The sequence below is a fragment of the Watersipora subatra genome, chromosome 8, assembly GCF_963576615.1.
Source record: "Watersipora subatra chromosome 8, tzWatSuba1.1, whole genome shotgun sequence".
Classification (NCBI taxonomy): Eukaryota; Metazoa; Bryozoa; class Gymnolaemata; order Cheilostomatida; family Watersiporidae; genus Watersipora; species Watersipora subatra.
The window spans coordinates 11,840,004-11,912,092 of NC_088715.1; the positions used below are offsets into that span (position 1 = coordinate 11,840,004).

Consider the following 72,089-nt stretch of genomic DNA (forward strand, 5'->3'; position numbering starts at 1 on the left):
AGTGCAAAAAAATACTGGCCATCCACATCCACATATACATCCTAAGGACAGCATGACTAATCCTACCCATCCGGTTACATACAGAGGTGGCATCAGGATTCCAGTGCAGCCGCTGAGGTCAACCCCATTAATAGACAGTTTAAATAAACAAGATGCGTTTTAGTAATTGTATGTGAATGGTTAATTGCAGCCAATGTGATGAGTGCTATCTAATTTTACTACATTAGGCAACAGGTTAATGCAATTACTCAATTCTCAATAATTTACTCTGTTGTGTAGTCTTATTCCAGCATTTCATTACCCCAGCGATCAGACAAAAGCAGTCTTGGGCCAAAAACGGTGTTTGGCTACACACCATTTCCACAAAGTTGTGCAAAGAAACCTTAGTTCAGTGAACTCAACAATGCCATGTTGAAAACCTTTCTTGAGAGAATATCTAACTAGGTTTGAACAAACTGACGAATGAATATATTTATAATACTCCAAATGTATAAATTGTTCACATGAATCAATCAAGGGGGCAGTGCCCGGATCTCAGCAAGGAAGGATGTTCAGTACTTTTTATTTATTGACTGTTAGTTTCCACTACCAAGTTCAAATCCAACGCTTCTGTCTAGTTCCAATTAGGGAACAGATAATTTCATGAACTAACCCCAGCTTGATGCGGTTCAAAATACAATGCATTACATTTCTTAGCTCAGTTCACTAAACTGCCATGCAGGGCCGTATCCTTCTATACTGCGGTTTCTGCCATGGCAGTACCTTTTTTTGAAGCACAAATCCTGGAATTCACGTCATTTTTGCTTGACTTCAACCCTTGGGCTGGGGAAAGGGTGTCGTTTATTGTTTATCGTTATAATGTCGTTTATCGGTTGCGTGGAGAAACGAACTTTATGTCGCTTTCGGTAGACGTTTATAAAGCTGTCGTCTAGTAGCGGTAAACAAAGGATATGAATGCTAGTAAGTTTTAAATATCATCAAAAAGATATTACTCGATGAATCACAATATGAAACGATTATCTGAGAGACGTTGCTTTGTGGTAAAAGCTAAAAAAATCGTGCCTTCTTGGAAAAGAATAAAAATTGAAAAACCTAGTCAACATAGGCTCGAATTTTAAAATGGTAAAATAAAAGTTATTTGATCCTGCGATCGTTAGTGATTTTTTGTCAGATCAAAATAAAAAATAATTCAAATGATAGAAATGATGTAAACTTTTTGAACTTTTATTATTCTTGGAATATACAGAGAAAAACAATTGTTATTTTAGCTCACACGGCAACTTTCAGCGTTGGACTCTAGCAAATTGAATGCTTCTAAGCATTTCATACAGAGACAATTGAACATGGTTGTATTTTTTTGTAGTAGTATATAGATAAATTAATGCTATGTACAAAATATTTTGTTCATAGAAATAAATTTATGTTTGAGCTATGCATGTAACATGCAAAGGCTGTAGCTTTCTGTAGCTTGGCTGGGACTTGGCTACCAGACTATTTGGCATTCAAATCAAAAGATTCAGAAGCATAGCTGGGGTGGGGGGATCTCTGTGACATGGCCAGGATCTGGCTCACTCACCCAAAGACCCTGGCTAACTCTGACACATAACAAAATTAGTACCGACAAGAGGTGGACCAGAGAAAGATTGATTCATTTATTATTGGGGTATAGAATTTCATTGTGTACTAGTAGTGGCAGCACCATTGTAGTACTTGTAGTAGTACTAGTAGTAATAGAAGTAGTGGTAGGGATATGTGTAACCAGATTAAAGTGGGAACAACTCTTGGTCTAAACTGCTGTGGATTGTGGAATCAATATTAAATGGCAACTGTCTCAAATTTGATTTATTTCAACAATGATTTAAAACAGATTCATGAGGAAGTATGTGATTGAATTTTGATAGTCCCGGCTGTCAACAATTAATTAGTGATCATTAATAAATCAATCATCAGTGTCATATGATTGATTTTTTCATTTTGCTTCACTGATTTAAGAATGATCAGTTGTGATTGAAGTTTGAGTTGTCAGTCGAATGTAGGATAGACTCACTATTTACTCCAGCTCTTGATTAATTTGCCATTAATTATCATTATCAAATCATTTTTCAATCAGTATGGGTATGTGTTATGGGTAACAGTGATTTTTAGATCATTATCAACATAATATTAAATCTTAAGCCTGGCTAAATCAAATTACAATCATTTTTTTCTCTCTGTGTAGGCATTTTTTGTCTGAGAATTTTAACCGCGTAAAGTTTTGTTGATTTTAATCTTGAAACAACTTAGCAGTCAGACTACCTCAAACATCAAAAATCATTCAAAATTATAAAATAAAACCAATGCTTTCTGAGAGAACCAATTAAAATTTGCTGCGAGCATGTATTCAAGACTTCTGTACATATACCTGGGAGTTGTCTTATCACTATGCAGTGATTGACAGATTGTTGATTATTTGAAAGCAACGTACAAACGAGGTTTGTACATTCATTTTATTTATATTTAAAAAAAAAAATATTCTGAAGTTTCATAAACAGTTGCTACCGTTGCTAATTTAGGGATGTTACAATACTGGTACACAAGATAAAAATTTGCTTTGAAACTAATAAAAACTTACGATGAGGCAAGTTTAAGACTAACTAATATGTGATTTGGAGCAAATTAGTTAAATTATAGTTCAGCTATTGAGTTGAACCTTAAGCAATTTTTTTTTTAATCTGTAACATTTCTAAGAATTATCCATGTGGCACGGCCCCTCCTTTGAAAGGATACTATGAATGGAAATTAATCCGCACTGTAGCTACACTTTACAACATTGCTGAATTTAGTAAATTCCTTTCAACCAGGTAGTTTTATAGCAATAGAAAATATAAATAAATAAATAGCTAGAAAAGAGTAAAACATGCTGAAATTCTTTAGTCATTCGCATTAACTGCTTTACATTAATTGAGACAGGCCAAAAAAAATGATCATGTCATTTTTTAATAAGCCAATGAGGAAATGAGTAAGCAGGTTGATTGACATGTTAGGCAGGTGATTTAAGCTGCTAGAATTAGCAGGAAAATCACTGAAAACCTTGACAGAGTTTCAAAAATGAGGTGAACCTTCTATGCTGGTCACATACTAAATATATTAATAATATGGGAGGTCTTAGGAGTAGTAGAGTAGACTGTGTAAACCTGCAAGAGAAGACAATTTCAGCATATAACAATGGTTCTTTCCCGTTTTCTTATAATTTTACAAATAAAAAGTTTGAATAATTTGTTGTTTTCGTACTGTTTTCAAGTTTATTTTTAGGTTTTTAGATTTTTCAAAATTTTATATTTTGGGCCTCTTAACGCTGATCAGTTTATCAAAGGTCACTTTAAAGGTCAGTGTAGTTTATGTCTTCATTTGTTTATGGTTTGATCATTCATTAGAAAACACTTTTAATTACTCGGGTAAATTTAATAAATACCTGAAAATAAAATTTATGGAAGTTACTTTTATATCACATTTTACCTACTTATCATTTTAATCAATTATTCACCTTTTTGGCATAAAAAAGTTAGAATCCAAAAAAACACTAATTTTTATATTTACTTGAATGTAGGGGTATTATTAACCAGCAGGTGTTCTTTTTAAAGTAGAGATCTAAAAGTTTTTATTCAGATTTATATAACATCACTGCTGATTTAATAAATTATACCTAACATAAAACAAGTTGCAAAGAATAATAATATTATGTAATATTATGTTATTATATAACACTTACACAAAACAAGTTTGAAAAAATAATTATGGAGCAGATACATGTACGTAAAAATCATAGGATCCCAGGCTATTGGTAGTAGTTGAAGTATGATGTAATATCTAGAAGTCATTATGATGCAGTAGTTTCTATTTTCTCGGTGTGATCTCATTTTATCTTCAAAGCAAGTTGAATCACATAAAAAGCTGCAAAACAGTCATTTTTTGCTCGAATGTATTATTGTTAGCTAGCAGGTGATGTTTTAAGGTGGAGCAGTAAACTTACAAATAACATGATATCTGGATCAGTAATTCACATCGCATTTGGAACATACATGTATGACCGGGACAACCTGGTAATATCTTATAATTTTGAATTAATGGCTTATAATTTACAAAAACACTTGTTCACAGATTTTTAGAGTAAGGTGAATAAAAACCCTGCCAAAATATTTTTAGCTTGGTAGAATTAAAACACAACCACATGGTCAGTTTCTAGGTTTACACACCAATCTTCTTCCGATGGCAGATTTCATGTAAATCTGGAATTGTGGTTGTTTTTAAACTTGAGGTGAAAACAGTTTTAAACAATTGTTGAAAAAAGTTTTTTACTCCAATCCATACGCTTTCACAAAATTAGAATTCTTTTAACTCATGTGTGATATAACCTACCAACTAGCAGCATAGTATTACAATAAAAAAGGGGCCTCAACTTTGCCAGGGAGTCAACACCATAAGCTACATTGGATGCAGGTCTACTCCAACTGCTGAGGACATGATGTACTTTATGATGGCTGTTGCTGCCACTCTGAAGTTAAAGTAGCACATTTCACAGCTCATGGAAGCTGCCAGTCAAACAACATTTTGACCTTCATATGATCTCACTCATAGTCAGGTAGTAAAGTACTAAGCCTTTTGCTCAGCTTAATTGGATCTAAATGTACTTTTATGTAAAATAGAAAAGGTAGAACATGCTTGAACTTTGTTACAAATAACTTAATTAAGTTTGGCCTATCTCAATGGCTTGCTTATTCTTATGCCATACTTCCTGAGAGTAGATAATTCCAAAGTGGAAGTCACATAAAAACACAACTTTCTGGCAAATTTTATTACTTTGGTCAAGGTAACTTTGTTACAATCGCAATGATTTTGCATTTCTGAACATACAGAGGTGTTGTTCATAGCTCATGGCAGCAACTAGTTAAGCACCATCTTGACCATCATATGACCTTTATTCATAGTGAGGCTGTAGAACAGGAAGTACTTTTAGCCCCTTAATTGGTTTTACTTTTGTGTAAAGAAGAAAAGGTAGAATTAGATTGAACCCCTATCATAAATAACTTCATTGGGTTTATCTTATATCAACAATTTACTTATTCTTATGCAAAGCTCCCAGAGAGTAGACAATTCTCAAGTAGAACTAACGTAAAAGCAAATCTTTCTGGCTTATTTTATTAGTTGAGTATCAATTGTTTTGTCATAGTTGTAATAATTTGGTAGTGTATACAGTATTTAGAAAGCAATTGATGAAATAACTTTTTTAGTAATATCATACAATCTTTGTACTTGTCTTTTCTATATTTGAGGCTTTGTAGGATAATACAACTCTAGTTTATTAACTGCTTACAGAAGATGTTCAGGATAGATAAAAAGTACATTAGGCAAATTGCGCAAATTGGCTACTGCTTTAGGTCACGACGTAAAATGATGACTCAAGGTCATAAGGGTAGCTCTTATAAGCAATCTTACCCAAATTGTCCATTGGCACTGAGATAGGATAATAGCAAGTTTCAGGCATCTCTTATTACCTCTCATTGTTTAAAAGCTGATTTTTGAAAGTAGTACAGGTAGTACAGCTAGTGAGATTACAAATTTAAGTAAAACACAAGAACTTACACTGTAGCATTGTATTATAATATGTGATGTAATATTATACCATAGTGCATTATAATGTATTATACCATATGGTACTCTGGTATATAATAATACTTTATTATAAAATGGTTCATCAAAGTTATATATTGCATTTTATGTAACATCAGAGACAAGTGTCAAAGGTTAAATGGTAAATATTAAATATGTTAAATAAGTTTGTCATGCAAAAACTTTTAATTACCGGTTACTCATAGTATATAATAGTATATACATATACTGACAGTCTAGTGCCTTGTAAGATATTAATAACAACCTGCACTATTATTTTTAGGCTACATATGGTGGTTGATTCGTGCAGATGGTAGAGCGTCAAGGTGAAACTGAACATCACGAGCTTGAATGCCCCAAAATGCAACATTTTTTCTACAAATTGTGGTTCAGACAGAAACGGATTCTATTAAATTAAATATGGGCATGTACCAAAAGTTTTTTGCAGCTTTCATCAAAAATTTCAGTATTTTTCATAACTTGTAATTATTTTTTATGTTTGAGGTGATATGTTTGCTAGTATACTTTAGAATAAAAATTAATTATTAAAATGCTTATTGAATTTTATGTTCATATTATGATATACTAATAATATTAGTAATAATAATTATAACAGTACATGATATTACTGAAATATTATTTCAGTAATATCATGTACTGTAAGAGATTGTCAGGAAAGCTAAAAACTACAGATAATAACCATGTACACATGCTAACAAAACACTGCAACTGTCACTAAATACAAACAATATTGTTTCCCAGTTCTTCGGGGTAAAACTATAAAAGAAAGTATGATTTTAAAAACTTCTAAAAACCTGCAATAGCATCATATCTATCGACCACCCTTTCATCGTCATTTTGAGACTCAGAGAAATCTGCAAAATTATAATTAGTATCATATAATTGTTTATCTGCCCAATCATTCATTACATAGAGCAAAGACAACAAAGACTCATATGGATTATTTTGTGATATTGTCTCAGTAAAATCACCATTATAATGAAATAAGCAGGTTATTTGGAAGCTATTGAAATAGATGTAAAATTTTAGTTTTAACGTCAAGTGAAAGAACTAGTTTGATTGGTTACACTGCTACTTAAAAGCAGCTTTCGTAAACAGAGCCGTGTGGATATGCCTCATTACAGGCTGGTAAAGCCTGGCTTCTAAAAATGCTGCAAACCTCGACTAAGGCACCACAGGCTAATCAGCAATGAAATGTTAACCTACGCCCCAAGTACCGCGGCTAGTTGGTGGCGGTCAACGCAAGAGTTCAGCAGTGTTCAACTTTTGCGAAGAGCCACAGGCAAAACCTTCACCCAATGCACTGTACAGGGCAAAGGTCCAGATTTTTAAAACGGCATGGCGGGCAAACATTTTTATGCAATTATTGGTAATCTTAATTAAAAGATTTTGACCTGCTCAATAGAAAATGCAATGAATTTTAACAGTGAAACCTTGTTTTATTGCTGCAAAATATATTTAATGCAACAAAATGTAGGATTTTATTAAATATGTTGTATATTGTTTAGCAGGTTTGTTTATTTTTATTGCAAGCTTGTTGTTGTAAGAAATGTTAATTGTTGTTTTTTATAAACTCTCTGTGTGAAGAATGTTTTTAAAATATATGATTAGGTCATATCATGTTTGCCTTTTTAAATTGTATTATTTGGGTCATGTAGCTATGTCTCTATTTTCTTTTTATAAGAAAGCTTTTTCTCAAAGACAATTTTTAGAAAATTTTTGTAATATTTAAATAAAAAAATCAGGAATTTTTGTTGCTAATGGCAAATGCTAATTATGTTTTTCTGAGTTTTCAAAGTGAATTTATGTGTGAATACATCTTTCATTTCTCTATACAACCTAAATAATGAGGTTTTAGCTAGAACCTGTTTACGTATGTATTATTTATTATTTATTTTTTATTATGTTAGGATATAAAATATTTGTATTTTTGAGAATTAATGTGTTTTCAGTGTACAAAGGTTGAAGAAAAACAAAATCTGACAGCAATAGAGGGAATAAAAAGACTTCGGGAGAAGCACAGGAGACTACTCCCGTTGGTGCTGCAACAAAGACAATTTTAATAATTGATTTTGTTGAATTAGATAATTTTTCAATACAACAATTGAATTTTCAGTTAATTTTGAGTTTATATAATGATGGTATTTATGGCTAGCTCTTTCAATATGATAAGTTAGTAAAAATTTCTGTTGACAGAAACACCCCTACCTACCTACCTATGGTGACTACTATAAGTTAATTGTATCGCATTCTGCTATTGGCTAACCTTCATTGACTTAGAGACTACTTTTCAAGCGCAGATTTATGTTCTACAAAAAGATGTTCTCTTTGCATAAACATTGAAAAAACAGTCTCAAAAATTTTTTGTACCATAGTTTTCTCAGCAATCTGGCTAAAATTTGATTTGAAAGCGAATAAAGCATTATTTTATTTTTACAAAATATTTTAATTGGAATTATAAATGTTAAAAATTAAGTTATTAGAAGTAAACCAACATTTTCGCTAGCTAGTAACTAAATTAAGTATCTCAGAGCATCAGAAGATTCACCATAAGTGTCAAGGTGACTGCTTATGGAGATAATCTTTATGTACCCTTTTCAATAAGCGATTATTAGCGACCGCTTCTATCGGTGTATATTATTGGCAGACGCATCTCTTCCATTTCTATTGGTTAACAGTGCATTAAATAAAGAACAGAATACAATATAACCTACCAAAACTTTTTAGTCGACTTCATTTAAACAAATTTATTTTCTGATTTTATAAAACTTATAACGATTTTATAAAATATCAGTATTTTTCAATCTTTCATTTATATTGTTGCTGTTAATGGTTAAGGTGACCTGACCACATAGAAGTTTAAAGATTAAAATTCACTAAATACATGTACAACTGAGGCTAAAACATAGACCCATTAATTATACTAGACTGGACAATCTAATGCATCACAGCTCACTATTGTGTCCTACTTAAATAGTTACATTCTTCGCGACACAATGTCATTGCTTTGGTGCTTTGCCTAGTCCAGGCCATAGTTTCAAGTAAAAAGCCAAGGAGAGTAGAGCATCTAAGAGCACTAGAAATGATTTGAAGGTAAAATTTACTCCAATTGTTTTTAAGTGTGATTGTGAGAGGTATCTAAATATATAGAGCAAGGAAACTTGCAAATTTTTTTGAGATATGTAACAAAATAATAGTTTTTCCAAAATGTTTTCCTAAAGTTCATTGCTGGCACCAATATTTGAAAGGTTGTTAGACGCAAAGAGGTGCCAAGCGCAAAGTAGACAAAGTGTTGCCCATTTCATGAAGTTTTTCATCAACATGGCAGGTGGAAATAGGCTAGTAAATGAGTATGGAGATGGCTGTGCTATTACCACAGGAGTGTAGTTAAACCCAAGCAAAAAGATTCTTATTTTATGTCTCATAAGAATACTGATTATTTACTGATTATTTTGCAGGGCACGAGGAGTAGAAATTTTTGCTGTGCATTTGGGTGTTCTAATACTCCAGCAAAAGACTGTAAACTCCTTTTCCTCACTTTTCCATCGGAAGAAAAACACCTAGACTGACGTAACAAGTTGATAGACTGGATAGTGGATAGAATTTTCTTACATCACTGCAAAATGAAAATAAACTTCAAAGCGTTAAAATTGACTCGATAGATGGTTGCCTAAAAGAGCTAGTAGAAAATAAAGCCAAAAGTGAAGATACAAAAACCAAAATGGTCTAAAGTTTAAAAATTAAAGAGTTTACTGTCATCATGTACTACTATTCTCCAAAAGCATATGCCTTTCTTAGAACGTTGTTTGAACTTCCTAATCCACGAAATCTGAGGGTTGTGTAGAATTTGATCCGGGCTGTTCAATAAATGTCATTGAAATTATCAGCAAAAAAACATGTGCAATCAATATATACAGTCTCGTGATAGATAGTATGGCGATCCAAAAGCAGCTTAGTCTGGAGAAGTCAACCGACTCTGTGCAGGGCCATGTTACTTTCGGGGACCAATTTAAGCTGGTTAACGAGTCACTGGTATTTCTTCTCGTTCCAGTGATGGACGGTATACGAAATCCAATTGGCTAGTTCTATGTAGACAAGATTGACAGTGATTTACAGACTCAACTGATACATCAGTGCGTATGCCTTACCGCCGAACATGTAATCAGGATTATAAACATAAATATAAATTGTGATGGCGCACAAGCAAACATCACCATTCTGAAAAACTAGGTGCCGAATTCTAAGAAAAACCGTACTTTTCACACCCAATGATGAATCACAAAATGTATGATACATTGAACCCGGTACACATGCTAAAGTTAGTGAGGAATTCGCTGGGCAATTTGCGGAGATTTAAATCCTCAGAAGGTTATATAGACTAAAGTCAATGTAGGTATACATCTCCAGAAGGTGATGTATTCCTACATTGAAAACCTTCATAAACTCCAGAAAGATATCGGGCTAAGACTTGCTAACAAGCTGACAAAAAGCCCCATGAACTGTAAAATAAGACCATGAAAGTCAAGCTCGCCCTTGAGATGCTAGTTAAAACTATCACCTCCAGATATGTAAGAATTAGAATTTGGCATGAGGCTACAAAGGTAGCAGCTAACAAGGGTATTCTCAGATCAAGGCTCAGATAACTGGTCGTCTTTAGTCATGTGTAGCATGTCACAATATGTTTAGAAAAGTATACCATTTGTCGGCTCTTTTCTACAATTTTTTTGATGTTGTTTGCGTAGCACCTAAAACACAACATGTACACTATATACATAGCAGACTGCAATCTTACATTTCTAGTACACAAGGCAATAATCTGCTTTCAAATCAATAAAAACTTGCAATAAGGTGAGTTTAAGACTAACTAATATGTGATTCAAAGCAAATTACTTGAACTATAGTTGAGCTAATTAGTTTAAACTTAGCCTGTGTTCTTTGACATACATAACCATTTTAAGGTTTATGCATATGGTACTCCCCGTCTTTTGAAGGGATAGTATGAATGGAATTCAATCAGCCCTGCAGCTACTCTTTACAACATTGTTGGTTTTGGTAAATCAGTCTGAGCCAAGTGGTTTTGTATAAATTGAAAATATAGAAAAATCAGCTGGCAGATAATGAAACGTGGTGAATTTTTTTATCCTCTGTCTTACCTGTTTTATTTTCAACTTTAATCATTTGCCTTAAATGCGTTATTTGAATTGGGAAAAACCAAAAGAGATGATGAAGTTATTTATTTAATAAGCCAAGAAGAAATGAGTAGGCTCGTTGATTGACATGTCAGGCAGGTGCTTTCGGATGCTAGAAATAACAGGTAATACACTGATAACCTTGACACAATAACAACAATGAGTTAAACCTTCTATGCTAGACATAATACTATATCTATTAATTATATGTGAGAATAAAGGAATGGTATATTACATCATGAAAACTTGCAGAATAGCACAATCTCTGCATCTTACAAATGTTCTTCTGCCTTTATAACTTATTTTTTATAATTTAACTAAAAAAGCTTGTGTAATTTATAATTTAATAGAATTTTTATTACATTTATATGTGTTTGTGTTTTTTTGAATTAAATTAAATCAGGTTATCAAAGGTCACATTAAAATACATTAGAATTTATATCTTCGTAAATTTTTTTTATTGATCCATTAAACAAACAGACTTTGATTGTTCTTTGAAAAACATTGTAAGTACTTTAGAAGACTTTAGTAAGAGACCAACTAATAACATTTATTTAGCCACTTTTATATAAAGATTTACCTCTTTATAGTTTTAAACAATAATTCCATTTGTTTCACAAATTAAAAATGTAGAATCAATAAAACACATATTTTCATAATTATTTGAATGTAAGTGTATCGTTAATCAGCAGGTGTTCTTTTTAAGGTAGGGCATTGCAAGTTCTTACTCAAATCTAAATAACATTACTGCTGATTTAATAAACTATACTTAACACAAAACAAGTAGCCAAGAGTTGTACCATCTATGCAAAACCTATATGATCTTAGGCTATTGATAGTAGTTGAAGCATGATGTAATATTCAAAACACATAAGAATGCAGTTGTTTCTATTTTTCCTTTATGGTCTCATTTTAGGTTCAAAGCCAGTTGAATAACACAAAGCGACAAAACACTCATTTATTGAAGAGTTGTCAGAAGTTGATAACACACAACGATTAACAACTTGCATTATTATTCTTAGACTACATATAGTGGCTAAATTAGTAGATATGATAGATGTTAGATGCTATTTTATGCTTCTCTAAGCTGCCAATATTAATGCTTTTTCTTTCAGAACCGAATGCATTAAATATTTGGTTGCCTCAAAAAGGTCAATTTAATGAAATTAAAACTAATAAAAGGCTAAAACATCAGCTACAATTTGATGTCATTTTTGTCTTTGTAGACCAACCCTGTCCAGAGATGCATGCGTTTGAATGAGACCATATTTTATTAAGCTCACATTCCAGCGGGTGCTTCATTCATGACGTAACTACTGCTTCATCTAAAAAAGAGTCCCAAAGCTATAAATATAAGGTTGCTTCATTAGCCAATCATCAGCACAAAAATTTTATATAGGTCGTAGTAAATGTTATCACCCATAAACCGCTTTGTCTGTGATCCCAAAGTTAGGGATTTTACTCTATTATTGGGTCCCATGGATATCGAACTTTACTAAATTAATTAACATTGTTACTTTAATGAATTACTCGATCGACACAATTTATTGACAAACAACAGAATTGTAAAAATTGCTTTAAAGTTACTGCGAAGGTGACTCTGAGTTTTCTGTGCATCAAATAGTTAAAGTGCTATGGAGGAAAATAGGAGAATAGAGGTAAATATATATTTTACTTTGATATTTACTTTATTTTACTTTTACACCTTTTATAGATATACTGTTGAGTTTACATTCAGATTATATTTCCCTGTTAGAGGTTATAATGTAATTTTCTTCGTGTGCAAGATACGTATGTACAGTGAGTTCTTGACGGCTTCTTTTTAATCCATAACATCTAGCAATACAATGGCTTAGATTGATGAATATGCTAAAAGTAATACCCTACAGGATGAATTTATTCGAGGAGTTGTATTTCGCGAAAATTGTCATTTCATGCATTTTCGCGGATTAATTTATTCGCGGCTGACATTTGTCACTCTCTATGAAGAGTTAACTTTATTGTGTCTAGCAATAGAGTTAACCCTACGCATGCGCACATTGCGTGTTTCGTTTTCTATTTAGCTTACAACTACGGATCGATCGTGCTAAGCTATAAATTTGTTGCTGCGTTCAGAGGTTTTCACGAATATTCATAGATTTTGAGGCTTTTGATAAACCAAAATTTTGTGGTAAGTAATGAGATTTTTCAAAACCATTTACTAAATCAGTTGAATTTTACTTTGGTTCTTCCGTAGAACGCAATATTTAGTTTTTCTATCCTTACTGCTTTGTTATTTGTTTTAGTGTGAGAGAGAGATTTTTCTTCGTACACACAATCACAATGACTGCAAGGATGGTATAGTCATTCTTAGAAGATCACCAATCATTCAGGGAGGTCTGAAAATTGAGGTAAAAGTGACTGCGGCTACTTCCGAGGAGAATATATCTGTTTTAAAAATATGAACAAAAACGCTTTTACGAGCACAAATCCTTGGCCAACCGACAGAACTTTGCAATAGTAAGTCACGAGGAGAGTTCTGATGATAATTTGCTTACCAGCCATGTAGTAGCGAGAGAATCGCCTTTAACATCTACCCAGGACAGTGACAGCGATATAGAGCTGCTATTACCAAAATAACTAGTCAGAGAGTGTCATTACATTCTATTATTCACTTATCATGAGTATCAGTTTTATTTTATTGATCTAGACAACCGCCATATAGACTAAACTATTTATATTTACTCCATTCATCGTTTGTAAAATTTTATTTGTATTGATTGATGGAGTTGATTTCGATGTAAAAAGACTAAGAGAGAATTTTTGTGATGACGAAACCATGCCGAAAAACTTGTGAAAACCTTGAATAATTTTGTGAAGTTTGATGCAATGGCAATAAAACTCGAAGCCCGGCAATGATTTTAAAGAAGTTTTGGAACTCGGCTATGTTTAGTAATTCTGCCTAGCAGCTATTTTTGCAATGACGCCATTCTGCTTATCTTGTGACAACCTTGAATAATTTTGTAAAGAAATGTGATGCATTGGCAATGGTGTTAGCTCAAAACCGCGGCAATGATTTTAAAAATGTTTTGGAACTCAACTACGTTTAGTATTTATATTAAAAACTAGCCTAGCGACTAGTTTTTAATTTGATGCAATAGTTATTCTCCCTTTGGATTAGTAATGGAACTGATTATTCACGAAATTTAGTAATTCGGGGAATTGACTGTCTGCGAAATCACACATTTTATTAACCAATGAATATTTTCATCCTGTAGGGTAATTTAAGTATTCACGAATACATTAAAATTAATAGAAACATAACTCTTGCTATCACCAATCATCGGTTTATAATTTTTTATTATTTCACCTAGCTATATTTGCTTAAAAATCTTTTTTGGCGGTTTTAGCTAGTAAATTAGATTTATGATTTGACTTTAGATGTTCACTTTTTACTTGTAGAAAGTGAAGAGAATCGATTGATCAATGAACATCTCTTACTTCCAGAACCAAAACTCCGAATCGTTTGCTTGGCGTACTTATGGTTTTGTTAAAGATTTATTTATTTTTAAAATTACGCTCGCAATCTGTCTAACTCCCAATTTGAAAGCTTTCAGTAGATACGCGTTAGAATGACATATCTATGAATGACATATATTTATTACATTTATTTTACTGATTACATGAGGTTTATGTGGTCCACTAGCCAAAACAGCTTTGTCAGTGTAGAAACTGCCATAAGTGGGAAAGAGAGACATGAATGTTTGCTCCATAAACTATGATGTTTTGTTTGAGTTTGCTGCAGTAGATGAATTTGTCTTATTGTATCAGCTGAAACTATGTGAGTGGCCACGGCTTGATTGATATATTTAGTAAAAGCTTTATGCAGAAATAAAAAAATTTTGCTTGTGAAAATTATATAATAAAATAATATTGTTGAAAATAATGCAAAATATTACTTGCAGAACATTGAATATATCATATTCAATGTGAGTTAGTAGTCACGTGGTGCCCGCCGATAGCTCGGAAGGGTTCGTGGGCATGCGCCACCGGACGAGAGAAAACGGCCATGTTGTCATTGGGAATCCAAGCTCCGTTCGCGTAGCTTGTGACTCTGTGCTATCGTATTTGAGAAAGGATTGTTAAGAGTCTTTCTGAGTTTTGGTGACTCGTGAGTAACCCTACTGGTGTAGTCTGGCACTACGGTGTTTTCTGGTAAAACGTGCAGGTGGAGTAAGGGTGACATAAGGGGAGGTTTTGGAGTGTCACGGCTGGCAGTCTGGTACTGCGATATTTTTACTCAGTAACTTACAAGCTATTTCGGCTTATATATTTGTATTTACTTTGCCTTGTTGTTAGGTGGTGCCACTCAGCTGGGCTGAGGTGAGCACGAGCGGGCCATGAGCGAGCCCGGGAGCAGCCAAAAGGCTGAGCCATCTACCGATGGCGGAGGTGGTCAGCCACCCGAGGGCGCCGCGGGCGCTGTAACAGTGCCGCTGGTTTTAGATGTCGCTTTTTTAGCGAATCTGATGAACCAGGCACGAGGGCCTATTTTAGAAAGGCTGAGCCGGCAGATGCAGCCATTTGCCGGTGATGGTACGGTTGAGGTAACCGCATGGCTCTCGCAGTACGAGCGATTGTGTGAGTTAAAGCACATTGCTCCGTGCACGCTGATTGCGTACATGCTCGATGGCACTGCTGCCAGAGTGCATGGACGCATGAGGGTGGGCGACGCATCCCAGTGGTATGTCGTGAAGGCAGTTTTGACTGCCGAGTACGCCATGCCTCGACAGGAGGCATGGCGTCGCTTTGTCAGCTGTCGACTCGAATCCGGGGAGACAGTTGACGTGTGCCTGGACCGCTTGGAGCGGCTCGGCGGTAGACTGGGGGTGACGCTGGAGGACCTGGTTTTTAGGACCAAGTTCTATGAAGGGCTGCCCGAGTCAGTCTACGAGTGGGCAGTTACGCACGATCAGGCGTATACTGCTGACTTTGGTTCAGTGCTGAACCGAGTGAGGGGAAATTTGGTTTCCCGGAGAGCTGTTGAGGGTCGCCCCTCAAGAATTAGCTCAGCGGCCAGTTCTGGTAACCGGCCGGCGACTGCTTCTGGCAAGCAGTTGGGGGCTGCTTCTAGCAAGCAGCCGGGAAGCAAAGACAGTTGCTTTCGATGTGGGGGTCCACACCGGGTGAAGGACTGCCCACGTATTAAGTGGCCTTCGTCTGGTACGGGGGCGAAAAAGACCTCTTCTGGCAAGAGGGTCGGGTGTTTCCGGTGCGGCAGCATGGAGCACTTTGTACGGGATTGTCCTGTACGGCCACCGCCTGGGGCGGCGGCAGGGCTCACGGAGGATGAGCCGGGTTTTCATCAGGAGGATGCAACTCGGGGCGCCGCATCCTCTCATATGGACACCGTGTAAGCCAGGCTTACGAGGGGTCCCATAACATCAGGGGGACCCGAGGTGGCGTTGGCGTGACAGTGGGAGGCTGGAGGTCACATGCAAGCAGTAAGAGTGTACTGCGGGACAGTCCTTGGCTGTCCGGGGCGACTGGCGAGCCTATGACGAGCAGTCGTATGCCGGTCGTTCGAGCAATTCTGAATGGTTGCGGTTTTCAGTGTCTGGTTGACACTGGAAACGAGAGGACTCTGGTAAGTCCGCAGGTGTTGACAGGCTCAACCCGACTTAGGCCGAGCCACCCGCTGTTGACAGCGGATGGTAAGGCGTCTCATGTGAAGGGTCAGTGTCGGGTGGTCGTCGGTGTACAGGGACACTGTTTCGGGGTTACGGCACTCGTTATGGACAAGCTGTGCAATCTTGGGGTTGACTGCTTGCTGGGTGGCGACGTCATTGACCACATGGGAGGTGTCACTGTCCGTAGAGGAAGTGATGCAAAGTATTCGGTCAGGTGGGGGAAACCCTATCAGAATGGATGCTGTGGAGTACCTGCTGGGCAGGATACTGGGGCTGGCTGCGCATGCGGGGTGGCAAGGGTGGCACCGTTGTCGGGGTTGGGTGGTGATCTGGTGTCACTGCGAGTCGACGACCCCGATTTTGTTGCCACTTTTGCCCAAGGCCGATGGACCGTTAGCTGGCGGTGGTCCGGGGAATCTCCGAAAGGATATCAGACCCGGGTCGCGGAGTACAAGTGTACTCGGGCACCTAACCTGCATGAGCGGTACTGTGCTGAAATTGAGAGCTGGATCTCAAAAGGTTGGTTGAAAAGGTGGAGTCGGCCCATTGAGGGTATTATCCCCCTTTTGGCTGTGTTCCAACCAACGAAGGACAAAGTGCGACCGGTCATGGACTACCGTGAGCTGAACGCGTTTGTCGAGAGTCACACGGGAGGTGACGCGGTCGCTGTGTGCGGCGAGAAAATCCGGAAGTGGAGACAGTTGCGTGGCAGACTTGGGGTAGTTGACCTCAAGTCCGCGTACCTACAAATCCATGTTTCGGAGGACCTGTGGAAATACCAGGTCGTGAAGTATAAGGGGGTCCCTTATGCGCTGACACGTTTAGGCTTCGGGCTTTCGTGTGCGCCTAGGATCATGACCAAAATCCTAGGCAAGGTTCTTTCGCTCGACGAGCGGGTCCGACGAGGGACTGACCACTATATCGACGATATAGTGGTGCAGGAGTCTGTGCTTGGCGTGGAGGAGCTGAGGAAGCACCTTGCTAAGTATGGACTGGCGACGAAAAAGCCGGAGGGCCTTGATGGCGGTCGGTTGTTGGGCATTTCTCTAAAGGGAAATGCTCGTGGACATTTGCAGATGTCGAGGGGAACTGCACTCTCCAAAATTCATCTTGAGCCAGCTGGGCTGACTAAGAGAGAGCTTTCTCGTTTTGTGGCCGACTTGTCGGTCATTACCCAGTGGCTGGGTGGTTGCGGCCCTATTGCAGCTTCTTGAAGCGGCTGGGATGCAACGGAGCCTGGGATGCCCCTGTTGAAAAGGAGGTCCGCTCGCTAGCTAGTGGGCTTTACACAAGGGTATGTCAGGAGGACCCTGTTAGGGGTTCGTGGCACGTAAGACCGGACGGTTCGGTCGTTGTGTGGACAGATGCTAGCTCTCTGGGCCTCGGTGTGGCAATCGAGGTTGATGGCAGCATTGTTGAGGATGCGTCGTGGCTGAGGAAGGAGTCAGACCATTCACACATCAATGTTGCCAAATTGGAAGCTGTGGGACGAGGTGTTAACCTGGCTATTGCGTGGGGGTTCAAGACCTTCACCTTGGCGGTTGACTCTCTCACAGTTGTCAATTGGATGTCAAATACAATTGACGGGCACAATCGTGTTCGCACGAAAGGTGCTGCAGAGATGCTGGTGAAGCGTCGGCTGGGGGTGATCCGTGATACGATCACCGAGTACGGCTTATCGGTCACTATGCGTCTTGTACCTACTGTGGAGAACAAGGCGGATAGGATGACGAGGGTGCCCAAGAAGTGGCTCGGGCATCGTGGGATGAGTGGAGGCAAGGCCGAGAGCATGGCTGCTGCCATCTTCACCGGCGAGACCCTCGGGGATGCTGTGTGGGCGGCTCATTTGCCTCACCATCTGGGTGTCGAGAGAACACTGTACCTTGCTCAGCAAGTACGCAGTGACTTGACACGGGAGCAGGTCAAACGCGAGCTGGCTGGCTGTGAGGCCTGTCAGCGCGTTGACCCGGCTCCGAGAGGTGAGAACCTCGTGGAAACAGGCAGCTTGGCTGTCGAGGGGAACTGGTGCCGGGTGGCCATAGACGTGACTCACTATGGCGGCCAGGTGTTCCTGTCCATGATTGATTGCGGGCCGTCACGTTTCGCTATCTGGCGCCGCTTGCCAAATGAGACGGCAGCGCACATCGTGGCTCAGTTACGCACGATCGTAATTGAGCGAGGGCCGTGTGACGAATTGTTAATGGACAATTCCATGGCGTTTAGGTCAGCAACTGTTGCACAGTTCGCTGACGAGTAGGGGATTTCTCTGAGATTTCGTGCCGCTTACGCCCCGAGTGGCAACGGAATCGTTGAGAGGAATCACCGGACAATCAAGAGGATTGCCGAGAGGGGAAGAATTAGCCCCGAGGAGGCGACATTCTGGTATAATGTCACGCCTCGCAAGGGTACAGATGGGGGTTCGGTACCCTCGAATAATCTGTATCGATACTCATGGCGAGTGCCTTTTGACGTCAATCTACGTGGGTTAGATGAGGGCAGTCAGGGCAAGTTTGCTGTCGGCGATGAGGTGTGGGTGAAACCCTCGACTCCGTCGTGCACTAGGCAGTGGGCACCGGGAGTGATTACCGGAGTCATTTCAAAGCACAACGTGTGCGTGGATGGCATGCCGAGGCATGTGAGGGATGTCCGCAAACGGCGGTTTGGCACTGACCGTAGTAGGGAAAACGGCATCCGTGAACTGGCCGAAGACGGCCTAATCTAGATAGATTACGCGGTTCTGCTGCTCCCCCACCGCCTCAGCTGCATCCCTGTGAGGTGGCTGAGGTCTCGGAGGGGGATGTGGAGGACGGTCCTCAGACTGCTGAGGATGAAGTTCAAAACATGGATGGTGAGCCTCAGACTGCTGGGGTTCCGTCCGGGGATTTAGATCCTGATGAACCTGAGCTTCAACCGTTAATGCTCAGGCGGTTGCAGCGAAAGCGACGGCGTCCCCAGTATTTGGATGACTATGAGGGATAGCTGGTAGCTTCTTAAAAGCTGGGGGAAATGTGAGTTAGTAGTCACGTGGTGCCCGCCGATAGCTCGGAAGGGTTCGTGGGCATGCGCCACCGGACGAGAGAAAACGGCCATGTTGTCATTGGGAATCCAAGCTCCGTTCGCGTAGCTTGTGACTCTGTGCTATCGTATTTGAGAAAGGATTGTTAAGAGTCTTTCTGAGTCTTGGTGACTCGTGAGTAACCCTACTGGTGTAGTCTGGCACTACGGTGTTTTCTGGTAAAACGTGCAGGTGGAGTAAGGGTGACATAAGGGGAGGTTTTGGAGTGTCACGGCTGGCAGTCTGGTACTGCGTTATTTTTACTCAGTAACTTACAGCCCCGTTGACACCTGTCCTTTAATATTTTCTGATAGATGGATTTATGAAGTGCAATCGGAGCTGCATGAACAGCACCTTTTTTAATACTTGAATCAACTAATCAAATGTGACCAGTGAATTTTTTTCTACAATTTGATAATAATGATGACTTGATAACGATGACTGTCGACTATACAATGTACATGACTTTTAGGGATGTAGATGATTTTGCCACATATTCTTTTCAAAGACGCAGCCTGCTTATTTCACTTACGGTAGTAATAAACTAGTTTTCAGTGTGGTCAATGATATACAGTCCCACCCCTCAGGATAGGCGACAGGCATAATGTGGGCAGGGCTTTTGGGAGGTTGTTTATCATTAGTGCGGGTAGCGACGGAACTATGCTGATACAAAGACCTTACCGTTACCGTTACCGTTACCTTACCATTACCGTTGCCGTTGCCGTTACCGTTACCGTTACCGTTACAGTTACCGTTACCGTTACCGTTACCGTTACCGTTACCGTTACCTTACCATTACCGTAGACCGGTAGAATTGGTAGTAAGATGTTTTAACAGCATTTATAAGAAGTTAATATGACAAGTTTTTAATTTTCCTCGTTTGAATCCTTTGAGACATTGGTAATAATGTATCTGTAGCTGAATTTAAAATTTTATTCCAGCCAACTTGAGCAAATACAAAATAAAATATATGCTAATAGAGCCGAGTAGGACTAGACTTTCATCGCAATAGCCGATATGACTACAAGAGATTGAGACAGGTTGTATCACGTGTTACATCAATTTGGGCAAATATTGGCAAGCCTTTTTGGCCCGAGCACTTTTATCGCGATCAAATTTTCTTGATTATAATTTTCAAATATCTTGACAATGAGATCGCCTAATACAACAAACAACATATTAACTGATGAACAAAGAAAAATACTTTCTTTTAAATCCTTTCATTAACACATTAAAATCTTATCGAATGAATATTCTGCCAGAATTAATAAAACAAATTTTTGCGGAAGCCGATACACCGCTAATATTTTAACAATATCTCAAGGATAAAACAGATATCGTTTTACTGTAGAATGAATGCATCTTATTCAAAACAAAACTTCCTACAAGATAAGTAAAAAGATAATTCTACTGTTGTGCAATATCTAAAGGTTTATTGCGTTGAAACAATGCAGTGTGTTTTTCCTTGCCATGACCATAACGATCTGGTATTGTCGCCTTGAAAAATATATAAAAATGGAATCGTGGGATCACAATATTTTTTTATGTCCGCATGATTGGAACCAAGGCTGTTTTACTGGAGAGAAATCTTTATTCGTCTAGCTAATGTGTAGGCTTTGTAATGAAAAGAAAAGTGAAACGATGTTGAAAAGCCGATATATCGGCTTACGGTCTGTACTTGAATTACCACTAAAGACGATATATTGGCTTACGGTAGCGAAATATTTAATATCCACTCAAATTTAATGCAACCACATCTTTAAGAATTCCATGATGGTGGAATTAACCATAAAATCTCTTACTGACAGAATCACCCTGACATTCTAGTATCGGTGCAATGCAATACTTAATAAGAGTACATGACTCTATAACTTCATGTATACATGTATATGTATATCATAGTTTTATTAGATTGTTGAAGAGAGAAGAAACACTCTCTAGTTCTATTTACTGCTCCAAGACTTGAACAAGAGATCAACCCTGCTTGATTTAACTTCAGTAGATATGGATATACCTACAGAAACATGTTAAGAATCAAAATAAGATATTTATAACTTAGGGATAGCTGATAGTTATAGTAGACTTAGGGTGGGGGTTGCTTATCAGGTGGAATCTATACAAACTCAAGGAACTTAGTCTAAATCATAAAGGTATAGACAACAAATATGATTCTCAGCTGCATTACTGTTGGAAAAATAAAATAACATGTTTGCTTTGTTCATTAAAGCCTTTGGATGAAAACGTGAATGACAATTTGGAAATACCAAATAAAGCATTAGTTTATTTCAAGCTTTGTATAAGCAATTGAATTTAATTATAAAAGTTGGTACTACATGTGTGTGATTGTGTTTGTGATGGTGAGCGTGTTCAATTGTGCATATGAGTGTGCGTGTGTGCGTGCGTGTGCGTGAACTTGTAAATGCATGCAATTGGGGACTCACACCAGAATTTAACAGACAAATTGAGGACGTTCGGAAATTGGGGACGTCCCCAATCTTTTAAACCCTTTTTTCTTATGAAAAACTAAAAAATATATAGTTTAATCCAACTCCCGACAAAATCTGAGCACTGTCTCCAATTGCCTGCATTTGTACGATAACATATGTGAGTGTGGGTGTGTGAAAAAATATGTAAGTCCCCATAAAGTTTGCTAAATTCTCACACACATTTGACCTGTTTCCATTTGTTAGTAGGCAAAGATTTGCAGAGTTTTCTTCTCATAGAAACCTTTTACCTAACAATTGGGGAAATATATATTTTATTGGGGAGCTAATTTCTATCTTGTAAAAACTCACAATATTTGCGAGTTTCTACAAGAATGAAATTACAAGAGATGAAAACTCACAATATTTGTGAGTTTTATCTAAAATGTAGCTTCGGAAGCAAATTTAGCATTTACACTATTTTTGAACTTATGTTTAGCTAAAGGCTATATTTGCTCTTCTGCATTACAAATGTATTTTGTAGTTTAGCATTTGCAAAGCTTTTTTTACAATATAATGTATTTCGTCAGCAGTTATACACGCTCAGCAGACATTTGAAAGTGTGTCTTGTTTGCTTCCTTCAATAGTTCAGGCCTTTAATAATCTTTGAGAGCTCTTGTACTTTTGTCAAATATTCTCACATATGCATCCTTCTTTACTCACTAGCTTTTATTTTTAGTATGGTTGTAGTTTATACGCAATTAAAAAAAATCGCGCTTTATTATTCAAAAGATTTGTTTGAATTAATTACGTACATTTCTTACATAAGTTATAGCTGCATAAAATCTCAGGTTAATTTCACATAGTCTTAAGCATAAGATCTCTGTACATGTACTTTATTGACTTCAAATCTTGATCCATTGTATGTCTTTGCAAGAACTTTACTACATCATCCTTCCTTGATATTTTTAGACTGAATAAAACATTAAAATAAAACATGTAGCCTCCAATGCTTTCTCTAACTTGTTTACATTTTTCCTATATCTATGAATAATAATGGTCAAAATTCTGATTTAAAATATATTTTAAAAGTTAAATTGAATGTCTGATAATTTTGGTTCAAAACATTTGAAACAAACATTATTAAACCAATTTTAAGTGTCTCTGCAAATTTGTAATCTGAGATCTGTATATTGTTAGAATTCAATCACATCTTCTGTTTTTTCTTTCTCAGACCGATGGTCCATCATTGAACTTTTTTACTATGTAGTATTCTTTCATCAGCTCCACTAAAAAACTTTCGTTACTACTAAAAGATCAGAGTCAATGACAAAGATTGACAAGGTAGTATATCTTTAGAGAATGAAATAGCTAGATGGAAAATTCATACATTTATCGCTAATCATTGAATATACTTATAGTTGTTTTAGAAAATATATATATTTCATGAAGTTTATATTGAGTATGTTGACAATACCAATCTTTTTATCTAAAGCTTGATTGTAATTTAACTCCTATGTCCCTATGCTTGCTTTTCATGTATGGCTTGAAAACAATGGAATTATACAAGTTTCAAGTTTAATCAATTGCGGTTATCAATGTGTAAAACTAAGCAGCAGTGTCAACATTTAATGAATATATTTAATTCTTTTTGGCTTTTGGATTTTTGAAAAAGTGCTTGTCATCACCTCACTTGTTCTTTTTACTTTTGTTTATAATAGTTAACTCATGCTGACGCAATGTAAATATGTTGATGACTGGCATTGCTAGCAGTATAAAACAAGATACGGCAACAAAATTAATTCAGTAACGTAATTAAATTTGTTGTCTGTTTATGCCAATCGCTAATGGCCTAACGCTGAGTTATCCTTTGTACATCATACATGTGTATCATCATTAATAGTTCCAAAAAGTAAATTAAAAAAGTGTCATAATATGTATATTTATTACTCAACAAAGATTTCATAGGCAACTATAGAACTTTTGAACTGAGTTTGAAGTAGAAATGAAGTCATGCATAACTTTTAATAGCATAATTGTGAAAGTGTGCACATGAGATTGCACATGAAATTGTCCACCAAGCACATGAAATTGGCAAAAAATTAGGTATACAAAAAGGCAAAGTGTTTTTGCATACTCGCAAACAATAAAAATATTTTTTGGGGTGTTAAATGGGTGTGAAATACTGACCGCAAATAATCGTCAACATGAATGATTTTTTTAATGTTTATTTTTACTTCGTTCATGGGAATGCAACAGATTAAAATTTTTTTAATTTTATTGTAGTATTCATCATATATAATTTTAGCTGGATTACAGTAGTGTATATATGTAAGAGCCTAATACGGTTCAGTGAATGCATGAAACTTTGTTTGTTATACGATACAAAGCCAAATGCGCTTAGCTAACGTCTCAGCAAATAAGCAATGCATACTGAAAATCTATATATAAATATCAGTGTCTTTTTGTCTTTTATTGTATGTTCATTTATAATAAGTATGCATTGTTTTAACATAACAATGCATAACTTACATGACTCTCTCATAAGCTTGATTGATATGATAAGCAAGAATATTACAATCAGTAGAAAGCTGTAGTAGAACTGAAACAGGCACAGTATAAATTACACAAATATATAAAAAGTACACAGAAATAAATGCAGTATGCAGAAATAAAAAAAAACACCTTCATTTGAAACCGTCATTTTTATAACCCGTGCAAAATCGGGCAATCTGCTTGTTTTATATAAAGCAAGAGAGGCTGCTACCTATTTGTTAAAATTCACAACAATAAAAAATCTAAAGAAGTTAGACCAATATAAAGAAAAACATTTTTTTTAATTAAAACACAAAATGAAATCAAAACTTTTGTTGATCACCAAAAAATACCAAATAGTAGATCCCTGGTCAAAGATTTTCAAAATCACACTGGCAAAACTGCTAGCAATTTCTTGTTAACTGTTTTTTTAATTATTCTTGACAAAGTTATTACTTGCGCTGCTTTAATTAAAAAAGTTTACAGGTAAACGTTTGTTATTTTGCTATTTTTACTTTTGTTCCAAAAACTTTGCAATTATTTTTTATAGATTGCATTGTAACAAACTAATTTTAGATATCAATAGCGATAGGGCAATAATTTAATTATGGTGCTATTGTTATTGTGATTCCTAATTTGAAGTAAACAGTTTTATGAGAATTATTCTATAGCTGGCCATTGAGTACTTCTGTTGGAAAGCTTACCTACAGTTTTAATGTTTGGAAAACCGACTCATTTTACTTTTTGTTGGTCATAGTTGCTTGTTTTTTTTAATAGTTACTTTAAAAAACTCTCACAGCATTGGTAAAGTTTTCGTGCTATCTGAGATTTGTTTGAGCCAAGGTGTTATCGCTTCTCAACCTTTGCCTGTCATACATTTAGCCTGTAGTGTCTTGCTTATGATTATGTAACATCAAAGAACCACAAGTTAAATATAGAGAACAAAGAAACTTATTCAGTACTGCTGGTCATCTGTAATAACAAGATTATAACATTGGATGCTTTACACACCAAATCAAAGACAAATAAGATGTTTACTTCCATAAAATTTGTGCTCAATAGCATATACAATTTACAAATATTCAATGAGTTTATTATTTTCCATATACTCCATTCTATAACATTCTATTGGCACAAGGCTTTATTGGTAATAAAAAAACCAAAGCAGATGCAGTGAGTGAGACATGTTTTTAATAAAATAATAGCTTGTAAATTTCACAGACACTGCAAATAATTTGTCAATAATTTACCTAGGCGCGAGATTTTGAACTTCATTTGCAATATCACCCAGTTAGCCTCAAACAGAACAAATTGTATTTGTTTTGTATTAATGATACTCATGCTCATGTTCATTTTAAATCACATTGTTTTTACTATGCCAATCTTTTTCAGAAAATGCGTACTTATTTACCAATATAAATAGCTTTGAAAATGCATCAAATTACTGCTCAGGCGCCAAAGAGTAATGTTATATGTTTTAAATGGAGAAAATAAAGTGAACCACCTGTAATAATCAAGCCGGATCATATTTTCAAAATATTACCTCTGAATTGACGTTGCACAGAAAGATCACTGTTATCATAAACTATACAGACGTAGATCAATGTTGTCGAATATTTCACGTGGAAACATCCTATTTGACATTCGCAAGAATTTTTTATAGATTGCATTGTAGAAAACTAATTTTAGATATCAATAGTGCAATAATTTACTTATTGTTCTATTGTTATTGTGATTGCTAATTTGAACTAATCAGTTTTATGAGAATTATTTTATAACTGGTCATTGACAACTTCGGTTGGAAATTTTATCTACAGTTTCCATGTTTGGAAAACCCATCTAATTGTACTTTGTGTTACTGATAGTTGCTCTCTTTTCCATGATTACTTTGAAAAAGTCTCACGGCATTAGTGAAATTTTGATGCTGTTTGCGATTTGTCTGACCCAACATGTTATCGCTTCTCAATCTTTGCATGTCATACCTTGAGCCTGTAGTGTCTTGCTTATGATTATGTAATATCGAAGAAGCAGGAGTTAAATCTGGAGAACAAAGAAACTTATTCAGTACTGCTGGTCATATAGAATAACAAGATTATAACATTTGATGCTTTATACACCAATCAAAGACAAATCAAATGTTTACTCTCATAAAGTTTGCTCTTGGTAGCATACACAATTTACAAATATTCGATGAATTTAGTATTTTCTGTCTACTTTGCTCTACAGTATTATATTCTGTGCAAAGCTTTATGGTTAGCTAAAATGCAAGCAGACTCAGCAAGTGAGACATGTTGTAAATGCTATGGTGGCTTCAAAATCCCCAGACACTGCAAATAGTTTTTAGGAATCTACCCAGGTGCCAGGTTTTAAACTTTATTTGCAAAATCACCTAGCTAGCCTCAAACAGGAAATATTACATTTGTTTTGGATTAATGATAGTCATGCTCACGTTCATTTCAGATCACATGATTTTCACTAAGCCCATTTTTTTAAGGAATTGCGTACATATTTGCCTATTTAAACAGCTTTCGCAGTGCATCAAATCACTGCATAGTTTCCAAAGAGTTATCAAATGCATCTTAAATAGAAAAAATAAAATGAACAAAAGCTAACAAACAAGACAAATCATATTTTTAAAATATTTGATCTAAATTGATGTTGTTCCCATATAATACTATTATCATACGATATACTGACATAGGGCAATATTGTCAAATAAATTTCTGCTATCACGAATCATTGTTGCATAACTTTTTAATCGATTGCCAACTTTTTATCATTCCTCCTAGCTAGAGCATTTTCATTGGCATTTTTAACTAGTAAATTAGATTTATGATTAGAATTCATGTACAGGGGTTAAAAAGTGAAGAAAATTAGTTGATCAATGCTCATCTTCTACTCTCAGAAACAAAGCTTTAAATTGTTGGCTTGGCGTATTTATGCTTTCGTTAAACATTTATTTCTTTTGAAAATTACAGTCGCATTTATCTAACTCTCAAATTGAAAGCTTTCACTAGATACGCGTTAGAACGACCTTTATATATGAATGACAGTTATTACATTATTTTAATGTTGCAAGATGTTTATGTTTACAGTTTTCTTAGAGGAGTGATTGTTTGGTCTGGAAACTGCATTAAGCGAGAAGGAGAGACACGAAGGTGTGCTGCACAAACCATAATATGTTTTATTTGACTTTGCTGTAGTAGATTAATTTGTCATATTATATGAACTAAAACTATGAGAATGGCCACTACTTAGATGGATGTTTTCAACAAAAATTTTGTGCCGCGATGAAAATCCTTTGGCTTGTAAAAATTATATAATAAAATAATATGGTTGAAGACAATGCAAAATATGATTGGCGAAACATGTTGAATAAATTGTAGCTCTGTTATCATCTGTGCTAAAATCTTCTCTGATAGATGGATTTACGAAGTGTAATATGAGCTATATTGACAGGTAGTTTTGAATAGCTTGGCTCAATTTCAACAGACTAAATATTAAGTTCAAAAAATGTTATGCTCCACCCAACTAAGTAAAAACAGCTGAGTCCACAAACCGCAGACCAGGTGCAATATTGGTTTTATTAATTTTTTTAACAGAATCGGTAGGTTAATTGATTTCAACAAACTTGGCGTTGTTTAGTGTTCACTAGCTAGCTCAATTCATAAAACCATTGGTTTTGTACTTGAGTTAACTTATCAAACTTACCAGTAAAATTTCCTACAAATTAATACTATAATGGCTAGATAACGTAGACTCTACTTTATTTTTGGAATGCAGTTTGTTTCGATGTATTTTTGAACATATTCTTTCCAAATATGGCGGCGTGGGTATTTTATTTAGTAGTTAGTTTCTGGTGCGCGTGTAGCAACTGAGAACTTAGCTGATACAAAGGCCATGATTAAATACGCTAACTCGACAACCTAATTACTATAGACCGGTAGAATTGGTAGTTTGTACTTAAATTTTTAACAGCAGTTAAAGGAAATAAATATGACAAACCTTTACTTTGCCTTATTTGAGGTGTTTGAAACATTCGTAATAATGTCTCTGTCGCTGGATTTGAAAAATTTCATCTTAGCCAGCATGAGCAAATATAAAATAAAATATATGCAAATAGAGCCGCATAGGATGAGACTTTTATCGCATTAGCTTATGTGAATACAAAAGATAGAAACAGGTTGTATCATGTGTTACATCATTTGCGGCAAGTCTGGGCATGTCTTTTTTGCCTGAGCGTTTTTACCGCGATCAATTTTGTTTGATTTTAATCTTTAAATATCTCGACAACGAGATAACCCATCACAACAAACAACATACCAACCCATCACAACAATCGTCAAGTCGTTCAATCGTCAAGTCGTTCAATCGTCAAGTCGTAATCTGATCATGTGACCCAATACTTCGCAAATAATTCCTGCTGCACTTTTCAATTATTACAAGTGACCAACAGGCTCGTCATGATTATCAGACAATGATATGTACTCTTTCAAGCTATGGCTAAAAAAATAAACCAATTTTTACGGCAAGTTATATTATATCACTGCTAAAAGTGACAGCATTACGATGACGATAAAATAGACGCGTAAGAACATTAGACATAGTTTTATTGAATTTGTGAAGTAAATTTGCGAAAATATTTCGACGAATAAGGTTGCAAGAAAGTGTAAACAGAAACCATTTCTCACAACTAAATCACATTTGAGCCGTTTTGGAAAGGGAGTCCAAACTATGGCGGAATCGTGTGGCTGCAATGTTCTGTTCGTTTTTGAGCTTTTAAGAGCTTTTAATCACATTTTCACATAATTTGCACCTACAAGACAACAGAGTAAGACATGGTGAATCTTTTCATATCCAATAACGGTAATGTGAATTTTGTTGCAAGTCAACCTTTAAATATATTATCTAGTTAGCCTAACACCGGAGTTTAAAAAGGTTTTAAAAAATTCCAGTTGAATGTGAGCAACTAACCAGATAAGAATGATCTAGCCATGTTAATAATTGTCATGTTAAGCGTAACAACCAACTGGGCTAGTTAATTACCACAAGCACTTTGAGTGCGAGTGTTTTAACTAGTTTACTGAATATACTTACAATCAATCATCACCACAGTCAGTCGAATGATCGTAGTGTAGAGGCTTAGATCACTGGTCTTCAGATCTCAAGGTTGTGAGATCAAACCCTCTGTGAAAACTATTGGTCATCACTAGACTTTATTCGCTAAAACTGGAACGACAATTATTGAAACTTGTAGATTAGTAAATATTTTAAAGCAAATGCAGCAAGTAATGAGGAAGTAGTACAATAGTATCCGTCTGTCTGAAAGGTTATTAACTATTCAGGCCACTAAATTATCAAGAAACATGTGAGAATCCTGCACTGCATTACATAAATAGTTTGTATATGATCAGGTGCCAACAAACCCTGATGTATTTCAGAGAAATCATAGCTGATTCTGCCACAACACAATATCCTTTTGTTTATATAGAGTATGCATGCAGTACATGTTTTTAATTCTTAGTAAGCAGTACTAGTTCATTGGCGCTATTACTACCTGCATGCTGTAAAGTGCTAAATGCAGCAAAAAGTTTTGCATTACATTTACACTGTATGTGTATACATGCATAGCACATTTTATGAAAACTCATAAAAAACAAGTACAGTCAGCTGCAACACATGGTAAACACAAACTGATTTGTTTGGTTCGTCCCCACACAGTGCTGAATTGCGTTAAATAACTTGACCTCAACATCATTAACTCATACAATTGTTTGCCCAATGGCTTCCGAGACGGTTTTTATCACTTTAAAATATCACTTTAATTCAAGCCATAGTGAAAAACATCAACTATTAATAGTTTTAGGAGTCATGATTACCATCATCGGCAAAATATTCTTCTTAACGATTGTCCTAAAGGTTTGCAGAATATCCAACTTTATAAAACATCTGTTTTGCAAAAGTCTTTCAAAAGCAAAGAAAAGCGCATTAACCTTGGGATATGCCTAAAGTAAAATCGGCAAAATTGATCTTGGTTAAAATGCTCAACAAAAAAGATGTCTTTTATCTGAGCGTTTTAACCCTGATAAAGTTTTGCCAATTTTAACATGAGAACGTCCTGGCAGTCACATCACCTAAAACAACAAACAAATCTCATATGATAGAAAAATATCTATAGTATCTGATGAAATTTTAAAAACTTTATTTTTGAGGCCCTTTAACTTGCAACAATCCATCTATGGTTTTGATTTATATATAGCTTGTATGTGTACATGTATCTACTAATTATTACAGGCAGTTGTGACACTGCTCTGATAACTTGAATGCTCTGATAACTTGAACACTTTCTCTCGGTTCGTGACGTTTGAGTTATCCGAGTTTTACTGTATTTAGTAAACAAGGGCAATCACAACATAAATGCAAGATGTGAATGAATAAATGGGCAAACAAATTTGTCACAATCAGAATATTTTATATAGTTAGAAAAAGACTTTAGTATAATGTAAGCAACAATCAATACTAACTATTATACAATATAAATTTATATATTATAATTTCAATGTATAATGCTAATATGAATATAATAAAAATACTGTGTCCCAGTTTTATCAGAACGGTGATAACACTTGACTTTCTGTTTCAAAATGGCATTGGGGTTAGAGTGAATTTTTCGGAATTTATGAACCCAGCAGAGGACAATTTTATACAATGTGGTATAATCACTTGAAAAGTCAGCAGTGTAAGCTGATCCATAGTATTAACCCAATACTAAAGCACAGCTGCAGTACATGTGTAGTTTGAGATTTTGAACAATGTACATGTGCAGTGCACATGAATTGCTAGGTTCACTTTCATGAGCATCATGGGAATAAATCTGCAGTGGATCTCAGGAAGAAACTGCAGTAAGAATGCAGTTCCAGTAGCAGTAAGTGTCAACTGCACATTAGAAAGTTGTAATAAACTAAAAAATACTGTGCATTGCGCCGCAATGATGCAATGCAGTTTTAATGCATCACAACAGTGGATGTATGCATTATTTTATAATCTAATTGTAACCAACAAATGGTAAAACTCACCCACATCCACTGTTTCCACGCAGTAGCAGGTGTTTGCTCTCATAGTAGGTGGTCAAACACGTCATACAGTGAACATGACTGCACGGTAGCACTATGGGGTTGACGATTGTGTCACTTTTACGGTAGCAAAATTCACACTCAACATCTGCTACAGCCTCAGCCATTATAATCTAGAAATAAAGCATGTTGTGTTTCAAATTTATTTGCTTTGAGGTTTCCTCCCTTTGACTGGAACATGACAGCGAATTGCTAGTAAATTTGTGAGAGCTTTTGGTTTGAAGTAATTACAAATTAACCAACAGTAGTGACCTTTAAGTGACCTTTCATTTCGTTGTGAGCAGCAGTCGGAGACAATAAGCAAAGTATATGTAAGTCTTGAGTTTGAAATTATTAGACTCGGTGTGACAAGCATTTAACTGTGCCTTACCTTTTCTTCAGTGGGTTAAAGTCAAGACCATTTACTCAGTTGTAATAATATAATAACAGATTAGAGTTTACAGCGAGTCTGTAATCTGTATGAATACTATAAACCATATCATTAATCATCCTAATTTATTATTAGTAACCGATAAAAATGGCTCTGCTATTGTAAATACTCAAAGGTGCGCACACAAATCTAGTTTATCAGTAGTATATATAATGTTACATTGATGCTTAGTTAGCAGTCACAAATTATAACATCATAATCTGTATAAATGTATCACTGACTCGTAATAAAAAATTATTAAAATCACACAGTGAATACGATCCACAAACTACTAGAGTGCTAGCATACATCTCTAAAGTAGATGCATCTCAAATACATCTCTGCATTTGTTAATTCTAATGACCACGTTCAATGTAAACTTCAAGCTTTATTAAATAGCATTGCAAAACTAGTTTGGTTGCATAATGTACTTTTCACTGGCACCTTAGAACCCATACAATGCATGTCTTGCTTCTCATCAATATTGGACAGCGAGATCATTTGTCAGTCACTAGTGTTACATGCTACGAATCTTTGAGCTTCGAAGTTGTGGCTTTGATCATAGGAATCAGGAGGACGAATTCACATGATATGCAGGAGAGGTCGCACAACTCACAAATATTTGTAGCTGACGAGTTTACGTGCTACGAAGAAGTGGTATTTTCTACTATGCAATATATTAAAATCTATTTAGATCAATATGTACTATAATCAGACCATACAATTTCATTTCATCTTAGCCTGCAATAAGAGGCTTTTGTTTCATTGTTGTATATCATATTTTATTTTATCAATAAAAAGTTCATCATCATCAATGTAAACTAAAGCATGTGCGACGTGGCACGGACCTTTTTCTACATAGTTATTTTTGTAAAGTTTGGTTTCAACACTTCAAAATTTGCAAAAACCTATCAAAGCCCAAATATTAAAGTGTCCATATTTAGCAAATAAACACATTATGAAAGGCATATAGTACCCAATTGATACATGAACATTATTTAACATTCAGTTCATCAGGTATTTTTTGACTTACAGCTTTCGTTTGCGTAGGAAAACCTTTGTACATATCTTAAAACTGATCCCCGTCGTGTATTTTCATTATAGCTGGTAACATAGTAATTTATATTAGTATTTAAAAGGTGTTACGGTAAAAGCGTTGGTCATTTTGTAACGGTCTAATAGCCTACTTGCGCTGCAAACACTGCCATTGCTGTCCAATGAATTGAGATGCAAAATGAGCTTAAACTATTTTGCTTACCGAATGTGTACTCGTTCCAAGACGTTCCTAGCTTTATAGCGAAAAGGATTGTTATGTTGCTTAGTATCCATGTGGAACCTCAACCTTAGCGCTTTGATAAATAATCGATCGGGTAACACAGGCACGCTTCATCTTCTTACGCATGAAATCAAATGCTTTGTTCAAGCGATGTGAACTAGAGAACGTACAATTAAGCATACAACGCAATCGCTATTTATTAGTATGGCGCCTTACAGTGCCTCCCGTTGCGCGTTTACAGCTTGAGTTGTACAACTCGAGTTGCACAACTTAAGTTTTGAACACGCAACGCGACTTTGTAAAAGTAAGGTGCAATATATTGGTATTACGGTAGTATAACATTAGATCTGGTTATATTAACAATGATACATCAATAGGCACCCGTTAGCGAATAGAAATTAAACTATGTATGTACTGTAAAGCTAGAGCTAATGACGAATTATTAAAAGTATACTGTGCCGAGTTTGCAACTCGAGTTGTACAGCTCGAGTTATATTTACCGACTAGAGTTTGTAAATATAACTCAAGTTGTACAACTCGAGTTACACAACTGGAGTTGATCAAAAATCCAGGCCGAGTTCTTTTAACAGCAACTCGAGTTTAACAACTCGGCTTGAGAACATCTCATCATTCCATTTTTTTCTAACTATATTTTCTATATATGGAATTTATTTTGGTGCATCATTAAACGCCGTTAAAATAATTTTGACATTCATTTTTGGTGTTCATTCAGTTTCATTTGACCCGGCTCCCACATAAAGTGTTTTTTCATTTGCCTTTTACGTTCTACAAGTTTTTTGTCTCGTTATATTTATAGAAATGAATATGCGCAAATATTGCCAATATTTATAATTCAAATGTGTATATATATTTAAATTATTATTATTAAATTGCTTTAAATGTTCTGTAAATGAGACACCCCAATTCCTCACTTTGCTTTTTTTACCAACCCGCGATAGTTTTGCGTAACACAACTCGAGTTAATCATAAACCCAGGCCGAGTTGTACAACTCGAGTTGCAACACGCAACGCCAGGCACTGTAAGGCGCCGTATATTAGATTTAGTAATTACGCTTGCCAAGCCTGGTTGATTTGTACTCATACCTGCCAACTCTCACGCATTGGGCGTGAGACTCACGCAATTACCCCAAAGAAAAAATGAAAACGTGTGAGAAATGCGTGAGATTTTTGACCCCAATTTCCACAATTTTATATATACTATCATTGATACATCAAATGCCCCAAAGCTAAATCTCACGCATTGCCCCATTCTTGGGTTGGCAGATCTATTTGTACTACTAGATATTAGTCATGAATTCAAAATATAGCTTTACTATATCGTAAATAAAGTAACACTCCTAGTTCTTATATTTTATTAATAACCCACCAATGACGACTATAAATGCTACAGTGCACCCTCGAGATACGATTACCCTGATATAAATTTTTTTCACCTTACGAAGTTGAATATAGTGAGATCTTCACCTCGCTATACGATTTTTTTTTCACCATACGATTTCGAGAAAAGTTTCGCCTGAGTTAAAATTTGGCGGTCGGTGTGCTCATAATGCAGGTTGAAATTACAAATACGCTGAAATGCTGTTCGCCGAAAATATTTTTACAGCGTTTTGAAAAGACACGATGATCGATTTCTCTCAGGTCGGCATTCCGCGTGGGAAACTTTGTGGAATTACTCAAGCAAGAGCGAATATTTATTTCTAACGTGATACTCATATTTGTTATAAATTTTTACTCAGCATAATTATATTTTTAAAACTACATATACATACAGTACATAATTAATTTGTTAGCAATGGATTCGGCAACCAGTACGAACATTACAGGAAGAAGGAAGAAAATGGTTTCCATGGCAACAAATTTGGAGATAATAAACAAATACAAAGGAGGTACCCGTATCGTTAGTATTGCTAAAGAGTATGGTCGCAACCAATTAACGATTGTGACTATCATTAAAAACAAACAATCTATCAAAGCAAACAAAGCTTCCAAGGGCATGACTATTATTGCCAGTAATAGATGTTCAATCAACAACGAGATGGAGAGGCTCTTTCTATTATGGATTAAAGAAAAGGAAATACGTGGTGATACTATCACGCAGTCAGCAATTTCACACAAGGAGCCAGCCCTTTTCGATGATCTCTTGGAAGCCTAAAAAGACAGTGGAGGTAAAGGAACGTCATATCAAACTGTTTCTGAGTTCAAGGCTTCTAACGGTTGGTTTGAACGGTTTAAGAGCAGAACTGGAATCCACTCAACGATTAGGCTTAAAGAGGCTGCCAGTTCGAACAAGAAAGAAGCCGACCACTTTTTGAAGAAGTTTGAAGAATTAATTTCTAATGAAGGCTACATTCCTCAGCAAGTTTTTAATTGCGATGAAACTGGCCTTTTTTGGAAAAAACTGCCTCGCCGCACATACATCACTGCTGAAGAAATAAAACTCCCCGGCCATAAACCGATGAAGGACAGACTCACTCTTGCACTTTGTGCAAATGCTAGTGAAGACTTGAAGATTAAGCCGCTACTAGTCTACCACTCAGAAAATCCTCGTGCATTCAAGGCACACAAAATTACAAAGGATAGGTTTGCGTTATTTTGCAAATCTAATAGCAAGGCCTGGGTTACAAGAGCCATATTCATTGAGTGCACCAATGTCTGCTTTGGTTCTGCTGTAAGGGAATATTTAGGCACGAACAATCTCCCTCTAAAATGTCTTTTAGTACTTGACAATGCCCCTGCTCACCCTCCTGGTCTGGAAGAAAATCTACATTCAGACTTTTTTTTTATCAAAGTTCTCTACCCGCCGCCAACACCACCCCATTCCTCCGGCCTATGAACCAGCAAGAAATAGCTAATTTCAAAAAGCTTTACACAAAACAACTGTTTAGAAGATGCTTTGAAGTTACTGAAAGCACTCAACTCACTCTGCGTAAGTTTTGGAAAGTTCATTTTGACATCGTTTAATGCCTGAAGATGGTTGAAAAAGCTTTGGATGAGGTTTCGAAGCAAACCTTAAAATCATCATGGAAAAGGCTGTGACCTGGTGTTGAGGCAAATCAAGACGCTGAAGATTCTCAAGAGGATGTAATCATAGATCCTACCTCTGAGGGTGATGTTACAGAAATAGTTTCACTCGGGATGGCTATGAGGCTTGTTGAAGATGAAGCTGACATTAAAAACCTTATTGAGGAGCACAGGGAAGAGCTCACAACAGAGGATTTAAAAGAGTTAGAGGCAATGCACAGCATCATAGTTCAGGAGGAGCAACAATTCGGTGGTGACGAAGAATTGGAAGGGACTAAGAAGACCACATCGACAGAAATAAAGGAAGCATTAAGTTGGTATGAGAACCTCACTAGATTTATTGCAAACAAACACCCTGAAAAAGTGCTCACAAGCCGTGCTATGGACAATGTTAACGACACTTGCTTGAGCTATTTTTAGGGACATTCTGAAGAATCGTCAAAAACAGACTCGTTTGGATAAATTTTTCAAGAGGAAAGTATCAAAAGGCACAGAGAATGACAGTGAATGTGAGAAAAGAGCTAGAAATAAAAGTGCACCTGAAGAATTGCTATCAGATTAATTATTTTAAAACGTTTTTTTAATTTTACATTTCAAGTTTACTGATCTGGAATGAAACATGTAAACAATACTGTATAATGCAGGTATAATGCATATCATTATTTATCATCACTGTGTGTCATGGTTCATTTATTTCAGTTTATACTTTATTTTATATCATGTTTTATTTATTTTATTTTCTTTTTGTTCTATTTTATATTAAATCATGTTTTGTTTACTTCATTTAGCTTTTTTATTGCATGTTTGCAGACAGGCAGGCCTGATTTTTACTACATTAATACAAATCATTGTATGTATGTATGTAACTCATTTACATCTAGCCACTCAAGATAGTTGACACATCTACAATTACCTTCTAGGAATTGCTATAGCCATGCCCTCTAGGGTATAAATTTGTACAAACTTCTGTATGTATGTTTACATTGATTCTTGTGCACATTTCATGCAAGACAAACTACAACGTTCTCTGAATCTTTTTTTATAAGTGTTAGCTAGCTAGCAACTGCCTGCATTGCACCAGCATTTACAATGCACCAGCGTGCATCATCCTCGGTAAGTGATCACGTAAGCTGTCTTTTATATTGCACTAAGTTAGCTTGTTTTCTTCGAGCACTCTCTGTACCAGCAGCAAAGCTGTGTTTTCCTGGCGATTTTTGCTTTTCAAGACCCAAAAATAACAAACTTCGTTTGAAAAACTAGTAAAAAATTTTGAGTTGTGATCTCTTGACAGAACCAGACAACTTTATTCCGCCTGCTAGAAAACTTCATTACGTATTAAATTTATTTTTAAGTGTAGTCACAAAATTAGCATTGATACGCTTTTGCTTTCTCTCTGCTCGTTACATGCACCAGCTCAAATCACCTTACTCCAAAGCCTTACTGGAGCCTTACTGGTACCTTACTGGAGCCTTACTGGTACCTTACTGGAGCCTTACTGGAGCCTTACTGGTACCTTACTCACACCTTACTGGTACCTTACAAGTGACAAGGTTTCAAGTCCACATCTACAGCATAGAAGATGACTGAGTCTATATCTATATCCTCATCTCAGTCCTTATCTATTTTATGTTACTGTTTTCATTGATGTGTGCATGTATTTTTATGCCTACATCTATATCCATGTTTTCATCTGTATCTATATTTCTATTAACGTTTATGGTTCACAGCTATATCTACGTCTATGCATATTTGCAAGATTCTTTATTAAACAAATTGCCAGATTTTTGAACTTTCTATAAAAAAAACTGAATGAAAACATACTGTAGGTGTAGTGTTGCAAATAAGTTTCTTATTTTTTTGTCTCCATACTTTATTCCATCGTAAACCGTACAATACAGGAAATAACACCTTAAAAATGAAATTAAAATCAATATTTTGTTGGCCATCGAGGTTGCATTGGCAATGTATTTGGACTCGGCATTCAGTTTTATCGTTTTGTTGCCTGTATGAAGTTGAATTATAAATTTTCCAAAGATTGTAAAAGTGAAACAACTATTATTACAGTTTTAATATGGTTTGCAAGTAATTCAATTTCTAGGCACCAGTTTTACCATTAGCAAAACCTGCAGAAAGGCGTCACGCTGGTCAGTAAAATTTGCAGCAATTGTAATACATGTAGTTTCGCTTGTAAAAACTTCTATCAAACAAATATTTGGCAAAATGCCAAAATTCGAAAACTCTAGCATATTTTACAACAATAATTAGTCTTGAAACAATAGCGTTGCAAAAAAATTATGCCATGAATATAACACTCTAATTCAACGATGATATCAGAAAAGTTTAAACATATCCTGATGTCAAACTTCAACAATGAAAAAAAAACTTGTATATTTAATTTACAAACTGAAATATACTGATAATTGTACATGCAAAAAATATCTTTGTAAATTGCTTGTCGTTTTCAGTAGCACATAATTTATTTATGCATTTTTCCACATGATGAAGCCATGTACAATACATGTATGAGCAAAGGTGTTTGTCACACTCCTTACTGTTTAGTGAACGTATATCTACATTTTCGTTAGCAATTTGCCTTGTAAAACAAATTTTCATGCCTGTGGTAAAGTTTTATTTATAATAAATAGTTCATAGGTTAGATTGTAAACTATGTGATGTTTTATAAAATTGATAGGTTGATGTGCTTTTGAAATCCTCTTGTCACATGTTATTTTCTATTTCTTCTAAACAACGATAATTAACAATTAATAACAATGCCGGTAAATAGTATGATAGTAAAGAACAATAAAGCAAACATTTGAAAACCTGAATTAATTATGTTATTAGCATGGTGATTATAAATATTATATAATTTTCAAGTTATGTTTTTATCTTCACATGACATTAAATGGTATTTTCTAGACCTAATATCTACTAAGATTTTATATTTTTAGCATATAATTTATCACATTATATTTGGTGCTAATTTGATCGAAAATTACAATGTAAATTTACCATTTAAATATTCCTTATTATATTATTTGCAATTATGTGATAAGGTAATGTAACTACTTAATGCCAATTATATTATGGTTCATTACTAGAAATAATATGACACTGTATTAGATTTTACCTAGGTTCATATTACAACTGCTTGTAAAAAGATTTTTGTTTATATTCTATAAAAAAGGTTTTTCAAATGTTAGTTATCACCAATTTAACTAGTCACAAAACAGAGCTACTAATTTTTAATTAGTGGAATTGGTAAATAATATATTTTAATATAATTTATAGAATATAGATAGCTTTATTGAATGCAGCATCTGTATATTGATAGAGATTTATTTAAATTTAATTTCCTTTAGTTTAGTAATGAAAATGGAGTTAATTTGTTTAAATCGACTAAACAATAATGTTTCACTGTCACTGTTTCCATGTCTGTCACTGTGTAGCTAACCCAGCTATGGCACGCAGTACGGTGTCAAAATCCCTAAACCAGTATGTTTATAATAAAATAGGCAGTTTACAGTATATACTTTAGGACACTCATGTATTCGCCTCATCTAAATTTCGCGTTTTCGCGGTGTCATTCTCTCGTGAAAGTTTCATGTGCAAAACTAAACTATCATAACAAACGATCTAAAAAGCGAAACTAAATAGCTTTGTTCATTGATAGTCAGGCCTGTATTCACTGGTTGCAAGTTGGGGTGGCTAATGTTAGGCGACTAGTTATGAACACCTACGGTGTGGAGGGGGGCGGTGTAAGCCCCAACAGATTTGTTTTAAGTTGGGCCTCAGCCGGGCCTCTCGTGTGAAGTTTAAAAAAAATGTATTGGAAAGTATCAACATTTTTCTATTTTTTGGGATTTGTTTTGTTTTAGGTGATGTGACTGATGAGACATTTTTAAATTAAAATAGGCAAAACTTGACCGCAGTTAAAACGCTCAGAAAAAATACATCTTTTTTGAGCATTTTAACAAAGATCAATTTCGCGGATTTCATTTTAAGTTCATTCGGAGGCTTTTACGCTTTTGATGGGACATGGCCAAGCGGGTGTTTGGTAAAACTTAATCTTTTGCAAACCTTTATAAAAGTCGTTAACAAAAATATTTTGCCTCTGATGATGATAATAATGATGCCTAAGAACTATTAGAAGTTGATGTTTGTCTCAATGGATTGGAATGAAGTGATATTCTACAGCGATAAAAACCGTGTCCAATAAATGATGTTGAGGTCGAGTTATCTGAAGCAATTTATCATTGTGCTGGAACTGACCAAACGAATCCGTTCGAGTTAACCTTGTGTTTGAGATGAAACGTTACATTTTATCCGAGGGCTGGTTATCCGAATTGGACTGTACTTGCCGTAAAAAACTCCCAAAGTGTTGGGGTGGCTCAGCTGGCCAGCTGGCCAGCCGCCCCAGAGAAAATGGGCCTGTTGATAATCCAATAGAAAAATGGCAGCAAGCGATCAAATTGCATTATCGACCTTGCCCACACCATTCTACCTGCGGTTCACAATTAAAAACTAGTCGCAAATTTAAATTTTTTTTATCGGTGAACTGAACCTGAGGAATCTAATTATGTTTGTTCCACCGCATTTATTTTCACATCACTATATTTTCACATCACTATATTTTCACATCACTATATTTTCGCACTCATCAGAGCTGCGAAATTAGGTTGCAGTGAAGTTTTACTCTGTGAGCTACTCACGAAACTAAATACTAGAGAAATATAAGTGTCCTAGGGTAGTCACTAAACAGAGTTACTAATTTTATTTAGTAGAATTGGTAGACAATATATTTTAGTGTAACTTATTAAATATACATGTACATAGCTTTGTTGAATGCAGCATATGTGCAGCATATAATGTTTTACTTTGTTCGCTTTACGAATAAGGTACTATAATATATATGCAGGCTATTTGGCATAATACACTACTGGTGCAACTTACATATGCCAAATCAAATAGGACTTTAAAAATTGCCACCTAAATTGAAAAAGGTAAAAGATACTAAAAGCTTTGTAAAGAACAGGAAAACAAGCCAATAAAACTCAGTGGTGTTTGTTATAACATGACTGCGAAGAGACAAGCTAAGAGAGGTGAGCTATGTCAAACACCAAAACAGGGTACTTTATTCCTGCAAGTCAGTAAACACCAGGTCTCACGGCATACTGTGCCACCAAGTTTATTAGTGTCTCTTGATTATCATGGTGCTCTTTATCACATCCTGATGGGACGTCAAATTTGGACAATATATATATATATATATATATATATTATATATATAATAAACAATATATATATATACAAATAAAATATAGGCCAATAGGCCGATTATAAACTTTTTCAAGTTTTAAATAAGTCAGATGTTATACTATGACATACTAAACTTAGAGAATGTTAAAAACTTTTAAAGATTGATTATTTTTCACGCTAGAAGTAATAATAATAATCGTAATAAAATTAATAATTACTAATTAATATTTGATAATCGTAATAAAAATTTTCCTTTGTCGGTAATAATGTAGAATTTGTAGAAGAAGACAACTCCAAGGAAACAAATGAAGATGTGAAAGAATGATGTAGCTACAAAAGAGATGACTAGTGAACATCAGCTGATGAGAGCCAAGATAAAGGAACATCTAAATTACCAGCAAGTGAACTCTAACAGCATGTAACATGTAACAGTATTGAGGAGCGTGCTGCCAACTTTAATTCTATCACCGAACCAAAGAGTGACTTCCTCGTTGTTTTCACTTCTATTTCTGTTGTAGAGCCGTTAAAATAGCAGTTGAGTTCTTTTATTCACCTCTTGTTTTTGTTCCAAATAATATTTACGCTACTTTGATTCTATTTTAAATAGTATATATTAATTTATATTAAGTAGTTGTTTATCTGCAACTAACAACTGATATAGACATGTAGCTATCCTTCTTGACTTAATCAATTGTGAAACTAACAAACATTAGTGCTGATCCTGACATCACTGCTGGTGCAACTCCAAAAACGCATGTGATCAATTATTTCTAGCGCTCACCAATTATTGCAATATTTTGTATTTTAAAAACCTTGACAAAATTTTAAATCTTCGTTATGATATAGTTATAACATATAGTTGTTATAGGTTAGTGAAAGGTATTGGTTTACAACTAGCGAAACATTCTATATTTTTTCATTATTTTTATGCTGAAAGTGGAATCTAGAGTAGCGCAATAAAAACCTTCATTTACTCTTTCACACGATAATCAAGCAACTTGATGGGATCTTTTTGATTTAAATGCAAAATGCCTCATTTTAATTATCAAATCAGTACTGTAGCTATCTCACCTTCAATAAATCAATTCAATTTATTAATATAGTCAGAGTCAATTATTTATCAGTTATAAATTATTTATTAAATTATACATTAATAAATTAGCAATTAAACTCCCAATTAGTTTCCATCATAGATTGTGGGGAATTATTTCATCAAAGAATAAAACACCAAAAATCTCAGTTCAATTATCAGATCATTAGCTATCTTACCTTGAATGAATCAAATCAATTGATCCATATAAACAGAATTGTTTATCAGTTTACAGTTTATTGGATAATCATTGATTGATTACATTACAAATAAATTCACAAATTTTCTGCATAATTTGTGGTGAATAATAGCAAACATTGAAATAGATAGCATGGTAAATATGTGGGTAATACGCAATGAAGTATAAATAAAAGGGGTGAAAATCAACATACATGAGTCCTGTTCAAAACCATTCTGAAAATATTTCATGATAGTGGAATATGTTTATCGACATTGTTGTTAATGTATAATTTGAGGACCACAAAAGTATATTAACTTTGTGTAAAAATTTGTAAGATAATATATTTTTAATTCGCAAACAATCTTTTGTTGCAAAATGCTGCGACACAACCTGCACAGTTTTAGCATAAAAATGTGATCCATTCTGTTTGTTTCAACAAAGACATACCGAGACAGCAGAACAAATAGTGCAGCCTACGGTCTGAGAGCACTACATCTAAATAGGCAGTTTAAGATCATACAGTCAGTCATTTAGCTAAGCAAGTTGATAGAAGATAAAATATGATGATAATAATAATGATACTGTTAGTATAACTTCACTGTAGAGTAGTCAGTCTTGATGAAACCTGATCATGAATATTGTTATATGACGATTAATAGGAATATGGTCCTTATTTCTCACTCAGTTTATAGAAGAGCAGCTTGGAAGTATACCACTGAGGTACTACCAAGGTGTTACCAGCAGCACTCAAGCTATAAATAGGTTTGTAGGAACCATCAATAGCATCACCTATCATCTCCGATACGTTTTCACCTGTAATAAAAGTATATGAATATCCTAATTAATATTACTGTACAATCATCAAATCCACCCTTATTATATACCTGTATGCATAATTACTAAACAGAGAGTAGCTGACAACATTTTTTTTGAAAAGCTAATACAAATCTAATTAAACATAACATCATAAGTGATAACAAACAAGCTCATATTTTGCTAAAATAAGATACGATAAGTTGCAGGTTCTCTTTGTAGGAAGATCAACAAAGATTTAGTCGTGGTTACAATTTGAATTTGAAGCAAGGTGATAATATTTAATAAATCGATCAATTCAAGAAAATAGAGCTAATGGAAGAAAGCCCTCTTGAGCAAGCAACCTAATCTTGCTAGGAAGTAGTGACATCAGAAAGCAACAAACATGGCCGCCAAATACTGGACTTGGCTGAGTCATTTATTGTAGCTACCTTCCCTGGCACACCTTTTATATATATATAGATGTTACTGTAACATTCATTTGTATAATTGTTTTAATTCTTTCCAAGACTCTTTTGCAGCCAAAATTGCCATAAGATGATGTGCATACTATCATTAGAATTTACTGTAAATTCACTATCTTATTTGACAATCTAAATTTTGTTGGTGACAACACTAATTTATTCAACCATCAAAAATATATTAGTGAAAACATCTGTTAATTATATATAAAATTAAAAGGAAATGCTTCAAATGAAACTTTAGCCAAGAGCGTCTATAAAAATAAATGAAAAATAAGGATAAAACCAATGAAATGCTGATAAATAGAACAAGTTTTTATTGTCAGCTGTTAATTTTCATCACTAAAGATATGTTAAAATTTATATGAAGGTGTAAGTCAATAATTCACTGTAACCTTTAGGCAAAAACCTAAAGCTGGTACCTGAGCCATAGCGGCTCCGCTCGATAAAGAATTTGATAACTTTGATTTGGACGGTTGCCAAGTTTACTAGAAAAAAGTTGACACATTTTTGTGTTCGCTTGTTCAAACGTATATGTAATGCAACCTGTCATTACGAGGAACAGAATGATGTACCAGTTAATACTAGACTCTGTCTGTTAATATGGAAATATTAGCATTAAATACAATAATCATGACTTCAGTGTTGTATACTCATCATTACAAGGAGAACTGATCCTGAGAGAACAACTTAATAACTACTTTATATTGTAGTATTAGTTTAGTGAGCTTTTTAATGATATTAAATTATAATAAGGTAATTATGTATCAAATATCTAACCCACTGTATTGCTTTTAAACTAGTTACAAACAATAAACTACATCTCACATAATAAACATTGGAAAACAACGAAATGAAATATCAATGATCTTTTACTCAATTTGCCTTTGATAACATATTGTAATTTAATTTTTAAAATCATACATAAAGTGATCAAGGGTTTAAAGATACTTATACCAGGATTTGAAAACATTTTTTATAATAGAACAATTTCATGCAAAATGTTTTACTAAATTATAAAATGTGTCAGAAGCCAACATGAAACTATCAATAAATGTTATTAACTAGTACATTTTACATACAACTTACCTGTAGCATAGCTGAGTGTGTAGATGATACTGCTGTCGCATGCAGCTACCAGTATGTAGTCTCCATAGCACACCAGACCTTGTGGATAATCAGGATGGGTAAAAGTCCACATGACATTCTCAGTGGTGATGTTAAATCTGAAGACTTTCTTTGTCTCATAGTCAGCTATGATGACATCATCACCATGTCCAGCGCTTATCGTGACCTGACCATTACTCAAAAGGGGGCAGCTGACGTTATGCAGAGTTTTACCAGTGAGAGAATAAATAGCTAGTCTCTGGTTAGGAGGGTCAGCAAACACTACACTACCCGCTGCTACAGTCAGCATGCTACAGTAATAGTCATGATGAGGGTGCTGCCAAGTTGTGATCACTTGTCCTGACAGATCATAGACACTTACTGTGCGAGGTTTACTACGAGACAATATGTATAGTCTGCTCTCATGTAGGCTGATTGACTCAACACGACCAGAAGTAGATATGAATGAGTCATGCAGCTTGTAGTTGCTATCAATTCCACTGACTGTACCATTATAAAATCCTACATATGTAACTCCTTCGTGCTGACATACTGATACAGGCCCTGATGGTAGTTCTATGGATTTGAGTAAAGTTATAGACTTTGGAGGAGGGAATAAAGGAAGTTGTGGTGGTTGAGGAACTACAGGGTGCTGGTTAATGTTAACTACTATGTCATCAGCTGAAACGATCTTCAACTCAATCTCACGCTTTTCACCTGAAACATTAACAATATAATAACATAATTACATGCCTATTAGGTGTAACAAAATATTTAATTGCAAGCAGCACAGAAAAAGTATTAGCATTAGTATGCATATTTCTATGTAGGCAGGCAGCACAACATCATAGAAAAGAGTTAAGAATGACTCAATTACTCATTGGCTTAAATAATCCTCGAGAGACATCAGAAAGTTTAACATATTAAATTGTGTAATATTAAAATAGTAGGAATAATAAAATTACAGTCTTTTATCAGCTGACTAAAATTTAGATGTACTAAAACTTTGGAGTGACAAAAATGCAAGTTATAAAAACAAAGATATTGTAAGAGTGTTTCTATGATATTTTAGCCTGAGAGCAGATGCATGTAGACACTGGCTAACATTTAGTAACTCAGCAAACAAATATTTTAACAGTGTCTTTATTATAGTTTAGCCTGAGAGTATAGCTTGTATGTAAATGAGACTACAATTTTAACTAGCTATGACTGCAAAGGTACTGTAACAATATATCTTCATGTAATAGCCTAGCCTGAGTGTAGATTGCAAATATCTGTGCATTTTCATGGTGTTTATAATTTCTGTTAATTTACAGGTAAAAATGGAATAAAATGTAAAGAATTGTTAATCCATGAAAGATGAAAAAGAAACCTATAGTAACCTTTCTATCATTCATTCCTATTTAATTAATTAGTATGCAAACATGTGAATTGCTGTTTTTCTTCTAGTAGTCATTGTTGACTAATTCCTTGTCCCATTTTAAGCATCTGCACGATTTGCTACATAATTTGACTTGTCACGGTGAGCTTGTATAGCTAACATGTCTTTGAACGCAGTGCACCTTCAAAGCAATAACCAAAGATTGCTTCTTCACTTGTAAACATAATAATTTAAATCTAGACTCATCTCTAAGATGAATATTATGGTAGCAGTCTTATCATAGACTTAAACTTTTATCATTTATTTTTATTGTTTTAACATACCCATTTGCCTTACTTGAAGTTGTCCTCCCACTTCCAGCTTTGGCAACTCCTCAACAATAAAATTGTCCATTTGTTTCTTCATCACCTTGAATCCTTTCACAATGTCATCCTATATGTACATGTTTCATTTATTAAAAAAATGTTATAACCTTGACATAGACCAACATCATATGCATAAGCTATTATGGGAAAAATACAAATGTGGTTTACAGCAAAGATTACAATGTTTAGGTTTTCAGCTTATTAGCATTTGTACATGTTAAAAAGGGCTAAACTGTTAATTCAAAAAGCATATCAATTTTCTGATAAATTAATTTCTGAGGTTTAATAAAACTTAACTGAATTTTCTTGATCATTTAGAAACATAAATATGTTTAATGTTATTATATTATAGCTTTCTGTAGCCTAATAAAATTGTGTATTCACTAAATACAAAACATGTAAACAATGTAAACAATAATAAAATTACTCGTATAGAAACTATTATTTTATTTAACATGTACAATATATAACATTCTAACTTTTGAACTTTATATCATGAAAAGGTTTTGTACAGTTCAAGTGAATTAAGAAAAATTATACGAAATGAGTTTATGGAATTGTGTATATAAAAAAGGTTACTGTTGCATTAAAGCTGAAGCTCATTAAATTCGAAGTTTTGATGAATGATACTGGTACCTCTTGGTACAAACGTAAAAATGATATTGTAAAGGACTCTACCAGCCTTTCACTCTCTACCAGACCTATCAGATAATCCAACATGCCAAGTGTTTATTCAGTAGGAGTGTCTCTGTATTCGAAATTTTGATGGCTAGCATTTTGTGGAATAGTAAACATTTTTAATAGACACACTTCTATGCAAGAATTGTTAATTTTATTTCTATATATTCAGGATTTTTATGTAGTTTGTATTAGTTTTATTACTGAATCATCTTTTATTGTAATCGTAGCAGTAGCGACACAATTTAGCTATTACTTGCAAATTATTTCACATTTACATCTTAACATTTTTTATAGTTGTTTAATTTTTGTAATTTATTTGACTCATATCATGAAGCATTTTCTTCATGATATGAGGAAATATGAGTTTGAAAGTTTTTTGATAAAGTTTGAAAACCTTTGTAGTGGTTTTTATTTTCTTTTTTAATCTATTTCAATTACACAAAACACTTTCCTCATGATATGTAGTTTGAAGGGTAAAATGGCACATGTTGTTACATGTTAAATAAAAATCAATTTTTTGACCAAAACCTTTTTATTACCAGGGCAACGGCGGTAGCGCAGCTAGTTAAAAATAAATCATTTATGTCAATAACAATCAATTCTCTCATTTTCCAACTTAAAGTTTTTTCGCTTTTTTTTTTGTTAAAACTTTGAAAGCCACCCATTGAAATTAACTATTAACTGTCCCAGGCTAATAGTAGTTCCTTGTTTAACTCAGTTTTGATACTCCGAAGTACATGTATATACATATGGTTTACATTTATGATGGTAGATTAACTACTAGTTTTAGGCCAAATGTTACGTTTAGGGAGCGAAACATTTACGTGTTGCATTTGTGCTAAATGCAGCATGTAAGAGTTTTGTTGTGCCAACCCAGTGTTTGAACGCTGATACCAACTATTTCAGCAGCACAGCAGAAAAGTTGAGGTCTGAAGACATTGTGGAAGGCATTGGACAACCATAAAATGTTTGTTCCATTGAAAGTAACAATCATAATGCAGCTATCCGAGGAAAAAATGCAAATATGTTTGTTTTACAAGCATTAAATTTTTTTTCTGCATGTAATATAATAATGGTTCGTTTATGTCGCTTGTTCATGAATATATATTTGTAGCATTTGATTGATTATCATTATACTTGTAAACTAGCAGATTTATAGCCTATTATTTGATAGCAGCATTGCATTAATCCCATCTTACAATTGATTGACAGTCGTAGCTCCTAATATATTGCACATAAAAAGTTAGTTTTGGTTGCAAAATGTAGCAAACATATCAATAAGTGCAATGATACTTTATGCAATATTGGTAACTATCGATATAATGTAAAAATATGTCTTCAAAACTAAAGAAATAAAACTTGAAAGCTCTAACGAATTGCACAGCAGGAGAAAGGTTTTAATATCTTTGCAGGCTAATCACAAGCAACGCATATCAACTGTTAAAGATATTTCTCAGTTTTACTATGCATATTTTTAGGAAATTATTGACAAATTTGTGGCAAGCTAGCAGAGCTGCTGCATCTAAAAGGTTTAATATCGCTCCACCAAAAATGAGGACAATATGTGGGTGACATTCGGTTTGCCAGGGAGAAAAGACTAAAAGTTATCTTTCCAAAAGTCTGACAAGCCATTGGCAAAATACAATTCCAGCCTTCACTTGAACGCCACCTTCACTATAGTTCTACTATAGATTTTCAAATATTTGCTCACTGGTGGAAAATGTTTGATTTTAGTTTCCAACATCTCTCTGTGATTCCTGAGACTTCTCCACTTGTCAAGAACCACATCCTCCAGAAAGTCAGTCATCTGCACTTTAGACTTCTGTCTGTTCTCAAGCACCTTCTTCTCTATTTCATCATACTGCTCCTTCAGTGAGTTTATCTACAGTCATAGTCAAATCTGATACAAAACATGAATATAAACGGGACACCAAAATGTTTTTCTAGATATATAATGTTGTAAACTCACTTTCTTCTCAGGCAGTTCACAGGTATATTGAAATAGTTTTAATCTGAATAAAAGCCATTTGCTTTTTACCCACTATTATAATAGTGATGTCATCACCATTATAATAGCGATGAGATCACTATCAAAATATTGATGTCATCACTGTAGTTACACTCATAAGCATAGTTATCATAATAATCTGTGCAATAATTATAATGCATTATTGCTATGGCCACCTTGATAATACCAACTATACTCATAGTGGTAATTATAGCATCATAATTGAATATATAAATGTGATGCTATAATTATCGTTACCACAAATATAGAGATAAATTATCCATGCAGTTATTTCTATGGATATATACAAGATTTATTTTACTGTGTAAGATCATGTGTTAATAAAGTTCAGGGAATAGGTACAATTTTTCAAAGAGGCTTAGAGATGATTGATTGGTGCAGGCGTTAGAGTATCGATAGACCATATTGAATATCCGGGACATGAGTTTTAGTCTTATCAAAAACTATATTATAGCCTAACATTTAACGAAAAGTTAGGCAGACATTGCATTTTTAGGTACAGTAAAAACATTTTTTGCTTTATTTTATTTCAGACAAAACAATAAGTTATATTATTTTTAATTTTTCTAATAGACCATGTATTCTATAAAAAATGAAATTTTAATTTAATTTTTAATTGTAGGTGTGTGTTGAAGAATTGAATTGAAGATCATTGAGGAATTACCATAGCCATGAACCCTAAGCTGAGTAAAACTGACCGAAATGATTAAGATTGGTTGATACAACCCAATACTGCTACAGTTACTGTACGGCCATTTGAGTAAAAAATTAAGCCTAGGTTTTTTTCTTTTGAAAGGAGCAAAGATATGATTTGTGGGAGATTCTTCAAGTTTCAAATTCTTCAGTTTGAGTGCAAATCTGCCAACATAGAGATCAAGGTCAGCACGGGCCTTATAAGGAAATCTTTCAGATGTACGATGTGAGTCAACATTACCTCAGCTAGCTTTTCTTCGCTTGAAGTAGAGGATATGTTATAGTGAGAGTTCTGTATTGAACCAGCTCTTAATTACAAAATAATTCTAGATCTTTCACTATTATATGATTGATGTATAACATAGGAAACAAACATTAATGAGTTAAAAGTGTAAATCAAAAGGTGCAGAAAATAATTAAACACAAACCAAGATTGAGCTAATTTCCCACCTGCTCATCTCTCTTCCTCTGAATCATCTTTAGCATATTTTCAGTCTGGCTGTCATAATCAGAGACCATCTTAGATATTTGTTTAAACAGTGCTTCAAACTGCTCATCCCTAGCTGAACTCTCAGCAGATATTGTGCCTGTGAGAAGAGCTGATGCCAGGTTGTCTAACGGAAGCAAGGAATGTGTAGATCCTAAATAAAAAAGATAATTTCAGATAAACTAATCATACATAACGAATTATAACTTCTGTGAAAAGATAAAAAACTTACCCATTTGTTTATCCACTGCTTAAATTATTTACAAAGTGAGAAATACACACACTCCAGCCCGAAGGAGATATATTGATACAACTTAACCATGTTACCCTGACAAAAGGGCATCTTATGATATCTTAACAAGTCACTTGATGTCCTGAGTGAATAGATATCATACTAGAACCAATATCTTGTGTTTACCCAATCTAATAAAATTTGGAGACCCATCCGTACCCACAATAACCACACATACCAGTGTCACAGGACGGCAAATCAGGAACACACTCCAGGCAGCTGAGCACATAGCAGACTTTACATCCAAGAACAAATCGTTGGTCTTTATGCTTTGGGCAGCTGCTGACTTTAGCTTTTTGTTGTTGAGTCAGGTACTCAAGTATTGTTATCTTATGATGCTCCTCTAGCATTTCATCATGACCCTTAAATATAAAAGCAACACAATACCGTGACTTTAGACTAATATCTCATCTTTTGAATTTCAGAATGTTGAGGAACTTGTAATCAGTAAAATATTCATGTGACAATAACAAAGTTAGTTTAGAACCGACTCCTATCAGGTTGGTTTTACCAAAGTTTCGTGATTATGAGACACAGATAACTCTTAATCTGCCAACTTTCAATGATTAATTATTTAGACACAGATTAAAGTATGTCGTCTTGCTGTACCTCCTATTGACTAAGTAAGTTTTTTTTTTCAAAACAATGAAACAATTACAGCTTTACAAAATAATTTATCATTGTTTGAAAAATCAAGAACCTTAAATAGCCATTAAACCCACAAAAGACCAAAATCACATTAGTTGAAATTTTAAAGTATTAAAAATTGCTGCACATCCACCTTTTAAACTTTTTAGGAAACATCCTTAGTTTGGGGAAAGAAAAAAACAAGCCTATAATTTAGGGATGCGTAACATTTTTGTGGATCGGCCAGAAACTTTTTATTGTATTCCTATAGTACCTTCACAGTGTACCTTTGTGCAGTTGCATAGTACGATGAAGCTCTTATTTACCATTATCAGCCTGATGCAAAGTAATATTATAAACTAAAAACTTCACACATAACTACTGCCCACAACATATTCAAATTATCATAAAAAGATCTGAAAAGGAAACACTCGTACCTCCAAATGGGCAGGGCAGAACTTCTTACAGCAGTAAGTACAATAGCTGATAGCTTTCTGTATTGGTGAGCTCTTCTTTAGACAAACATCACAGAGTGTTTTGTCTGTACCCAAGTCATAAGATGGGAGACTGTCTGGTGGCATCTCAAACACCTGGCTACAAAAATTAGTCATAAGTGATAAACTATTTGCTACGTGGGTCATACAGTGAGAGGTTGGATATGCTACGAGTCATTCTATGATAGCTAAGTCTTTTTATGAATGGTACAGTGATAGGTGATAAATTCTATGAGTCATACTTCGGTAGTCGTCTTTTTTTAAGTTTGTTCATTGACAGTGGATAAATCTATGAATCTAGACCTGTAGAAGGTTAAGCTGAGAGGTGTTATTGATAAAATTAAAGCTGAAGTAGTTGGAAAATTTTCATGTGACTGCATCAACGTCATGATAGTTATCAGATAATATGAATATTAGACACTCTTTATTTCCCTGTGTATCTCTTGCTTACACTCGAAGCTATTTTTACCAATAAAAGCGTCTCTGAAAGATTCGATTGAACGCGCAATGTACTTGAAGTGAACATAAGGAGAGACAAATACTTAAAAATTACCAGTGATTTTTACAACGAGGAAGGTCTAAAATTGGATAGAATAAGGAACTTAATGATTTTCTGTTGTCCCTGTAGATTACGAATATTGTCTCTGTTTTTCTTAAAAGTCATTAGAGACAAAGGTACACATTATAACATACAGGAATATTAAGGTTGTCTTTAAACTGAACAATATATATCTAACTTAAGGATGAACTTGCAAAAAATGTTGGCAGATGCTATCAAAAAGTATCGGCGTGCTTCTTTCAACTACGATTGTTTTTAATGTGTGTGGTGATATGACGGCCAGAATTTTTTGAGATTAAAATCAACAAAATTATATCTTAGTAAATTGTTTGGATCAAATGAGACTGTGATTATCATGGTTATAGTTGCAAAGAGTCTGATAAAATAAAACGCAATTTGATTGAACTTGCCGATATCAACCAAAGCATCGATAGCAACTAGTCTCATCATTTCAAATATATTTTTCCTTTGAGCATTTTACCCGCGGTGAGCTTTGACAATATTAATCTTGGAAAATCCTGCAAGTCAGATCAATTGAGACATCAAGAACAATTGCAAATGATAAAAAATACTTATATTTCTAATAAATGTATCAAAGTTTTATATAAGTATAATTTTCATGTAACTAATTAATAAGATCCACCAAGTTGATTGTGAGACACACAGAAGCTAGCAGAACATTTTTAATTTTCAGTTTAAGAGATTAGGAGAAACTTGACATGAAGTTACACACTCTAATTTACCAAACTATATAACTATATTACTATTGGTCACTTGTTTTGGAAAACAATGTTTAAACAGCAAAGATCTTGCAGTAAACAACAAACAGCATAAATGCAGGCGGCAAGCTGAAAGCACATTTCCAATTAAATATTTTGCATTGTATGGCCAGCATCAACACAGCTGCAAGCGTGCTATGTAATTATGATATGGCCCTGAGGCAGGACTTTGGTTCTAATATCATTATCAGATTTTGTATTGATGATAGTCCTTACAATGAATCCATGATGTCTAACTGTCCATAGTGATGAATGATTGTCTTTACAACCATTCATCACTATGGGCAGTTAGACATCATGGTGTAGTGAGTTACCTCGTTAGTCTGCAGATCTGGAGGTGCTGGGTTAAAATCGGTGGCAAAAAGGACTTTTCGTTACTAAAACTTTATCACTATAAGTTTTACGGATTACCAGACAATATGTGTTTGGTAAGACAATGTGGGTCTGTCAACAGACAACGGTCTGTCAACTGCAAAAACAGTTACAAACAAGAAAGTAGTACCATAAAGTTTACTTTTCTTACAGGTTATTTACTATCGAGCAGTTAATTATCAACAAACATGGTAGAATCCTGCTCTACAAGACACAAACAGGTTATCTATAAACAGCTGCCTACAAACTGCTATAACGTGATATGTTCCTACTTACACAGAGTATACACGCAACACAGAATACATGAAATTTTATGCGAGTTAGAGTGCAATCTTTTGGACTTGCTAAAGCCTGCAGAGGGAAATTTTGTACATTACAGTATAAACATTTGGAAAGTCCACAGTGTGAGCTGATCCATAGTATCAACCCTATACTAAAGTACAGCTGCAGTACATGTGTAGTTTCAGATTTTGAAGAATGTACACGTGCAGCGTTCATAAATTGATGGGTTTACTTCCATCTGTGTCATGGGAATAAATCTGGAGTGAATCTCAGGGAGAAATATGCAGTAAGAATGCAGTTACAGTAGCAGTAAGTGTCAACTGCACATTAGAAAGTTGTAATTGATTGAAAAACTACTGTGTATTGCGCTTCAATGATGCAATGCAGTTTTGATGCATCACAACCCAGGCTATGCGCACTATTATATAATCTAACTTTAACTAACATATAGTAAAACTCACCCGCATCCACTGTTTCCACACAGCAGAAGGTGTTTGCTCTCGTAGTAGGTGGTCAAACAGGTCATACAGTGAATATGACTGCATGGTAGCACTTTGGGGTTTACAATGGTGTCACTTTTACGACAGCAAAACTCACACTCAACATCTGCTTCAGCTTCAGCCATTGTTACCTAAAAACACAAACCCGCTTTGTCTGAGATTCATCTCACTACATATCGTAAAGGAATTTGCCGGCCTTTACTTGGAACAATCTAGACTATTTCATAAAGAAATAAAATGTGTGTGAGTTTGTTTTATTTTTTTATTATGCAAGGAAGTTCCACTTGCCAATGAGCGTACGACTATCTGCTTTGCCCAACCGAGTGAGCATACTCATTTATATACAATAAACTTGCCCGTTCCGGCAAACGAAACTGAGCAAAAATTGTATAACAATAATAAGAAACAGATTTGCTAATCCGTTGGCATAGTCATAATACAATGACAAACGAAGACAATGTTTATATAACATATAAACAAATTAGTTATGATAAAAACAACAACTCAGCATGCAAGATATAACATGTAAAATTATCTACATGAATTACAATGTCATGCCCTGGCGTCACCACAATATATAAAAGTATAACATCATGGCTGAAACTTTCAGCAGCAAATTGTAAAAAAATATGTGAAAGTTTTAAGTTTGAAATATTTATAAAATTAAAAGAACTGTGGAACTTTGAGTGACATTACATGCCCTTGTGAGCAGCCCTGGAGACAATTATAAGCAAATTTAGTATGAGTTTTTCTTTAAACTGAGTGAACAGCATTTTACATCATGTTCAGAGAGTTGAAGTTAAGACCATCTAGTTTCCTCCAATCATATAGTAAGTGATTGAGGTGAAATCTGTATGTGATACTATCAACCACATCATTTTAACTTATTTTCAGTAACTATATAGAAATGACTCTGCTATATTACAACGCCATGCTGCAAATACACTGTCAGTGTAGCGATGAATTCTATTCTGTAGCATGGAAGTTTATCTAGTAATAGTAAATGTTTTTACATCACATTATCTTTATGAGTTAAAACCGCATTACTTCAAGTTATATAGTGCATCTCACCAGCGCAATTTATTACTGTTTGTATTCTTGCTTTGCGTGAATAAGGATTAGAAGACTAAATTTTTTAATAATTTTTGCTAAACTAATAACCTAATAAATGCTATATCAAGTTATTCATTGTTTATCAACTAAATACTAAAAATGCTTGAAGATACATTGTAATAAAAAAAAATGGAGGATAAGTACGACACCGAGTTTCCACCATTGTCGTCGCAGAACAAAACCCTTAAAACGGAAATGATAGCCCTAAAAAGGGCTGAGGTGGTTGGTGAGACTACTGGCACTCAAAAATCGATTTTGACTGGTAGCCCGAGAGGGTCACTGTCGTCCCCGATAGGATCTACCGATGGGCGAATGGTCTTAGACCCGACTTCATGCTTGTAAAAGCGAATGAGCTGTCAATCAGTGTGTACCCGTAATTGTAGACGTCAGAATGCGCAAGAGTTGATGACGTCTTTTCTAAGCCTATAATCCGGCAGCTTCAAATTGCTAACTCAACGGATCTATATTACGTTCATCGCAATTCAGACAAATTTGAATAGTCGTTTATAAGGCGCACGCTTAACACTTGTTCAATGTAGAGTGTATGTATGTGTGATACTAGCAATTTTTTTATGTTAACCATTTATTACCATATTGTTCTAAGATTTGCATGTTACTATACAGACACAAAAAAAATTATTAATACTCGTATTGCGTGATTAGTTAGTGACAAATGTTATCGTTTTTGTATTCGAAATATGTTATTGTGGAATTGGTTGACCTGATTACTGTGCAGCCAATCAATTTGTGGATTTTTCTTGGGATTGCTATATAACCTGCCAGTTTGATCATTGTTGTTGTGTTACTGCTTGGTACTGAGAGATATAACACCAATAAAGATACTGCGTTCTTTATAATAAGCTCTGTTTGGTTTTCAAAAGCAAATAGGGTATAAAATTCTTGTCACTGTTTCTGCCTTTAGCATTGTGATATTAGCCAGCGTATCATAGCTGCTTTCACTATAAATGCTATTGACCGAACATCAAGAATTATTGCGCTTGGCTTGCTAGGGTGTAACAATTGAGAGAAGTCACCTTCGAGTCTGTTTATCGGCTCACCATCGAGTCTGTTTATCGGCTCACCATCGAGTCTGTTTATCGGCTCACCATCGAGTCTGTTTATCGGCTCACCATCGAGTCTGTTTATCGGCTCACTCTCGAGTCTGTTTATCGGCTCACCATCGAGTCTGTTTATCGGCTCACCATCGAGTCTGTTTATCGGCTCACCATCGAGTCTGTTTATCGGCTCACCATCGAGTCTGTTTATCGGCTCACCATCGAGTCTGTTTATCGGCTCACCATCGAGTCTGTTTATCGGCTCACCTTCGAGTCTGTTCATCGGCTCACCATCGAGTCTGTTTATCGGCTCACCATCGAGTCTGTTTATCGGCTCACCATCGAGTCTGTTTATCGGCTCACCTTCGAGTCTGTTCATCGGCTCACCATCGAGTCTGTTTATCGGCTCACTCTCGAGTCTGTTTATCGACTCACTCTCGAGTCTGCTTATCGGCTCACTCTCGAGTCTGTTTATCGGCTCACCCACAAGTCTGTTTATTGACTCATCAAGTTGTGTGAACTCGCTCTTGAGTTGGGAGTTGTCTATCCTTGTCGAGTAGAATTTATTACACTGGTGGCAGCGGTGGGATATTTCTGCTAGAGCAATCTAGACGAACCCAGAATGCCTACACGCACTCGACGACAGAGGTTAGAAAAGGAAAGGTTAGAGAAAGAGAGGCTAGAAATGGAACGGGGGTGTCGTGACCGTGACAGTGGTGATGAGGAAGAAATAGGGCGACCACACATGAAGGCAGCTTTCCCACCACATCATCCAATCCCCGCACCAACATTTGATGGAACAGAAGATGTAGACACATTCATCACTAGCTATGAAGCCATTGCTAAACATAATAGATGGAGTGATGCTGAGAAGAAGCTGCGTCTTCGGCTATCCCTAAAGGGCCCTGCTACAATGGGAACTAATGGCGACTCATGTGAGGAAGTGTACGATAAGCTACAATCGCAGTATGGACTCACTACAGATATGGCAAATACTCTTTTGCGGGGGTTGAAGTTAAAACCTAAAGAAAGCGTTCATAAATTTGGGGAAAAAGTAATGACATTGGTGAAAAAGGCGTACCCAAATTTAACGACTGATCAACAGGATCAACAAGCGAAACAGGAAGTTCTGTGTGCAGTGTCAACAATGCCACAATTGGCATGGACATTACGGTTGTCACCACCAAGTTCTCTCGCAGAGGCAGTCGATATCATCCATAAATATCGCTCAATGACAACTGCCGATGTAGGGATCCACCGGTTAGAGACAGAGGACGTCCAAGACCTGAAGAAGCAAATAGAGCTGCAGGCTGAAGAGTTTCGCAACTCTCAAAAGGAAATGCTGGATAAATTTGCTTCCATGCAAATGGAACTAACCCAGAAATTGGTGGAATCACAAAGACAGTTGGCAACCTCCCAGCGTGAGCTGTTAAATGGACTGGCGGCTAACCGGAGGCCTCGAACCACCAAGGACATACGCTGCTACAATTGCCAGTGTTTAGGACATATTTCTCGTGACTGCAGACAAAAGAAGGCGGGAAACGAATCAGTTCAGCAGTCATAGGCCCCGGACAAGCTGAACCAAACCTAAGGGGTGACACACTAGTTAGTTTCTGTCAACCTTCCGAGGCCACATCGTATTATGTTCGGGCTCAGGTAGGAAAGACAAAATTTACGCTTCTTCTCGATAGTGGTTGTTCCCGATCCATAATTCCTAAAAGAGTCCTACAACAGCTACCCCCGTCTTCCTTCACCCACCCCCTACCTGTTGAAGGCCAGGGTGTGCTTGCAGATGGCCAACGAATTCCATTGGAAGGGACAACAAAAGTCACATTGAAGTTGGGCAATGAAGTATTTGTAACGAACTTCATCATTGCCGAAATAGATAACCATATCCTGCTGGGTTTTGACTTCTTCAAGAACTTTAACTGCCAGATTGATTTCAAGAACAATCAGCTGGTCTGCCAAGGACAGAAGATCGATTGCTGCGCTGCCAACGGAGAGCCCTTGCAGGTCAAGGTCCAGGCCAAATACACTACATCCATTCCACCCCGTAGTGAGAAGCTCGTTCAAGCTAGGTTGAATCGCGTTTGGAGGCATGGGGCAGCGTGTATAGAGCACACTGGTGGGCTGCCAGGGCTAGTAGTGGCCTCATCCATACATCAACCGAAAAATCAAGATGTCTGTATACGCATAATGAACTATTCAGAGGCGGAAATTGAGCTGAAGTCGGGACAGGTCATCGCAAGCTGTTCCATAGTTGGGGCGGTGGAAGATAACCCAAACATGGGGCCGACCAACGGAGCGCTTCCGGAAGACCTTGAGAATGCTTTTCAACAATGGTGCCATAGGTTGGACGATAACCAAGTAAAAAGGGCAATGGGATTATTGCAGAAAAATCAGTCAATTTTCAGTACAGGCAAGTATGATCTCGGAAGGACAGCTGTTGTCCAGCATACCATTCCTTTTGTTAGAGATGCACGACCCATCAAACAAAGGCCTTATCGGCATGGCCCGGTTCAAGAGGCAGAAATCGAAAAGCAAGTGCAAGAGCTCAAGGAACATGGCCTAGTCAAGGAGGGCCATGGCGCTTGGAGCTCCCCAGTTGTGTTGGTGAAAAAGAAAGACGGCAGCTGGCGCTTCTGTGTGGACTACCGTAAGCTGAACGAACTCACCACCAAGGATGCATACCCTCTCCCTAGAATTGATGATAGCTTGGATGCCTTGGGTGGTAGCAAGTGGTTCAGTACTCTAGATCTTGCCAGTGGCTATTGGCAAGTGGAGCTAGAAAGTTCTGCCAAGGAAGCTGCCGCTTTTACTACTAGATCCGGTCTTTGGGAGTGGCAAGTTCTTCCTTTTGGCCTTACCTCAGCACCATCTACATTCGAACGATTAATGGAAACAGTTCTACGGGGCTTGCATTGGCGCACACTGTTGATCTACCTAGATGACATAATTGTGTTCTCTGCCGATTTTGACACTCACCTAGAACGCTTAGAAGAGGTCTTTCACAGACTCCAGGCTGCCGGATTAAAGCTGAAGCCATCTAAATGCACGCTTTTCGGGGAGAGGGTACATTACCTGGGGCATGTGGTGAGCGCTGATGGGGTGGAAACCGATGCGACCAAAATTGAAGCTGTTAGCGAATGGCCCTTGCCCAAGCATAAGTCTGATGTCAGGGCCTTTCTGGGCACTTGTGGGTATTACCGCAGGTTCATTGCAAATTATGCAGAGTTATCTCGACCACTCAGCCAGTTGTGTTCTACCCGAGCAGAATTTTGCTGGGACAACGAGTGTCAGCATGCCTTTCAGACTCTCAAGAATCATCTGACAACTGCGCCGGTGCTGGCCTATCCGGACTACTCGAAACCATTCATTCTAGATACGGACGCAAGCCAAGTGGCTTCTGGAGCGGTCCTGGCACAAGAACAAGGTGGTCAAGAGAGAGTAATTGCATACTATTCTAAGATGCACTCACCGGAAGAAGCGAACTATTGTGTGACGCGGCTGGAGCTACTGGCTATTGTGAAGGCCCTAAAACATTTCCGTCCGCAACTATATGGACGGAGATTTGAGATACGCACTGACCATGCCAGCTTGCCATGGTTACTGCGAGCTTCAACGCCGACAGGTCAGCTAGCCCGATGGTTCGAGGTACTCTCGGAATTCGAATTTACCTTGAAGCACCGCAAGGGGCTGAAACATAATAATGCAGACGGACTAAGTCGGCAGCTCTGCCAAGATTGCAAGCAATGCCAACGCTACCTTGTTCCCGAAGCATCCCAAATGCAGCCAGCACGCATTGATACAGTATCCACTCATCTAGCGGGACAGCAAATTGATTTGGCCAAGGCTCAGGAGTTGGATGAGCACATTGGCGATGTGTATCATGGGGTCCGGGAACAGAAACCCCCTTCAGACCGGTACCTGGGATGGCAGGCAGAAAAACTAGTTAAATTATGGGAGCACCTAAAATTAGACGAATCTGGTGTGCTGCACGTAGAGTTGCCTTATCAAAGTAGACGAGTCTCAAGGGTGATATGTCCCCGTGTTAAACAAGCAGAGGTAACACAGACTGCGCACCAATCTGCCCATCTTGGTTTTAATAAGACCCTGGCCATAATCCGCCAAAATTGGTTTTGGCCTGGCATGACGAGTTATGTCAGGAAGTGGGTGAATGGATGTGTTGCTTGTCAGAAAGCAAAATCAGCACGCCACCGACACTCTAATCCCCAAAACAAGCTGGGGGCCGGAAGACCCTGGCAGGTTATTGCGGTAGATTTATGTGGGCCCCTGCCAGAGACTACCGACGGTAACACCCAGATTTTAGTCCTCGCAGATCATTTCACCAGATGGTACGACGCCATTCCAATCCGTGATGGGCAGGCCTCAACAGTAGCTAAGGTTCTAGATGAGCGAGTGTTTAGCTACTTTGGGATCCCTGAAACAATACACACGGACCAAGGAGCACAGTTTGAGTCAGCTCTATTTAGGGCCTGCTGTGAATTATGGAACTGCAAGAAAACCCGTTGCGCTCCCTATCATCCCCAGGGAAATTCGATAGTGGAAAGATTGAACCGGACACTGGGAAATTCCTTGAGGGCTATGCTGGCCGAGTCAGAACACCAGGAATGGGATCGCCTAGTGCCCCAAATCATGCGGGTCATACGGGCTACGCCACATCGAAGCACTGGAGAGACGCCCAACTCATTGATGCTAGGGCGAAATGTCCGACTGCCGCATGACCTCCTGGTCAACTACCCAACCGGGTTGGATTTTACAGAGGATGAGTATGCTGCACAATTACAAAAAGACATGCAGACCGCATACATAAAACTACGGCAGCATCAAAAATGCAAACCTCGGACGGATGACAGTGAAGAAGAGCCAAAATTTGTCAAAGGTGATCAAGTCTGGCTCAAATCATACTTTAAGACAAAAGGTAGAGGAACAAAACTTCAACCCAAGTATGTGGGGCCTTACCGCATTACAAAATCTCTGCCCTATCAAACGTACGAAATGGAGCGAAATGGAAAATTGTCTGTACAGCACGAAGGCCGGATTAAACTGTACCAGGAAGCCGGTACAAGCGCTCCTCCAGGAGAGAATGCTCGGGCCCGCAGACCAAGCTTTGGAGGAAGTGCAGAAGATGTAGCAACTAGTTTTGAGCCCGAACCCCCTGCCGCGGAAACGTCGGTGAAGCCAACCAACCCTGACATAAAGCAGCGACCTTCTAGGGTAACCAAGAAGCCAATGCATCTACAAAATTATTGGCTCAACAGAATGCAAACAGACAATGATAAGCTATCAGCTATTCTGGGGCAGAATTCTGTCTTAGGAGGGGACAGTGTAATAAAAAAAAATGGAGGATAAGTACGACACCGAGTTTCCACCATTGTCGTCGCAGAACAAAACCCTTAAAACGGAAATGATAGCCCTAAAAAGGGCTGAGGTGGTTGGTGAGACTACTGGCACTCAAAAATCGATTTTGACTGGTAGCCCGAGAGGGTCACTGTCGTCCCCGATAGGATCTACCGATGGGCGAATGGTCTTAGACCCGACTTCATGCTTGTAAAAGCGAATGAGCTGTCAATCAGTGTGTACCCGTAATTGTAGACGTCAGAATGCGCAAGAGTTGATGACGTCTTTTCTAAGCCTATAATCCGGCAGCTTCAAATTGCTAACTCAACGGATCTATATTACGTTCATCGCAATTCAGACAAATTTGAATAGTCGTTTATAAGGCGCACGCTTAACACTTGTTCAATGTAGAGTGTATGTATGTGTGATACTAGCAATTTTTTTATGTTAACCATTTATTACCATATTGTTCTAAGATTTGCATGTTACTATACAGACACAAAAAAAATTATTAATACTCGTATTGCGTGATTAGTTAGTGACAAATGTTATCGTTTTTGTATTCGAAATATGTTATTGTGGAATTGGTTGACCTGATTACTGTGCAGCCAATCAATTTGTGGATTTTTCTTGGGATTGCTATATAACCTGCCAGTTTGATCATTGTTGTTGTGTTACTGCTTGGTACTGAGAGATATAACACCAATAAAGATACTGCGTTCTTTATAATAAGCTCTGTTTGGTTTTCAAAAGCAAATAGGGTATAAAATTCTTGTCACTGTTTCTGCCTTTAGCATTGTGATATTAGCCAGCGTATCATAGCTGCTTTCACTATAAATGCTATTGACCGAACATCAAGAATTATTGCGCTTGGCTTGCTAGGGTGTAACAATTGAGAGAAGTCACCTTCGAGTCTGTTTATCGGCTCACCATCGAGTCTGTTTATCGGCTCACCATCGAGTCTGTTTATCGGCTCACCATCGAGTCTGTTTATCGGCTCACCATCGAGTCTGTTTATCGGCTCACTCTCGAGTCTGTTTATCGGCTCACCATCGAGTCTGTTTATCGGCTCACCATCGAGTCTGTTTATCGGCTCACCATCGAGTCTGTTTATCGGCTCACCATCGAGTCTGTTTATCGGCTCACCATCGAGTCTGTTTATCGGCTCACCATCGAGTCTGTTTATCGGCTCACCTTCGAGTCTGTTCATCGGCTCACCATCGAGTCTGTTTATCGGCTCACCATCGAGTCTGTTTATCGGCTCACCATCGAGTCTGTTTATCGGCTCACCTTCGAGTCTGTTCATCGGCTCACCATCGAGTCTGTTTATCGGCTCACTCTCGAGTCTGTTTATCGACTCACTCTCGAGTCTGCTTATCGGCTCACTCTCGAGTCTGTTTATCGGCTCACCCACAAGTCTGTTTATTGACTCATCAAGTTGTGTGAACTCGCTCTTGAGTTGGGAGTTGTCTATCCTTGTCGAGTAGAATTTATTACACTGGTGGCAGCGGTGGGATATTTCTGCTAGAGCAATCTAGACGAACCCAGAATGCCTACACGCACTCGACGACAGAGGTTAGAAAAGGAAAGGTTAGAGAAAGAGAGGCTAGAAATGGAACGGGGGTGTCGTGACCGTGACAGTGGTGATGAGGAAGAAATAGGGCGACCACACATGAAGGCAGCTTTCCCACCACATCATCCAATCCCCGCACCAACATTTGATGGAACAGAAGATGTAGACACATTCATCACTAGCTATGAAGCCATTGCTAAACATAATAGATGGAGTGATGCTGAGAAGAAGCTGCGTCTTCGGCTATCCCTAAAGGGCCCTGCTACAATGGGAACTAATGGCGACTCATGTGAGGAAGTGTACGATAAGCTACAATCGCAGTATGGACTCACTACAGATATGGCAAATACTCTTTTGCGGGGGTTGAAGTTAAAACCTAAAGAAAGCGTTCATAAATTTGGGGAAAAAGTAATGACATTGGTGAAAAAGGCGTACCCAAATTTAACGACTGATCAACAGGATCAACAAGCGAAACAGGAAGTTCTGTGTGCAGTGTCAACAATGCCACAATTGGCATGGACATTACGGTTGTCACCACCAAGTTCTCTCGCAGAGGCAGTCGATATCATCCATAAATATCGCTCAATGACAACTGCCGATGTAGGGATCCACCGGTTAGAGACAGAGGACGTCCAAGACCTGAAGAAGCAAATAGAGCTGCAGGCTGAAGAGTTTCGCAACTCTCAAAAGGAAATGCTGGATAAATTTGCTTCCATGCAAATGGAACTAACCCAGAAATTGGTGGAATCACAAAGACAGTTGGCAACCTCCCAGCGTGAGCTGTTAAATGGACTGGCGGCTAACCGGAGGCCTCGAACCACCAAGGACATACGCTGCTACAATTGCCAGTGTTTAGGACATATTTCTCGTGACTGCAGACAAAAGAAGGCGGGAAACGAATCAGTTCAGCAGTCATAGGCCCCGGACAAGCTGAACCAAACCTAAGGGGTGACACACTAGTTAGTTTCTGTCAACCTTCCGAGGCCACATCGTATTATGTTCGGGCTCAGGTAGGAAAGACAAAATTTACGCTTCTTCTCGATAGTGGTTGTTCCCGATCCATAATTCCTAAAAGAGTCCTACAACAGCTACCCCCGTCTTCCTTCACCCACCCCCTACCTGTTGAAGGCCAGGGTGTGCTTGCAGATGGCCAACGAATTCCATTGGAAGGGACAACAAAAGTCACATTGAAGTTGGGCAATGAAGTATTTGTAACGAACTTCATCATTGCCGAAATAGATAACCATATCCTGCTGGGTTTTGACTTCTTCAAGAACTTTAACTGCCAGATTGATTTCAAGAACAATCAGCTGGTCTGCCAAGGACAGAAGATCGATTGCTGCGCTGCCAACGGAGAGCCCTTGCAGGTCAAGGTCCAGGCCAAATACACTACATCCATTCCACCCCGTAGTGAGAAGCTCGTTCAAGCTAGGTTGAATCGCGTTTGGAGGCATGGGGCAGCGTGTATAGAGCACACTGGTGGGCTGCCAGGGCTAGTAGTGGCCTCATCCATACATCAACCGAAAAATCAAGATGTCTGTATACGCATAATGAACTATTCAGAGGCGGAAATTGAGCTGAAGTCGGGACAGGTCATCGCAAGCTGTTCCATAGTTGGGGCGGTGGAAGATAACCCAAACATGGGGCCGACCAACGGAGCGCTTCCGGAAGACCTTGAGAATGCTTTTCAACAATGGTGCCATAGGTTGGACGATAACCAAGTAAAAAGGGCAATGGGATTATTGCAGAAAAATCAGTCAATTTTCAGTACAGGCAAGTATGATCTCGGAAGGACAGCTGTTGTCCAGCATACCATTCCTTTTGTTAGAGATGCACGACCCATCAAACAAAGGCCTTATCGGCATGGCCCGGTTCAAGAGGCAGAAATCGAAAAGCAAGTGCAAGAGCTCAAGGAACATGGCCTAGTCAAGGAGGGCCATGGCGCTTGGAGCTCCCCAGTTGTGTTGGTGAAAAAGAAAGACGGCAGCTGGCGCTTCTGTGTGGACTACCGTAAGCTGAACGAACTCACCACCAAGGATGCATACCCTCTCCCTAGAATTGATGATAGCTTGGATGCCTTGGGTGGTAGCAAGTGGTTCAGTACTCTAGATCTTGCCAGTGGCTATTGGCAAGTGGAGCTAGAAAGTTCTGCCAAGGAAGCTGCCGCTTTTACTACTAGATCCGGTCTTTGGGAGTGGCAAGTTCTTCCTTTTGGCCTTACCTCAGCACCATCTACATTCGAACGATTAATGGAAACAGTTCTACGGGGCTTGCATTGGCGCACACTGTTGATCTACCTAGATGACATAATTGTGTTCTCTGCCGATTTTGACACTCACCTAGAACGCTTAGAAGAGGTCTTTCACAGACTCCAGGCTGCCGGATTAAAGCTGAAGCCATCTAAATGCACGCTTTTCGGGGAGAGGGTACATTACCTGGGGCATGTGGTGAGCGCTGATGGGGTGGAAACCGATGCGACCAAAATTGAAGCTGTTAGCGAATGGCCCTTGCCCAAGCATAAGTCTGATGTCAGGGCCTTTCTGGGCACTTGTGGGTATTACCGCAGGTTCATTGCAAATTATGCAGAGTTATCTCGACCACTCAGCCAGTTGTGTTCTACCCGAGCAGAATTTTGCTGGGACAACGAGTGTCAGCATGCCTTTCAGACTCTCAAGAATCATCTGACAACTGCGCCGGTGCTGGCCTATCCGGACTACTCGAAACCATTCATTCTAGATACGGACGCAAGCCAAGTGGCTTCTGGAGCGGTCCTGGCACAAGAACAAGGTGGTCAAGAGAGAGTAATTGCATACTATTCTAAGATGCACTCACCGGAAGAAGCGAACTATTGTGTGACGCGGCTGGAGCTACTGGCTATTGTGAAGGCCCTAAAACATTTCCGTCCGCAACTATATGGACGGAGATTTGAGATACGCACTGACCATGCCAGCTTGCCATGGTTACTGCGAGCTTCAACGCCGACAGGTCAGCTAGCCCGATGGTTCGAGGTACTCTCGGAATTCGAATTTACCTTGAAGCACCGCAAGGGGCTGAAACATAATAATGCAGACGGACTAAGTCGGCAGCTCTGCCAAGATTGCAAGCAATGCCAACGCTACCTTGTTCCCGAAGCATCCCAAATGCAGCCAGCACGCATTGATACAGTATCCACTCATCTAGCGGGACAGCAAATTGATTTGGCCAAGGCTCAGGAGTTGGATGAGCACATTGGCGATGTGTATCATGGGGTCCGGGAACAGAAACCCCCTTCAGACCGGTACCTGGGATGGCAGGCAGAAAAACTAGTTAAATTATGGGAGCACCTAAAATTAGACGAATCTGGTGTGCTGCACGTAGAGTTGCCTTATCAAAGTAGACGAGTCTCAAGGGTGATATGTCCCCGTGTTAAACAAGCAGAGGTAACACAGACTGCGCACCAATCTGCCCATCTTGGTTTTAATAAGACCCTGGCCATAATCCGCCAAAATTGGTTTTGGCCTGGCATGACGAGTTATGTCAGGAAGTGGGTGAATGGATGTGTTGCTTGTCAGAAAGCAAAATCAGCACGCCACCGACACTCTAATCCCCAAAACAAGCTGGGGGCCGGAAGACCCTGGCAGGTTATTGCGGTAGATTTATGTGGGCCCCTGCCAGAGACTACCGACGGTAACACCCAGATTTTAGTCCTCGCAGATCATTTCACCAGATGGTACGACGCCATTCCAATCCGTGATGGGCAGGCCTCAACAGTAGCTAAGGTTCTAGATGAGCGAGTGTTTAGCTACTTTGGGATCCCTGAAACAATACACACGGACCAAGGAGCACAGTTTGAGTCAGCTCTATTTAGGGCCTGCTGTGAATTATGGAACTGCAAGAAAACCCGTTGCGCTCCCTATCATCCCCAGGGAAATTCGATAGTGGAAAGATTGAACCGGACACTGGGAAATTCCTTGAGGGCTATGCTGGCCGAGTCAGAACACCAGGAATGGGATCGCCTAGTGCCCCAAATCATGCGGGTCATACGGGCTACGCCACATCGAAGCACTGGAGAGACGCCCAACTCATTGATGCTAGGGCGAAATGTCCGACTGCCGCATGACCTCCTGGTCAACTACCCAACCGGGTTGGATTTTACAGAGGATGAGTATGCTGCACAATTACAAAAAGACATGCAGACCGCATACATAAAACTACGGCAGCATCAAAAATGCAAACCTCGGACGGATGACAGTGAAGAAGAGCCAAAATTTGTCAAAGGTGATCAAGTCTGGCTCAAATCATACTTTAAGACAAAAGGTAGAGGAACAAAACTTCAACCCAAGTATGTGGGGCCTTACCGCATTACAAAATCTCTGCCCTATCAAACGTACGAAATGGAGCGAAATGGAAAATTGTCTGTACAGCACGAAGGCCGGATTAAACTGTACCAGGAAGCCGGTACAAGCGCTCCTCCAGGAGAGAATGCTCGGGCCCGCAGACCAAGCTTTGGAGGAAGTGCAGAAGATGTAGCAACTAGTTTTGAGCCCGAACCCCCTGCCGCGGAAACGTCGGTGAAGCCAACCAACCCTGACATAAAGCAGCGACCTTCTAGGGTAACCAAGAAGCCAATGCATCTACAAAATTATTGGCTCAACAGAATGCAAACAGACAATGATAAGCTATCAGCTATTCTGGGGCAGAATTCTGTCTTAGGAGGGGACAGTGTAATAAAAAAAAATGGAGGATAAGTACGACACCGAGTTTCCACCATTGTCGTCGCAGAACAAAACCCTTAAAACGGAAATGATAGCCCTAAAAAGGGCTGAGGTGGTTGGTGAGACTACTGGCACTCAAAAATCGATTTTGACTGGTAGCCCGAGAGGGTCACTGTCGTCCCCGATAGGATCTACCGATGGGCGAATGGTCTTAGACCCGACTTCATGCTTGTAAAAGCGAATGAGCTGTCAATCAGTGTGTACCCGTAATTGTAGACGTCAGAATGCGCAAGAGTTGATGACGTCTTTTCTAAGCCTATAATCCGGCAGCTTCAAATTGCTAACTCAACGGATCTATATTACGTTCATCGCAATTCAGACAAATTTGAATAGTCGTTTATAAGGCGCACGCTTAACACTTGTTCAATGTAGAGTGTATGTATGTGTGATACTAGCAATTTTTTTATGTTAACCATTTATTACCATATTGTTCTAAGATTTGCATGTTACTATACAGACACAAAAAAAATTATTAATACTCGTATTGCGTGATTAGTTAGTGACAAATGTTATCGTTTTTGTATTCGAAATATGTTATTGTGGAATTGGTTGACCTGATTACTGTGCAGCCAATCAATTTGTGGATTTTTCTTGGGATTGCTATATAACCTGCCAGTTTGATCATTGTTGTTGTGTTACTGCTTGGTACTGAGAGATATAACACCAATAAAGATACTGCGTTCTTTATAATAAGCTCTGTTTGGTTTTCAAAAGCAAATAGGGTATAAAATTCTTGTCACTGTTTCTGCCTTTAGCATTGTGATATTAGCCAGCGTATCATAGCTGCTTTCACTATAAATGCTATTGACCGAACATCAAGAATTATTGCGCTTGGCTTGCTAGGGTGTAACAATTGAGAGAAGTCACCTTCGAGTCTGTTTATCGGCTCACCATCGAGTCTGTTTATCGGCTCACCATCGAGTCTGTTTATCGGCTCACCATCGAGTCTGTTTATCGGCTCACCATCGAGTCTGTTTATCGGCTCACTCTCGAGTCTGTTTATCGGCTCACCATCGAGTCTGTTTATCGGCTCACCATCGAGTCTGTTTATCGGCTCACCATCGAGTCTGTTTATCGGCTCACCATCGAGTCTGTTTATCGGCTCACCATCGAGTCTGTTTATCGGCTCACCATCGAGTCTGTTTATCGGCTCACTCTCGAGTCTGTTTATCGACTCACTCTCGAGTCTGCTTATCGGCTCACTCTCGAGTCTGTTTATCGGCTCACCCACAAGTCTGTTTATTGACTCATCAAGTTGTGTGAACTCGCTCTTGAGTTGGGAGTTGTCTATCCTTGTCGAGTAGAATTTATTACAACATGTAATCAATCAATCAGTCAAGAACTATATAAAAATGAAATACTACTTATTAAATAAAAACAATTTTGCCTCTTCCTAAATTTTCAAAATCTAAATTTTGTAAAAAATTGTTAATGAACACTTTTTGTAACACACAAGAAATCACACGGTAATGATTTATCGTCGCAGTTGAATGAAAACAAAATATTAATAAGGATCCAGTCAGTTGACGCATTATTAGCGATATCGACATTTCATTACGGTATATAGTCCCCAATCAATCAATATTGTGAGAAATAAACCAACATTATCAGCCTTTGGAACTTATGTTTTCTTTCGTGTAAGAAAACTCCATATTTATCTCAAAATTGATGAAGGCGTAGTCAATTTTTATCGCTGTAAATAAGTAAATAAATATGACTATTTTTGATCATGTGTAACGATGAAAATATTGTTCTTCACCATAAACGCATGCTTATTTGCGCTGAAAAATGCGTCATTTCTGTTTAATTCATCAGAATACGGTAAAAGCTTAAATATCTGCTTACCGAATGTGTAATAGCTCAAGATGCCAACAGCTTTGCTACGAACGGGATTGTTACGTTGCCTGGCAATCAAGCGGAACATTAGCCTTGGCGCATTAGCATATAATTAGGTAAGTTACGCACATGCTCCTTTACTTTTGTAAAATACGCTAGCGATTTTTTCTAGCGAAGCGCATTAGAAAAAGAACAAACGTAGGCTTGGCGCGCAATGCGAGCGTTGTTCATCAGAAAGAGGAGCTACGATTGAGTGGACTAATTATGATGCCAGGCTATTTATACTCCCACAAACCAGTCGTAATAGCGGGTTTACGACGCTGTAAATAAAGTCATGCCTTTAAACCTTACAACCTACAAACAACTTACTAATTATGGCAATAGATGATATTACGCCACGCTGCTTGTTAGCTGTAAAACGATACAGAATGTCTACTTGACTTGAGATACAGTACTGTCAGATATCAGCACTGCAAAAAATATAAACATGAGGACATTTTTTGCCAAAAAATCCATAAACTACTGTCTTATGATGACAAGCAACCCTAAAGAAAGGATATTTAATTACCTATTCATTTTAGACGCAACAGACCGGACCGCCCAAAGGATGTCAGCTGCTAACTGGACTGTAAAACCACAAATCCCTGTATCTCACCCTAATTTATCCATTGGTTTATGTACTTTTTCAGAATCAACACATCAGAATATGGGGTATGTCAAATAGACAAGAATTGCATTGCTTGAGCTTACATTTCAATCTTTGTATTTTAGGCCTTGTACTTCATGTTAACTTCAATTTTTTGTGTTTTATGCTAATTTTATTTTATTATACACTAGCAATGTCAGTGGTCTTCAGAACCGTCAAACTCATGAAACACAATCATAAAATCATGTCTCTACGAGATTCCTTTTAATCATAGAATTTCCCAAAGAGCTCACTTCCAGTGGCAAACAGAGTTTCTGCAAAACAAGCTTCAATGACTTTTCAAAGCTAAAGTAATTGTTTCAGTGTGAGATCCAGAGTAACGGAAAAATGGAGCAATATATATATACAACATTTATCTCAATCCTAAAATATAAAAAAGGTGGAGACAATTAAATAAATTCTACACTTAGTAAAATGACAGTTTTACCAAAATTATGGGAATCCTCAAAAATTGAGGTGGTAGGTTACCACAGCAGAGGTGTTTCCCTATACCTAGTCAGCACTTGCACATAGCTTGCAAAACACTGACAAGAAGTCAATTAATAGCTGTTATTCTCAAACAGCCTGTATAAAAGGAGCATCTGAAAGTGATTATATCAGAGAGAAAGTGAGCCAAAGAGGTCAAACAGGTAAATTATTCCAGTAATTTTACTGCTATCTAAAGCTATTTACTCCTTGCTCTGCTAGGAGAGAAAGCAATTTGGTTGAGTAGTACAACTACACTAATATGTTTTTTTAAAACAACTTTGATAGCTATTACCTAGACCAAGTATACACATTGTTTAGTACCAATTATTTAGAGAATTTTTTTTAATTTGGTTGAATACATAAAATGGTAAAT

General features: G+C 37.1%; 3 protein-coding genes across 3 annotated transcripts; 2 read left to right on the forward strand and 1 right to left on the reverse strand.

Moving 5' to 3' along the window:
- The first annotated feature begins 16,392 nt into the window (after window positions 1–16,392).
- LOC137402293 (uncharacterized) lies at window positions 16,393–19,504 on the forward strand. The gene is made up of 4 exons (XM_068088790.1): window positions 16,393–17,687; window positions 17,732–18,692; window positions 18,783–19,200; window positions 19,248–19,504. Exons 1-4 carry the CDS (start codon window positions 16,393–16,395, stop codon window positions 19,502–19,504), a joined length of 2,931 nt encoding a protein of 976 aa, XP_067944891.1.
- An 11,896-nt stretch (window positions 19,505–31,400) lies between these two features.
- LOC137402294 (tigger transposable element-derived protein 1-like) lies at window positions 31,401–36,210 on the forward strand. Its single transcript, XM_068088792.1, has 2 exons — window positions 31,401–31,463; window positions 35,611–36,210. The coding sequence occupies exons 1-2, from the start codon at window positions 31,401–31,403 to the stop codon at window positions 36,208–36,210; spliced, it is 663 nt and encodes a 220-aa protein (XP_067944893.1).
- Window positions 36,211–43,598: 7,388 nt separating this feature from the next.
- Window positions 43,599–54,975, reverse strand: LOC137402295 (tripartite motif-containing protein 2-like). Its single transcript, XM_068088793.1, has 9 exons — window positions 54,812–54,975; window positions 52,302–52,458; window positions 51,416–51,599; window positions 50,909–51,099; window positions 50,700–50,750; window positions 49,448–49,618; window positions 47,014–47,122; window positions 45,292–46,026; window positions 43,599–43,741 (listed from the first exon to the last, which is right to left on the reverse strand). Exons 1-9 carry the CDS (start codon window positions 54,973–54,975, stop codon window positions 43,599–43,601), a joined length of 1,905 nt encoding a protein of 634 aa, XP_067944894.1.
- Between the last annotated feature and the right edge of the window lie 17,114 nt (window positions 54,976–72,089).

What these genes read in the sequence shown, in the direction of transcription:
- LOC137402294 (XM_068088792.1), top strand. Translation starts at nt 31,401, where the DNA reads ATGGGAATAAATCTGCAGTGGATCTCAGGAAGAAACTGCAGTAAGAAT. An exon ending in AGAATGCAGTTCCAGTAGCA is followed by an intron (nt 31,464 to 35,610) that starts GTAAGTGTCAAC and finishes GAACGGTTTAAG; the next exon opens with AGCAGAACTGGAATCCACTC.
- LOC137402295 (XM_068088793.1), bottom strand. Translation starts at nt 54,975, where the DNA reads ATGGCTGAAGCTGAAGCAGATGTTGAGTGTGAGTTTTGCTGTCGTAAA. An exon ending in TCTGCCCTGCCCATTTGGAG is followed by an intron (nt 51,600 to 52,301) that starts GTACGAGTGTTT and finishes TTTATATTTAAG; the next exon opens with GGTCATGATGAAATGCTAGA. An exon ending in TTTGCCGTCCTGTGACACTG is followed by an intron (nt 51,100 to 51,415) that starts GTATGTGTGGTT and finishes TTTTTTATTTAG; the next exon opens with GATCTACACATTCCTTGCTT.
- LOC137402293 (XM_068088790.1), top strand. Translation starts at nt 16,393, where the DNA reads ATGACGAGCAGTCGTATGCCGGTCGTTCGAGCAATTCTGAATGGTTGC. An exon ending in TCTCGTTTTGTGGCCGACTT is followed by an intron (nt 17,688 to 17,731) that starts GTCGGTCATTAC and finishes GCCCTATTGCAG; the next exon opens with CTTCTTGAAGCGGCTGGGAT. An exon ending in TGGCTCAGTTACGCACGATC is followed by an intron (nt 18,693 to 18,782) that starts GTAATTGAGCGA and finishes GCTGACGAGTAG; the next exon opens with GGGATTTCTCTGAGATTTCG.